This window comes from Talpa occidentalis, unplaced genomic scaffold, assembly GCF_014898055.3.
Source record: "Talpa occidentalis isolate TD23 unplaced genomic scaffold, MPIMG_talOcc4v2.1 talOcc4.14, whole genome shotgun sequence".
NCBI classification, from domain to species: Eukaryota; Metazoa; Chordata; class Mammalia; order Eulipotyphla; family Talpidae; genus Talpa; species Talpa occidentalis.
In genome coordinates, this window is record NW_023601433.1 from 27,294,014 (window position 1) to 27,356,348 (window position 62,335).

Below are 62,335 nucleotides of genomic sequence, written 5' to 3' on the forward strand. Positions count from 1 at the left end.
GACAAAGCTGGCTGCCCAGTAGCCTCAGTAGGACCAACCTGCCCTGGGGTCTGGAAACCAGAACAGCGTCAGAGGAACTCAGCACAGTCAGGCCTTCCCCAGGCTGCAGTGACCGTATTCTGAGGGTGAGAATCACAGTGTGCTGCCAGGACACTGATACGATCAGGATCCAGGGGACATCATCTGGGAAATGAGCCATAGAGCCTGTGCCCAGGGAGCTCACCCTCTGTGGTGGCACATCAGGGGCACCCTCACCACTGTTCCTGCCTCTCCATTCTCCAGGCTGACTGTTAGCTCAGGCTGCACCTACTTTACTCAGGAGGGCCAGGCCCACTTTTTGGGACACCCTGGGCCCTGGATGGAGAACTCTGGCCACAGTTAAGAGACCCTCTCCAGAGTGAAGTGATTCTCCCACCTCTGGTCACAGTCTGGAAACGGGCTGTCCCTGTTCATTGAATTAAGGATCCACATGCCCTGGGTACCCCTGACTATTCAATCCCCAGAGTTCTCCCTCTGTGCAAAGACCATGACCCTGGGGATCTTCAGAGACCATGGAGCCAAAACAGTTTCTTAGCTAGGTCTGGATTTCAAAAGTTTCCATCTTATACAAGGGCACCATGGCCTGGAGCCCTCTCTTGCTCCCTCTCCTCATTATCTGCACAGATGCTGGCCCTAGGGATCAGCCTACTCAGACACCAGGGAGCAGTCTGGCCTGACATTCAGCTCAGCACAGGGAATGCAGCACAGGCTGTGCCCTATGGGAGTGACCCTCATCCCACACTCACCTCTCTTCTCCTCTCCTCTTGCAGGTTCAGGGGTCACTGCTGAGCTGAGTCAACCACAGTCAGTCTCTGTGGCTTTGGAACAGACAGCCATGATCACCTGCCAAGGAATATACAATAATGCTAGCTGGCACCAGCAGAAGCCCGGCTAGGCCCTTGTGCTGCTCATTGATGCTGATGCTGACAGGGCTTCAGGGATCCCTGCCCGATTCTCAGGCTCCAGCTCGGGGAGCATGGCCACCCTGACCGTCAGTGGGGCTCAGGCAGAGGATGAGGCTGACTATTACTGCCTCTCACTGGACAGCAGTTATTATCATCCACAGTGACATGGGGCCATGGGGAAGTGAGACATAAACCCCGTCCCCATCTGGGTCACTCTCTCCTCCAGCCCCAGGAGGATGGAGACGCAGGCAAGAGCGTTCTGACCCAAGTCCCAGCTCTTTTTCCCCTCCACCACTTCTTGGACATTCGTTGCAGATGTGAGTCCTGAATGGATTTAGGACTGCAGGAATGGGCTCTGTTGTGTGCCCTTGACCACAGTAGTTATGGAGCAAGGTGGAAAGACTGAGAGGGCAGAGCTCGAGAAACTGCAGAGACAGCTCTGGAGTTGAGCAGAGATTGTAAGAGAGGTGACAAGCACAGGTTTGAGGGAGAAAAAGGATGGGCAGGAGGAATAACCACCCCGAAACAACACAAGAGCTTCTTGCATGAATTACACACTCACACACACACACACACACACACACACACACCATGCACACACACAGCCACAGGCACACACAGCCATATATGCCTGTGCCTGGTCAGAAGAGAAAGGTCCTATTAAGGCATCGGTTGCCTGTCAGGAGCGCTTTGCTCAGTATTGGGAAAATTTGCTCACACTTTAGACTGATCTGGTGACTCTTAAAGAGAGTAAAAAAGCAAATTCAGAGTGAGGATTGAATGTGTCCAATAAATTTACAGAAATAAAATGTAAAAAAAAAATATATCATAGAGATAAATACAGGTCTGGAGTATATAACAAGGGACATTGCACAAAATTGCCGGTAAAGAATTAGGAATGCATTTGCCCTAATAATACAAAACTCAATGAGCCCATCCTGGGCTTACCTGACGGTCCTCCGAAGCAGAGACCTTGACCTCATTGGAAAGGATCCTCATCCTAAAATATCAGGAAAGGAGCCTGACACGTGGAGCCTGACCAAGGTCTCAGGTCCCCTTGTCCTGTCACAGAGAGAGCAGACGAGGGTCCCCACCTCTGTGCACAGACATTTGACAGGGAATCAGATTCCAGCTCCGTGAACAGCTGAGTGTTCACTGCATAGACGCAGGGAGGACAGACTCCTGAATAGAGAAGCTTCAGTCCATGCCAGGAGGCCTGGCATGAGGGAACGAGGAAAACATGATGCCCGGTGAGGGGAGGACAGGAGGGTGAATTATGGGCTCTGAGTGGGAATTCTAGCCTATCCATTACTTCTTGGGTATTTAGAGAAAGTCACTTACCCTCACCAGTTTCCTCTTTTAGTAGACGGGAGCAGAGGGTTATTCCGAGTGTCTGGTGAGGGGCCCATGTCACACTCACCCAGGGCCTGGTCTCCATCAGGGTCAGAAGCAGTCATGCTGGTGACTGTCAGCACATGCAGGATGACATTCATCCTGGGCACCAGGGGGCGCTGTGGTCCTGGTTTGAAGGCCTAATTAAACCAAGTCAATGGGCTGTGCTCAAGTCACAGGTCATGACTGCTGCTCCCTTTGAAGACACTTCTGCTATAAAATCAACTCCCACAATGTCCCACACCTGGTCCTTCTTCTGACCTCAGGAAATCAGCTGCTTGAGGCCCTTTGGCTCAGGACCAGGACAAGACAGAGACACACACTTGGGGACTAGGGAGAGATTTGCGTTGGCTGCCCTGCCTCATTGCACTACAGACAGAGAGAATAACACAGAAGCATAGAGAGGCCAGTGCAGCTGGGCAGCCTCAGGGCAGAGCTCCTGGAAGCTTCCACCATGGCCTGGGTGTCCTACCTCCTGCCCCTCATGGTCTCCACAAGACAGAGCAGCTCAGACACTTAGGGATCCCCCTTCACAGTATTTCCTACCGCGCACAGTCCTTAGGGCTGTCTGTCCATTGTCATTCAGCATTCTTGCATTTTCTATTCCAGGTCTCTTTGCTGTGCCTGTGCTGACCCAGCCCCCTTCTGCATCTGCCTCCTGGGACCCTCAACAAAACTCACCTGCACAGAGACACCGGGTTCTTTGTGGAGTGACTGCAGACACCCGAGAACACAGGTTTTGGAGTGACCATGTCATTTTCCTTGGGCTTTAATAACAGAGAAGCGAACACTGGGGGTTCACAAAAGAGACATAGCACTGAGGTTATCAACTGAGCTCAAGCCCACACAGCAAAATGTTTTCACCTGCACTCAGCTATGATCTTGCAGGAAGGGGGATGCAGACACCTGCAACAGCTGAAACCCCAGGATAACCGGCCAGGGGGCTCCCTTGGAGTGACTGCACTGATTAAAGGCAGCAGGTTTCGCTATAATGATCAGTACTAAGCCCAGGCTGGAGACTTAGCATGATAAGAAGACATGTGTCCTGTGCACCTGCATGAATGGGAAAGGGAAGGTTGACTCTCCACAACAACACTATCATGCCTGTTAGACGTGTGGTGCAGACAATCAAATGTCCATCCTGGGTAAGAGGATAACAGATCTGCTATGTTCATAATGTAGTCTCTCATTCAGCCACACAATGTATTGTAGTCCTGCCATAGGCCACTACATGGAAGAACCTAGAACACATTGTCCAGTGAAGGACTCACTCACAAGACCACATAATATACTGGTTTCAGAATCCTCAACAGAGAAATGAATAGATACGGAAAAATACAGCATTTTTTTTTTTTTAGAACTGCGGTGCTTGGAGGCAAGAGCAAGAGATGAGGGTTGGGGTGATTTTTAGTAATGAAATATTGTTAGTAGCCTGACATATTGTTAATTAGCACATATCTCTAGATACCACAATACATTGAATTTACATGTGCATTTGCTGCAGTCCAGTGTGTGGGAACTACACTTCAACAATGCAATATAAACACAATAAGCACACTCATTTTAAGTCACAAGCTTGTAACTCAAAAACAAGTTTCTCACCAGAGAGATAAATTATAGTCCTTATTTTATTCCATAAAAACACATTGTGTGCAGATGATGGTGTACAAAAGTGTGAAGACTCCCTCCCAGCTATGATCCTGGGTGAGAGTCAGGTGGGACCATTCCCGATGCTCCAGGAAACGCCTCTTCAGAACCCTGGGTGGGGCTGCACCTCCTGTGTCTGTTCATGCAGGTGAGTTGTCACCTCTGGTTCCTCAGGTAATGTACGAAAGTCTACTCTGCCTATTTTATAAAGAAAAAACAGATTTTCCTCCAAGCACTGTGCTGACAAGCTCCAGAGCTGCTGTGTGATCTGTAGGGACCAAGATCACAGAGGGGCAGTGGAATCTTCTATGACTCAAAGTGGCAACCACACTGATGACAGATTATTACATCTTCATCTTCTTAAGAGCTACTAAAGCATGAGTAGGAGATTGAAGAGATTGTCTGCACTGCATCCCCAGGACCTTAGCAACCATCAGGGAAATTCCAGGACAGAGATCATGAAGAGACCACTCTAGCTCCATCAGTCTGGACTGTTTTCTCCTGGGGTTACTGAGCAGCCCCAAAGACAGGTGGGAGCAGCGCCCATGTGCCTGAGCTGCCCCAGACACGGCGCAGCAGCGCCCCCTCAGGCAGTAGGAGCAACTGTCAAGGAGAAGCTGTCTCCATTTGTGGGCCCCAGACTTTGCCCTTTGCCAACATTTCCCCTTCCTCAGCCCAGGCTCTTTCTGGTTCACCCAGAACAGTGTCATTTCTGACCTTGGCCCTCCCAGGCCCTGCTCTTCCCAATTCTCCAAAGGTGAATTAATGAACTTCACTCACCCTCTGTAATCATCTTCCCTTGAGGAATAAGTGCACCCCTTCCTTCTGTGTCAGCTAAAGTGGAGAAAGTCACCCATGGGGTCCTAGAGATGTGACCCAGGACCAAGGTGGGGGAAATGCAGGTTTTGCTTCCTCAGTGACCTGCACACTCTTTCCAAAGTTCTGTTAATTTCACACCATCCGTCAGGTGTGAAGACCCCAATTCTCCTTACCACACTAGCATTTGGGGTCCCATTTTCTACTTTGCCTATTTTTTCTCTTGCTTACTGCTCGATTCTTTTATCCTGTGCAGGAGGTTTTATTAAACAAAAGATAGGAGTTTTGATGAGGTCTGTGTATTCATCTTCCTTTCATACATCACGCTTCTGTTACTTACACTTTGATTCCAGCCGTGCCTCCTGTAGATTCTTTAAACATAAACAAGAGTTATTGCCTGAAGTTACATGACCCAGTTCCCTGTGTGGGGATGGAATTGAGCCTCTCACACTCTGTCCCCATAGCTCCCTCCTGTAGTCTACAAAATCGACCCCACATGTGCTCACCTCACTAGAAAGAGTGACGAGGGTTGTCCCAAACCATGGGCATAGTCCAGGGTACAGATGGAAGTATGTGTGTGTGTGTGTGTGTGTGAGTCTATGCTGTGTGCACAGGAAACACTGGTTCAAAAGCCACACAAAGGGCCATAGAATCTCTAGTACAGACCAGGCACTACGTTGCACTTCACAGTCTTCTATGAGCTGAGCTCTGGCTGTTCTTCAGAGCCCCTAGCAAGGCCACAGGGAGGTAGGAAGTAGATTTGCATGCCACCCGAGGATAAGAGAGTCCCTGAGCAGCCATCCCAGCTGCAGGCTTAGAAGCTGATCCTGCGACATCTGCACCATGGCCTGGAGCCCTATCCTGCTCCCCCTCCTCATTATCTGCACAGGTGCTGGCCCTAGGGATCAGCCCACACAGAAACCAGGAATCTGTCTGGCCTGACCTTCAGCTCAGCACAAGGGATGCAGCAGGGGCTGAGCCCTCTGGGAATGACCCTCATCCTCACACTCACCTCTCTTCTCCTCTCCTCTTGCAGGTTCAGTGGTCACTGCCGAGCTGAGTCAACCACAGGCAGTCTCTGTGGCCTTGGGACAGACGGCCACAATCACCTGCCAAGGAATAAACACTGTTGTTTTCTGGCACCAGCAGAAGCCCGGCCAGGCCCCTGTGTTTCTCATTGTTGTTAGTGGTGATAATGTTCACAGGCCTTCAGGGATCCCTGCCTGATTCTCAGGCTCCAGCTCCAGGAGCACGGCCACCCTGACCATTAGCGGGGCCCAGGCTGAGGATGAGGCTGACTATTACTGTCTGTCAGGAGACAGCAGTAGTACTCATCCCACAGTGACACGGGGCCAAGGGGAAGTGAGATAAAAACTCCATCCCCATCTGGGTCACACTCTCCTCCAGCCCCAGGAGGATGAGACACAGGCAAGGGGAGGTGACCCGGGTTCCTAGTCCTTTGCCCCACCCCAGCTCTCGGGCATTCTCTGCAGATGTGAGTCCTGAGTGGGTTTGGGACTGCACGAAGGGGCTCTGTGTGTTTCTCTGGCTCTGTGAATGTGGGGATTGAGGACCAAGGTGGAAAGACTGAGAGGGCAGAGCATGAGGAACTGCAGAGACAGCTCTGGAGTTGAGCAAAGATTCTAAAGCACAGATGAGCACAGGGGTGAGGGAGGAAGAGGATGGGCAGGAGGAATAACCTCCCTGATTCATCAGAGGGAGCTCTTGTATAGAGCGAGCACATACACACGCATGCGCACATGAAGAAGTGCACACACACACACATACACCTGCACACACACAGGCACACACAGTCATACTTGTTTGTTCGCTGGTCAGAAGAGACAGATGCTAGTAAGGCATTGGTTGCCTGTCAGGAGATCTTTGCTCACTAGTAGGGAAATTTGTCCAAAGTTTAGGCTGATCTTGTGGTTCAGAAGAGAACGAACGTTGAGAGCAAGGATTGAATGTGTCTAGTGAATTTACAGAGCCAAAATGTAAAAAAAAAAAAAAAAAAAAAAAAACAAAAAAACAAAAACATAAAGACAGGTCTTAAGTATCTAGCAGGGGACATTGCACAAATTTTGGAACTTACCAAAAATTTTTCTGTGAAGATTTAGGTATATATTGGCCCTAATAATACAAACCTCAATGAGCCCATCCTGACAGTGAAATTTTCTGCATTCATGTAAATATATATGAGAGTATTATATTGAAAATGTCCCCTTATTGTGAGAGAAGCAGTTGAGTGAACTTCCTAAATAAGACACCCGACACATTAAAATATGAGCACAATTGACATTCTAGCAATAAACATGATATTTTCTGAGATGTAATAATACAATGGAAGACATTGGCAGAAAATTACTTGATGCAAATGTAAAGATTACTGAACTTTGTCATGTAACAGCCTAAAATATTGTTTGATACTCAAGAGAAAGGAGAAAAGTGAAAAAATAACCAGTAATATGAGGTACAGGAGACCATCAAGGTACCAAATGCCTGTGACGATGGCACTAGGGAGAACTGGGCAAAGAATGGGGGCTAGAAAAAATATTTGGAAAAGAACATATATTTGAGAAATGACCAAATATTTTATCAAATATTCCAAATTTGGTAAAAACTATTAATACACAGACTTGATATTTAGCAAACCAAGAGTGAAAAGGCAAAAGAGGAACACAGCTCTACCCATGCCAGAAGGAAAAGTTTAGGGAGAGACCACCTAGTGGAGACCCAGAAAGACTCATCTGCACAGGAACAAACACGAGAACAGAATCCTCATGAAAACAATGTGAACACGAGACAGAGCAGAAAATGGCAAAACTTCTAAATGAGAAAAACCCCAGGAGCCAGGGATGTGGCAAGTCCCATGAAGCAGGGCTCATGTGGGGAAGGAGAGCTCCACTCTCCATGCATATCCGGGTACTGAGGCTCCAGCAATGAGGGAATGTTGCAACACGTGTCCACGCTGATCCCTGCTCAAAGACAAGACATTCAGTACAATGACACATTTCAACACAGGTGTCAGCACCCAACACTTGTATTCTGCATCAGTGAAAGGAATGACAAGTGTTCTTGTGAATTACTTTTATTGTGGTGCAGAATCTGTTACAGAGAGAAGGTCAATCCTGGAAATCTCATGACAAATTATTTTGGAATTGATCTAGATGGTGGCTGATCATAAGGAAATGTCACTGTAGTCAGATGACTTGTCCTTCTTCACAGAGAGATCATTGCCAAGTTCCCAAGCTCAGGTTGTTGAGGAAAGACCATTCTGCCAAGATGATGCTAACAACTGGTCACACGCTGCACAGAGACCCAGAAGGGAAGGTTGGGACTGGCCCAAGGAGAGCCTCAGGCCCTGGAGACTCTGAGGGGCACCTAGAGAGGAGACGGTGTCAGGGGATGGCCTTTGTGGTGTGTTAAGCTGGGAACAGGACAGATGGGCCTGAGTTCCGTAGCCCTGTCCAGTCTCAGTCACCTCTTTACAAACAACTGGAAGGGGCAGCATGTCAGGGGTGTCTGTGCCCAGGGGCACAGGGGCCTCTCAGGGAGTCCAGGTACAGAGTCTCAGCATGTGCCAGTGAGTCACATCAAATATTTTCAGCAGCAGGAGCCTGAGGACAAATGTATTTGTTCAGGACTTTAGCGGAAAGTGCACACATAACAGGCTACACCCTAGAAAGAAATGCTCCTGGGTTTACCTGACTGTCCTCCAAGGCAGAGACCTTGACCTCATTGGAAAGGATCCTCATCCTAAAATATCAGGAAAGGAGCCTGACACGTGGAGCCTGACCAAGGTCTCAGGTACCCTTGTCCTGTCACAGAGAGAGCAGACGAGGGTCCCCACCTCTGTGCACAGACATTTGACAGGGAATCAGATTCTAGCACCGCGAGCAGCTGAGTGTTCACCACATAGACACAGGGAGGACAGACTCCTGAATACAGAAACTGTGGTCCATGCCAGGAGGCCTGGCACGAGGGAACAAGGAAAACATCATTCCCAGTGAGGGGAGGGCAGGAGGGTGAATTATGGGCTCTGAGTGGGAATTCTAGCCTACCCATTACTTCTTGGGTATTTAGAGAAAGTCACTTACCCTCACCAGTTTCCTCTTTTAGTAGACGGGAGCAGAGGGTTATTTTGAGTGTCTGGTGAGGGGCCCATGTCACACTCACCCAGGGCCTGGTCTCCATCAGGGTCAGAAGCAGTCATGCTGGTGACTGTCAGCACATGCAGGATGACATTCATCCTGGGCACCAGGGGGCGCTGTGGCCCTGGCTTGGGGCCACAAACCAGTCCAGACACTGGGCTGTGCTCAAGTGCACTGGGCCTGATTGCTGCTCCTGTGAAGACACTTCTGCTGTAACACCAACTTCCTCAATGTCCCACACCTGGTTCTTCTTCTGACCTCAGGAAATCAGCAGCTTGAAGTCCTTCGGCTCAGGACTAAGACAAGACAGAGACACAAACCCTGGGGAATGGAGAGAGATTTGTATTGGCTGCCCTGCCTCATTGCACTAAAGGTAGAGAGAATTACATAGAAGCATGGAGAGGCCAGTGCAGCTGGGGAGCCTCAGGTCAGAGCTCCTGGAAGCCTAAAGTGGTAGATTCTCAGCTGTTGATGCATCAAATGGCTTCACATCTGCCCACAGGACTTTCTAGGAACTGACCAGGACACCGTCTGGGAGCCCAGCAGCAGGGATGGGGGAGAGTGAACATTGATGTGGGAGAAATGGACCCCACCACATGTCAGCCTGTGGGGGACCCACCTCAATTGCAATTGGTTGGTGGGGAGCAGATTATGAGACTTGCAGATTCTCCACAGCAGACATAAGGACTAAGTGACCCTGGTCTTTAGGCCTGAGGTGGACTTGATCAGATGTGATTGGGCATGGCCCCACAATGGCACATCCTGAGAGGAAAAGTCTAGCTGATTCCTGGGGCCTGGATGACTCCCACATGGGCAGGATAGAATTGGGGGCTTGTGTCTGTGGAGGGGTGGAGGGGATACAGAGGAGCAGACCTTCATGTACATTGGGGTTCAGTCTGAGCAGTGACTGCTGACCCAGGACTGCAGAGTCATGGAACTTACAGACCCTCTTCTACCCTCATCACCCAGTGACCACTTGTTCTGACTGAGGATTTACAGTTCCATCACCAATGGAACCCTCTAGTAATGGGTCCCCTCCACAATTCCATTGAAGGGGAGGGGTCACAGTAGTACAGGGACATATGTCTGCACCCTCCTACAATACAGCATCTGCGCACACCCAGGGCTTATGACTTATATGTTGGAATAAAGTGACACAGTAGCCTTGTGTACAGGGGGCTGCTTTGGAGTGACTGCACTGATGAAAGGTGGCAGGGTTCACTATAATGATCAGTACTCAGCCCAGGCTGGAGACTTAGCATCATAAGAAGACATGTGTCCTGTGCACCTGCATAAATGGGGAAGGGAAGGGTGACTCCCCACAACAACACTATCATGCCTATTACACGTGTGGTGCAGACAATCAAATGACCATCCTGGGTAAAGGATAATAGACCTGGTATGTTCACAAAGTAGACTATTATTCAGCCATAAACTGGAATGAAGTCCCGCCACATGCCACTACATGGAAGAACCTAGAACACATTGTGCAGTGAAGGAGTCACTCACAAGACCACAGTATAGGATTTCATTCATTTCAGAATCCTAAATAGAGAAATGTAGAGATACAACAAAGTACAGCATTATTTTAGAACTGGGGTGCTGGGTGGCAAGAGCAACAGATGAGGAGTGGGGTACTTTTTAGTAATGGAATATTGTTAATTGGATGAAATATTGTTAATTTGCACATTTCTGTGGACACCACAATACACTGACTCTGCATGTCCACTTGCTGCAGTGCATGTTTGTTGGAACTGCATCTCAATGACACCATGTAAACACAAAAGGCACACGCATTTTAAGTCACATGCATGTGACTCAAAAATAATTTTCTCACCAGACAAAACATATAGTCCTGATTTTATTCCATAAAAACACATCATGTGCAGATGATATTATACAAAAGTATGAAGATTCCTTCCCGCTCTCATCTTGGGTGACTGTCAGGTGGGCCCATTCCCGAAGCTCCAGGAATTGCCTCTTCAGAGCCCTGAGTGGGGCTGCACTCGCTGTGTCTGTTCATGCAGGTGAGACATTATCCCTGGGTCCCGGGATAATGTACAAATGTCAACTGTGCACATTTTATAAAGAAAACCATCTCCTCCTCCAAGCACTGTGCTGACAAGCCCCAGAGCAGCTGTGGGATGTGTAGGGACAGAGATCAAGGAGGGATGGTGGATTCTTCCATGTCTCAGGTGGCATCCACACTGATGATAGATTATTACATCTTCATCTCTTATCAACTAGTAAAACGTGAGCAGGAGATTGAAGAGCTTGTCTGCACTGCATCCCCAGGACCTGAGCAATCCTCAGGGAAATTCCAGGACAGAGATCATGAAAAGACCACTCTAGCTCCATCAGTCTGGACTATTTTCTCCTGGGGTTACTGACCAGCCACAAAGAGAGGTGGGAGCAGCACCCATGTGCCTGAGCTGCCCCAGACATGGTGCTGCAGCGCCCCCTCAGGCAGCGGGAGCAACTGTCAGAGAGAAGCTGTCTCCATTTGTGGGCGGCAGACTTGGCCCTTTGCCAGGATTTCCCCTTCCTCAACCCAGGCTCTTTCTGGTTCACCCAGAACAGTGTCATTTCTGACCGTGGCCCTCCCAGGACCTGCTCTTCCCAATTATCTAAAGATGAACGTGAGAACTTCACTCACCCTCTCTAGTCCTCTTTCCTTCTGGAATAAGTGCACCCCTTCCTTCTGTGTCAGCTAAAGTGGGGAAAGTCACCCATGGGTCCCTAGAGATGTGACCCAGGACCAGAGGTGGGGAAATGCAGGTTTTGCTTCCTCAGTGACCTGCAAACTCTTTCCACAGTTTGGTTAATTTTACACCATCTCTCAGGCGGGAAGGTCCCACTTCTCCTCACCCTGCTAGCATTTGGGTCCCTAATTTCTACTTTGCCTATCTGATGGCACATGGGGACACCCTCTCCTCAGGTCACATTGGCATTTCCAGAAGACGCATGACAAGCTCCTGCTCCTGCTGCCGCCGTCCTACATCCTCCTCACACACGTGTTGGTCCCGCTCAGTCTCCTGTCCTCAGTGGTTGTGTCTTCACTGTGTGTGATCACATTTCCTAGTATCCGCTCTGCACTCTCTGATCATCGGAGATGTCTTTGTAATCTTTTCCCTTGCTTGATGTTTGTTGCTTTTATCCTGTTTAGGAGGTTTTATAAAACAAAAGATAGGAGTTTTGATGAGGTCAGTTTATTCATCTTCCTTTCATATATCACGCTTCTGTTATGTATACTTTCATTCCAGCTGTGTCTCCTGTATACTCTTTAAAATAAACAAGAGCTATTGAGGAGATTACATGATTCACTTCCCTGTGTGGGGATGGAATTAGGCCTTCCACCCTCTGTCCCCACAGCTCCCTCCTGTAGTCTGCAAAATCAACCCCACATGCGCTCTCCCTACTAGAGGGAGTGATGAAGGTTTTCCCAAATCATAGGATTGGTCCAGGGTGCGGGCGGAAGTGTGTGTGTGTGTGTGCATTGTTTGTGCATGTGTGTGAACCTGTGCTGTGTGCACAGGAAGCACTGTCTCACAAGCAACACAAGGGTCTTAGAGTCTCTAGTATATATCAGGCACTAGGTTGTACTTCACAGTCTTCTATGAGCTGAGCTCTGTCTGTTCTTCAGAGCCCCTAGCTGGCCACAAGGAGGTAGGAAGTAGATTTGCATGTCACCCGAGGATAAGAGAAGCCCTGAGCACCCATCCCAGCTGCAGGCTTAGAAGCTGATCCTGCTGCATCTGCACCATGGCCTGGAGCCCTCTCCTGCTCCCCCTCCTCATTATCTGCACAGGTGATGGCCCTAGGGATCAGCCCACATGGAAACCAGGAATCTGTCTGGGCTGAACACAGGGGATGCAGCAGGGGCTTTGCCCTCTGGGAATGACCCTCATCCTCACACTCACCTCACTTCTTTTCTCCATTTGCAGGTTCAGTGGTCACTGCCGAGCTGAGTCAACCACAGTCAGTCTCTGTGGCCTTGGGACAGACGGCCACAATCACCTGCCAAGGAATAAACACTGCTGCTATCTGGCACCAGCAGAAGCCTGGCCAGGCCCCTGTATATCTCATTGCTGTAAGTGGTGATCAAGTTCACAGGCCTTCAGGGATCCCTGACCGATTCTCAGGCTCCACCTCAGGCAGCACAGCCACCCTGACCATCAGCGGGGCCCAGGCTGAGGATGAGGCTGACTATTACTGTGAGTCAGTAGACAGCAGTTATACTCATCCCACAGTGACACGGGGCAAAGGGGAAGTGAGACAAAAACCCCGTCCCCAACTGGGTCACACTCTCCTCCAGCCCCAGGAGGATGAGACACAGGCAAGAGGAGGTGACCCAGGTCCCAAGTCCTTTGCCCCACCCCAGCTCTCTGGCATTCTCTGCAGATGTGAGTCCTGAGTGGATTTGGGACAGCAGGAAGGAACTTCCAAATTGACTTCCAGTGTGGAATCTGGTTTTATACTTTCATTATCACCAGCCACTGATAAGACTTGCAGCTGTTCTGCATTCTGCTGGAGGCCAGCTCAGGCAAACTGTCATGTCAGGGGTTCCTGTAAGGATGAGACAGCGTGGACGAATCTGAGGGGGTGCAGGGGGGAAGGGAATGAGGAGACACTAACACTTCTTCCTGGTGCAAGTTATCTCCTACCAAGGGTCTCAGCAGTTCCTTATTTGTACATTCCAAGCAAACCTTGGGAGTACATAAGCATATGCATTAAAGCAAGAAGATAAAAATCATTACATCTTTCTCAAGAACAGCCAGGGGTCTATTTGCCTTCTTGCAGAGGCCGTGACATTTATTATTCTTTGTTTTATAGAAGGCACAGTTGCTAAACAAAAGTGTTCTTAGAATAGTCGTTTATCTTAAACATCCAAACAATTATCTTATTACTAGAAAAAACTTATGTGACTGAAACTAACATTTCTATGTTCACCATGGTGAACGCTTAACTAAGGGCTAGGAGAATTAAGGGACGGAAGTTATCAGGGGAAGGAAGACAAAGGGATTTTTTCTAACTATCCTATAAACTTAAGACTAACATACAACCATATGATTAAAGCAAAACCAGAAGGCTTTCATATAGAAATCATCATCTAATATTGTTTTAATAAGATATTGATTCAATATTAAGAACCAAGGGCCAAGAGGGAGTCACTGTCGGGCAAGCTGCACTGACTTTTCCCTAAACCCAAGCTCTCAATTAAGGGAGGAATTCTCCTAATCTAACAAAAGAGTTTTTCTACCTATTGCTCCTGTACTTATCTCATCAGCCTAGTTTCTGAATCTAACTTTATGATCAAGGGAAAATTCCTTTTTCTGTAAGATTGCTGATTGTTGTGTGTTTTTTTTTTTTAAGATTTATTTATTTATTTATACAAGCACTGGGTACAGTCAGAAGCGTGGGAGGGTGAGAGAACTCACCAGAGCCAGAGTGGGGAGCAGAACAGGCAGACTGACAAAGTACACTGCTGAGGGGAGCGGTGGGCGTGGCAGGAGAGATCTGAGCACCATGTGGGACCCTCCCCCATGGCCAGGGATTGAACTGGCGCTGCAGAGGCTACAGGCAGTTTCGCTGCCCAGTGCTCAACCACTGTGCCATCCCCACTGATTGTTGTTTTAAGGAACTACAAATATTTCATCTGAGGCAGGGCTGGAGATGGTTATAGCTTTTGGTTCCCAGAATAGTTAATATGTGACATATCAGTTGTTGTAACATTGACTATTTCCAAGTGCACTGTTTGTGCTACCATGGTTATTAGCTCAATTAGTCACAACATTATTGTTGACTTATTCTTGAGTGCATACTTTAACAACTGCCATGACAATTGTCACATCCAGGGGAATCAGCACTAAACAAACAGGAAAGATCCAGCAGGAGTCAGCTATGGAGCCTCTTGGATATCAGGAATTTCTTACACTTAGAGCATGGCTCCTGCCTGCCACTCAACTGCTATCTCTAACTTTAAAGTAAAAGAATTTCCTTCTTCATATGCCCCTTACCTTAGAAGACCACATATCCATATCAAAGACTTGGCCAAGGGATGTTTACTGTCTTTTGTTCCTGGAAGATTTTTCACTTATTAATGTAAGGCTTAATGTTGAATTACTGCCTTTTGGCAGAGAATTACTAATTATTTAAAAATTTATTATTTGTATCATGCAGTGCCATTTGCTGTCAAATTGATTATTTAGTAATACAGTATTTGCAGTTTTACTTTTAAATGAGTAACAATTGCCACATACAGAAAAGTTAGCCATAAACAAATGAAAAAAATCTAGCAGGAGTCAGCTAACGAGATTCCTGACCTTTCAGGAATCTTCCCCATGCCTGGACCTTTCTCAGATAACATGAGTAGCATGGCCCTTGCCAGAGGAGAATGAACAATGATGTAAAAAAATTGTTTAGATAAAAAATTTGAAAAAAAAAAAAAGATCCTTCCTTTTCTTTGCTGAGTAGGATTCCATGGTTCATGAATTAACATCTGGTTAACAAACACCAGGACTGGCATCTGTTTTCTCTCGTGACAGCACCTGGAAAAGCTCATATGAACAAAGATGTCATAGTTATTAATGATTCGACCTTCTGTGAACATGACTTCTCAGGATCTGAAGTAAGTGCCTGAGAGAACCACCACGGGCCTGTGTGGGAAATGCAGGTTTTATTTCTTCAGACAACTGCAAACTCTTTCCAGAGTTGTGTTTAATTTCACCCCATCAGTCAGGCGTGAGGGCCCAATTTTCCTCCCCCCGCCAATATTTGGGGTCCCTTTTTCTACATCAGCCAATCTGAGGGCACATGGGGACACCCTCTCATCAGGTTACAATGGTATTTTCCAGATGACAGATGACGGCTTCCTGCTCCTGCTCCTGCTCCCGCCGTCCTGAATCCTCTGCACACAAGTGTTAGTTCCACTCAGTCTCCTTTCCTCAGTGGTTGTGTCTTCACTGTGTGTGATCACATTTCTTAGCATCCTCTCTGCACTAGCTGTTCATCAGATATGTCTTTGCTAGTCTGTTCTCTTGCCTGTTACTTGTTTCTTTTATCCTCTGGAGGAGGTTTTATAAATCAAAAGATAGGAGTTTTGATGAGGTCAGTGTATTCATCTTCTGCCGGAGTCCAGCTCTGACCGGGGCCGGGTTTCCATAAGGACGAGACGGCACTAGGCGAAGTGAAAGGATGAAGGGAGGGGGAATGGGGAGACACAGACACTTGATAGGGTGCAAGTATCTCCTCCTGAGGGTCTCAGCAGAGCTTTATTTATACATCAGAAATTCTTTATGTGATCATTACATCATGTAATCATGTGATTTCACTTTTACATTGTTTTAGAAATTATTAATGTTCATTAACAGTGCACAGACCTTTTTCTAATTTTCCCAGTATATGATTAACTTGGTCACTTGGTTACATTAAATTGGTTACATATTTTCCTAGGTCATGTATGTTATTCAGAAAATAGAAACAGGTGCTATACGCAACGTGATTTATGCAGTCAAGCTAGGTAACTAAAACAAGGCTAAGCGGGCATAGTAAAACTGAGGGCGGCCTTGTATTTTCTGTATAGAACCAGGGGGGCCCGGTGTCATGGGAACAATATGTGGTGTGTTTCTTTCAGACCATTTTGCCTTCCAGGGACACTCAGGGCCTTCTCTAGTGGGGGACTTTTGCCGGGCTCGATTCCATCAGTTCTATCAAGTGTGGTTTGTTACAAATTGGAGGACATGGAGAATTAATGGAAACAATTTCATTATCAATCATGTTGAAAGGTACATTTTTTCAAACTACTGAGTTGAGCATTCCAAAACTGGCATTGATGCCAACACTCATTGTGTTATTTTGAAGTGTATAGAAAATTTCCTTAGTTTTAAATAATTGCCACAAACAAATGAAAGAAAGCAGCAAGGGCCAACTACCGAGTTTTCTGACTTTTCAGAAATCTTCCCCATGCCTGGACCTTCGTCAGATGGCATGAGTAGCATGGCCCGTGCCATCTTCCTTTCATATATCATGTGTCTGGGGTCATCAAAGTACCAAACTTACTCTTTCATTCCAGTGATGTCTCCTGTATGTTCTTAAACATAAACAAGAGCTATTGCCTGAGGTTACATGACTGAGTTCCCTGTGTGCTGATGGAATAGGTCTCTCACATAGTGAGAACTCTGTCCCCACAGCTCCCTCTGCAATCTTCAAAGTCCACCCCATGTGTGTTCTCCTCACTAGAGAGAGTGATGAGGGTCCCAAACCAGAGGGTAGTCCAGTTTACAGATGGAAGTGTGTGTGTGTGTGTTTTGTTCTGTGTGTGTGTGTGTGTGTGTGTGTGAGAGAGAGAGAGAGAGAGAGAGAGAGAGAGAAGAGAGAGAAAACCCTGTTTCCACAGGTCTTAGAATCTCTAGTACAGGCCAGGCATGAGGTTACACTTCAAAGTCTTCTATGAGCTGAGCTCTGTCTCTTCTTCAGAACCCCTTGCAAGGCCACAGGGAGGTAGGAAGTAGATTTGCATGCCACCCAAGGATAAGAGAGGCCCTGAACACCCATCCCAGCTGCAGGCTTAGAAGCTGATCCTGAGACATCTCCACCATGGCCTGGAGCCCTCTCCTGCTCCCCTCCTCATTATCTGCACAGGTGATGGCCCTAGGGATCAGCCACAAACAGATACCAGGGAGAAGCCTGGGCCTGCCTTCAGCTCAGCACAGGGGATGCAGCAGGGGCTGTGCCCTCCGGGAATGACCCTCATCCTCACACTCACCTCTCTCCTCTCCTCTTGCAGGTTCAGTGGTCACTGCTGAGCTGAGTCAACCACAGTCAGTATCTGTGGCCTTGGGACAGACGGCCACAATCACCTGCCAAGGAATAAACAGTTTTGCTAGCTGGTACCAGCAGAAGCCAGCCAGGCACGTGTGTTGCTCATTAATGCTCAAGGTACCAGACCTTCAGGGATCCCTGCCCGATTCTCAAGCTCCACCTCAGGGAGCAAGGCCACCCTGACCATCAGCGGGATCCCAGGCTGAGGATGAGGCTGACTATTACTGCCTGTCACTAGACAGCAATTATACTCATCCCACAGTGACACGGGGCCAGGGGAAGTGAGACATAAATCCCGTCCCCATCTGGGTCACACTCTCCTCCAGCCCAGAAGGATGGAGACACAGGCAAGAGCGTCCTGACCCAAGTCCCAGCTCTAGGCTATACCTTAGAAAGAAATGCTCCTCGGACATTCTTCGCAGATGTGAGTCCTGAATGGATTTAGGACTGCGGGAATGGGCCTGTTGTGTGCCCTTGACCACAGTAGTTGTGGGGATTGAGGACCAATGTGGAAAGAGTGAGAGGGTAGAGCTCGAGAAACTGCAGAGACAGCTCTGGAGTTGAGCAAAGATTCTAAGCGCAGTGAAAAGCACAGGCGTGAGGGAGAAAAAGGATGGGCAGGAGGAGTAACCACCCCCAAGACATCACAGGGAGCTTCTTGCATGAATCACACACACACACACACACACACACACACACACACACACACACACACACACACCATGCACACCCACACCCACAGGCACACACAGGCATATATGCTTTTTCCCTGATCAGAAGAGACAGATCCTATTAAGGCATTGGTTGCCTGGCAGGAGCGCTTTGCTCAGTATTGGAAAAATTTGCCCAAATTTATACTGATCTGTTGACTCTTAAAGAGAGTAAAAAAGCAAGTTGAGAGTGAGGATTGAATGTGTCCAATATATTTACAGAAATAAAATTTAAAAAAATTATACCATAGAGATAAATTCAGGCCTGGAGTATATAACAAGGGACATTGCACAAAATTGCCCATGAAGAATTAGGAATATATTTGCCCTAATAATACAAAACTCAATAAGCCCATCCTGAAGGTGAAATTTCTGGATGTCTGCCGAAAGCCAGCTTGGGCAAAATGTCATGTCAGGAGTCCCTGAAATGAGATGGTGTCTGCGAAACTGAGGGATGAGTGGAGGGGGAGATGAGGTAGATGAGGTAGTGGGGAGACATTGACACTCGATGAGGTGCAGGTATCTCCTGCTGAGGGTCTCAGGGGCTCTTTATTTATACATTAAGGCAAGCGGTGAGATGACATCATCATAAGCATTGAAGCAAAGCAAAGACAATCATTACATATTTTCTCAAGAACATATAGAGACCCTCTTGGTCTCATACCAAAAGGGCACTTCTTTGATCACCTTAAGAAAAACATCAGGGACAATTAGTTTTCTTGGTACAACTCATTTCCCAGCATGATCAATTATCTAAGACAGCACCATATTTGGTAACAATTAATAATCCTATTAAGCTTTCCTAGTTTCGGAGTGGGCTGAAAGTCCTACCCTATATTCTGTTACTAAAATCAACTATCTCCCTAGTACACAAATAATCTAGCTAATTTATCAGTTACTTCAAAGTGGCAAAGTAGCTCATCAAATCTATTTTAATTCCACTGAAGTCTAACTTTTAACTAGAAATACCTAACCTCCACACGGCCTGCGAACTCTTGAGCTTTTGCACACACCGGGAAATGTACAGTTGCCGCAAACATGTACCCCCGGGTTAGGCGATGGTTTCCAAGCACAGCTGGTTCAGGGCAGCTTGTTCTCCATAGTTCTAAGGGCCAAAATTTCTTTCCTGGCTATACCTTTAGCAATTTTACATTCTTTAGTAATGATTCAAGCTTAAGAAAATAGACCCATTAACGCCTAGGTCCCAATTAGGTTTTCACAAGCCAATTTATAACTAACTTACTTTTGCATTAACCAAGAACAAACATAAGAGTATTAGTAGGCCTTGCTGTGGGAACTCCATTGTTCAAATCTTATGGGAAGTGCAGAACTCCCTCTTCTAGGGAGTCTCCCCCAATTACGGGACCTTGTCAAGTGACAGCATGGATAGCACTGCGTACAGCAGATGTCATGTATCTAGACATGGAGACTACAATCATGAAAAAGTGTCATTGTTCTGAGAGCAGCAGATGAGTGAACATGCAAATAAGACACGGGACACATTAAAATATGAGCACAATTGACATTCTATAAATACGTGATACTCTGTGAGATTTCAATATACAATGGAGGACATTGTCAGAATATTACTTGGTGCAAATGAAAGATGACTGACCTTTATGATATAATAATCAGAAACATTCTTTGATGCTGAGAGAAAAAGTGAGAAATGAAAGGTGAACTGCAGGACAGCATCAAGGGTCCGGATGTGTAAGTGAGAAAGCTGGGAGGGAATGGAGGTTAGAACAAGTATTTGGAAAAGAGAAAAAAGAGAAATGACCAAAGATATTCCAAATTTGGTAAAAACTATTAACATACAGAGCTTGAGATTCAGCAAACCAGAGCTCTAAGGGAAAAGAGGAACACAGCTCTACCCACGCCGGAAGGAACAGTTTAGGGAGAGACTCTCCAGTGGAGACCCAGAAAGACTCATCTGCACAGGAACAAACACCAAGAACAGAATGCTTATGAAAACAATGCAAACACGAGACAGAGCAGAAAATGGCGAAGCTTCTAAATGAGACAAACACTGAGCATCTGTCCCTGCAGCTGCTCTCACAGGAGCCAGGGGTGTGACAGGTCCCATGAAGCAGGGCTCCTGTGGGGAAGGACAGCTCCACTCTCCACGCAAATCAGGGTAGTGAGGCCAGGACGCGGACAGCCAATGAGAAGTTCTCAGCTGTGAATGAAGATTCCAGGTGTAAATGAATTTGCAGCAGGGGAGGCTGGGGAGAGAGCCATCCCAGAACAACTCTGCCTTTCACTCTCCCAGCCCAAGCATTTCTTAAAGATATGAACATGGGAACAAGAAAACAGCATGCAATTCTGTTTATGCTTATACAAATCAGTAAGTTACTTCTGTTTCTGTAGTTAGTAGGGATCATGCACATAAGCCAGTTGGTCCTCAGAGAATAGGAGTCAATTCTGGGAAGGACTTCTAGCCTCCTGGATCTCCATCTTCAGAGTAAACAGTTACTCTCAGAAAACTCCGGCTCCCCTTAGGGCAGCAGGCCCCCAAAACGGTCTCCCAGCAATGGGGAATTATTGTAACATGTGGCTATACTAACACTGTTCTTAAAGACAAGACATTCAGTACAATGACAAATTTCAGCATGGGTGTCAGCACCCACACTTGTATTATATATCAGTGAAAGGAATGACAAGTGTTCTTGAGAATTACTTCTATTGTGGTACAGAATCCATTTCAGAGAGAAGGTCAATCCTGGAAATCTCATGAAAAATTATTTAGGAATTGATCTGGATTTGGCTGATCATCAGGAAATGTTACTGAAGTCGGATGACTTGTCCTTCTCCACAGAGAGATCAAGTCACTTTACGAAAGTCCGTTCTCGCAGGATGGTGCTAACAACCAACTACATGCTGCACTGACCCAGAAGCGATGGCAAGGACTGGCCCTGAGGAGCCAGCAGCCCCTGGAGACTCTGAGGGGCACGTGGAGGGGAGGATTCTTCAGGGGAGGGGCTGTATGCTGTGCTCAATTGGGAGAAGGATGGATGGGCCTGAGTCCCGTGGCCCTGTCCAGTCTCAGTCACCTCTTTACACACAACTGGGAGGGGCAGCGTGTCAGGGGTGTCTATGCCCAGGAGCACAGGGGCCTCTCAGGGGTCCAGGTGCAGCATCTCAGCATGTGTCAGTGAGTCACATTGTACATTTTCAGCAGCAGGAGCCTGAGAACAAATATATTTATTCAGAACTTTAGGGGAAAGTGCACACATCACAGGCTATACCTTAGAAAGAAATGCTCACAGAGCCTGAAAAAGCATCCAGGTCTCTGCATGTCCCACCACACAGCATCTGTGTTTTCTGCCACAGAGGGAGCAAACGAGGGTCCCCACCTCTGTGCACAGACAGACTCACATTTGACAGGGAATCCGATTCCAGCACCGTGAGCATCTGAGTGTTCACTGCCTAGACACAGGGTGGACAGACGTCTGAATACAGAAGCTGGGCCCTGACAGGAGGGCCCAGGAGGCCTGGGATGAGAGAAGGAGGAAAATATGATGCCCAGTGAGGGGAGGGCAAGAGGGTGAATAATGGGCCCTGAGGTGGAATTCTAGCCTACCCTTACTTCTTGGGTATTTAGAGACAATCACTTACCCTCTCCCTGTTTCCCCATTTAGTGGACGGGAGCAGCGGGTTATTCCGAGTGTCTGGTGAGGGCCCATGTCACACTCACCCAGGGCCTGGTCTCCATCAGGGTCAGAAGCAGTCATGCTGGTGACTGTCAGCACATGCAGGATGACATTCATCCTGGGCACCAGGGGGCGCTGTGGTCCTGGCTTGGAGACCTAATTAGTCCAGACAATGGGCTGTGCTCAGTGTGCTGGGCATGACTGACGCTCCCTTTGAAGACATTTCAGCTGTAAAATCAGCTCCACAATGAAACCCACACCTGCTATTGCTCTAAATTCAGGAAATCACCAGCTTGAGGCCCTTAGGCTCAGGACTCAGACAAGACTGAGACACACACCCTGGGGACTGGAGAGCTATTTGCATTGGCTGCCCCGCCTCCTGGAGCTGCAGGCAGGGAGGACAAGACAGGACCATGGAGAGGCCACTGCAGCTGGGCAGCCTCAGGGCAGAGCTTTGGAAGCCTCCACCATGGCCTGGTTGTCCTTCTACATCCTGTCCCTCCTGTCCCACAGTTCAGAGTAGCCCAGATACTCAGAGGTCTCCCTTCTCATTATATCCCCCCAATATAAAGTCACGAGGGGCATCTGTCCAATCTCACGCACCATGATTCTTGAATCTTCTGTTCCAGGTCTCTGTGCTGTGCCTGTGCTGACCCAGCTCTCTTATGCATCTGCCTCCCTGGGAGCCTTGGCCAAGTTCACCTGCACTCTGAGCAGGGAGCAGCGCTCCTACATCATTCTATGTTTTCAACAGCTGCCAGAGAGGGCCCCATGGTATGTGGTGCATGTTAACAGTGCTGGACAGCATGTCAAGGGGGTAATTGCTTCTCATGCTCTGGCTCAGGGGCTGACCCCTACTTGACCATCGCCAACATCCAGTTGAGGACAAGGCTGAGTATTACTGTGTTGTGGGTTATTCAGATGGTGAAGCCACAGAGACACAAATAAAGGAGAAGTGAGGCCAAACCCTCCCTCACCCCAGGGCTCTTCCCACAGGGCTCAGGGTGAGCTACTCCCCATCTCACTGCAGTTCCCTGAGATCTTGACTCTTCTCCTTCAAACCCTGTGGTCTCTCTCCTCCCCAGACAGCAGGGCAGAGAGGGACACGGGTCATCATTGAGGTCATTTTGAAAACACAGAATCTGTGTCCTCCCCAGGGGCCTATGGGGTGATGCTGGGAGAGACAAGAAAGATCCTGATGCTGAGAGATGGTGGAGACAATGGCCACATCCCCAAGGGTCACAGACCTGTGCCCACAGCATGAGCTCTGCTCAGGAAGAATGTGAAGTTCCAGATTTCCAAGGAATTACATTCAGCAGTGTCCTGCCTCCTGGTCCCATGGAGGGAGCAGGACTCCTGTCAGGACTGAGGTTCAGCAGAAAACACTGACTTCAGGGGAGGCTGGAGAGAGAGGGCTGAGCCCCATGGAGGGTGCAGTTTGTGTCCAGTTGGGCACTGAGGTGAGTTTCAGGAGGTCTGCAGCAGAGCAATTATGGAGCACATCGAGTTTCTCTAATGAGGTAGACTCTCAGCTTTTGGTACCCAAAATGGCTCCACATCTGCCCACAGCACTGTCTAGTAACTGAGCAGGACATGTAATGGGAGTTCAGCTACAGGAATGCGGGAGAGTGGATGCTGACCTGGGAAAATGTGGACCCAACCTTGCCTCATCCTTGTGGGGGACCCACCTCTAATGCTTTGGTTGGGTGGGGAGCAGGTCACTGGACACACTGATTCTCCACAGCAGACATAGTGACTCAGTGACCCTGTCCCAGATCCTGACCTTAGCTGGCTCAGAGAGGATCAGGCCTGCCCCTCTGTTGACTGTCCCACAATTGCACAGCTCTGAGGGGAAAGTTCAAGAGCATCCTGGGACCTACTGACTCCCAAGGGGGCAGGAAGGGAGTGGGCGCTGTTTTTGGGGAGGGTGGACAAGGAGCAAAGGAGCAGGACAAAATGGACATCAGGGCTGGGTCCTGCAGAGAGCCCTGATACCAGGGCCGCAGAGTTACGGGGTCATAGACGCTCCCCCACTCTCCCCAGTATCAGACCTGCCGTGACTGAGGATGCACAGTCACTTGTCCCGAGCAAGGTCTGTCACAGACCTCTCTGGTGGGAGATTTCCTCCAGTCCTTCCTCTGCAGGGAGGGAGTCAGAGGACTAACATGCATCACACGCTAACCCCAAATGCATCACACACATCCATGCCCACCCAGGGCTGTGGGATTATAATTTGGAACAACGTGACACAGCAGCTTGGCTGGACAGACAGGCAGAATGTAGACGTGATGACATGAATGTACAAGGGAGGCAGAGGAAGGTCATTCTCTGTCTTGTTAATGGTGCCCAACCAGGGAGGGAGCGGCCACTGCCCTTGCCAGGTCAAACGGGGACCAAGTGCCCATGAGACACGATTCTCATGGTCAAGGTTACGACAGGGTCGGGGCAGTAGGAGACCACAGGCAGCCCTTGACCTGGGAAGGTGACTGCTGAGCAGTGCGGAGGACAGGTGAGCTCACCTCTTTAACACAAAATCATCCTCTCTGATCTGTTTCAAAGACCCATCCCAATGATCCAGCCACAAGATAAGGAACAAGTGAGACATTTTACTGAATATTCTCCCAGGACCCTGTCCCCCAGCAACCCCTCCCACAGCTCACCTCTCTCGACACCTCTGTCACATGGAGACTCACTTCTGGGAGGTCGAGAGTATGCACAGGACCCAAGAAACTAGTGATGCCTCTTCACTGTCATGCTAACAACTCCCATGGAAAAGGAAGAATGTCCTATGGGACCGAGAGGACACTGGAGACCATGGGCATCACTCTACACTGTGACCCCAGAAGGAGCAGGCAGGGGGAGAGACAGTCTCGGGCCCCAGGGGACGGTTCACTGCCTGGGTGCTGGAGACAGGCCCCTGGGAGGAGGGTCAGACCCTGAGGGGAGGGAAGCACAAGGCAGCAGGTTCAGCCATGGCGCTGGTGATGCCAGAGACAGAGGGTCCTAGAGGAGTGACTGCTGACACCCTGAGAGCAGAGGTCTTGGGGTGTACATGTCACTTTTCCTGGGCTTCAATAACAGAGAAGCACACACGGGGGTTCATAAGAGAGACTAGTGACCCACAGCACTGAGTTATCATCTGAGCTCAAGGTGTCATTAGGGTAGTGTGATTGCTGTCAGGAGAATCTGGTCCAGGCGTGTGTGCACCTTGTGGAGCTTAGTTGGCATCGTCAGTGTCCTTGGCTTGAATTTGTCCTCCATCTTCACAGGTGCTTCCTTTGTGATTGTGCTCAAATTTTCCTTTTCATCAGAAAAGCAGTCAAATGGGACTCGGGGCCCACCCTGCTTCCATTACTTTCCTTAGCTAGTTCCATCTGCCGTGATCTGGAACCAAATAGGCCCATTCTGATCTGGGAGTTAAAGCATCAATAGGAATTTTTTGGAGATCCAATTCTACCCCACACACTGTGTCCTCCAGTCAGGCCCTCCCTTACTGGGGGTGGACTCTGCAGGTGGGGCTTTACCACCAAGCTCCCAGGGTTCAGGTGGGCAGGACTGAAGGCCCAGAAGGACCCTGGTCCACCCCTGAGTCACCATCCCTGCGTGGATGTCCAGGCTCCATCCTGCTCCCACTATCTCATAGGGACAAATCTCTGACTTGAAAAGGAGACCTCCTCAGCCTCCTGGTGAGGACAAAAATGAGAAGAGAAGCCCATTTATCATTTGGAGGGGGTTCAGGGCATTTGCAGTGTTGTTCATGTCCCCAGAACACACTTATTGTTTCTCCTCTATCCTCAGGTCCTGGGTCTCTGCTCAGCTCAGCTCTGCTGTGACCGTGGCAACCCTCAGAGTCCACTGCACACCCCTGTGCCTCCACTCATGGAGGGATCAGAATCTAGGGGCCTTCCTCTCTTTTTTCACAGAGTTCCTTCCCCTCAGCTTACCAGCCCCATCCTGTGCCTCTTCAAGCCTCTCCTGCCCACCCGCCTCCATGCTCCCCTCTGTGCAGACGACACGCACTAGCTCAGCCTGGAGCAGGGCAGGTGTCGAGATTGTGAAAAGATAGGCACAGTCATGCAGAATGAGGGGTCACCAGCATGAAAAACTCTAGCATGACAAGGGGATGAAAAAGCATTCATTACAGTTTGAACAAGCATGAAGTTTCTCTGCTCAGGTTCTGTCCGGACACCCCTGATGTGTCTGTGATGGACAACCTCAGTCATGTCCCAGGACTGGAAGGCCCAGTGAGCAGTAGAGGAGGAAGGAGGATGCCCTTCTGAGGCCTGTGCACAGGTCACACAGAATCTATGCGTGTGCATGTGCGTGTGTGTGCGTGTGTGTGTGTGCGTGTGTGTGTGTTTGGCAGGAAATGTGTCTTATGCCAGTGTCCCATCTACATTTTTTGCATTTTTTTTAACTTACTCCCCTCCTCATGTCTGCTGTGAGAAAAGGTCAGGGTGACTGGCAGGAACACCGAAAATATTGCATGTCCATGATGTTATCAAGCCCCATGCACAGCACTTCATATTATTAAACTGTTGAAGCACAAATATGTGACCAGCACCCCATTTCACAATGTTCCACAGCTGGAGCAGCAGGGACCTGGAGGACAAGCAGCTTGTCTGAGGTCAGACCAAAAAGTGACCAATCCAGGAACAGATTCTTCTGACCCCAGAGTCCTGGTCTTCATCCATCCTGGGGCCTCCCATTTGCCCTCAATGCTCAGACGGCCCTGCTCCTGAGGTGACAGCTCTCCTCCTGTTCTAAAAGCTACGACTGATATTTGACTTTGCAGTCAGCACTGTCATCAAAATAAATTTAGAACTACCCAAGTATTTAAATTATCCCACCAGCTTCGTTTTAAAGATCAGAAGAAACAGGTGGAATTGGTGTCCATAACATATTGTTGCTTAACTCAATTATTGAAAAAATATTTCTATTTCACGATATATTCAATATGCTCCATTGACATGAATTTTCATGAATTTTATGCAATCTCTCAAATCGGGTGATTTTTAGAACCTCAGAGTGTCTCTGTGTGGACCAGTGCACCTCATGCTCCAGTTGGCTGGTGCCCCGCACACAGCAGGTGGATGCCTGAGGTTCAGGAAGTGACTGTCCCTGAAGTTTTACTTATAACCCCAGGGGCAACGGAGGTGCCCTGACCCAGAGGCATCGCTGGGGAGGAATGACCGCTCCACTTTCTACCTGAACCAGGTTATTGAAATCCCTGAGAATGAGGGAACGAGGGAATTTTAATGGCATGTGTCCACACTACTTCTGTTCTCACAGGCAAGTATTAAATACATCTCCAATCTCCGATGAGCCATCTGAGCCATCCCGCATCATTTTAACATTAGTCATTGTAATAAATGATAATGTCCCTCGAATTGTTTAATCAGTATTGGAATAAGTATCCCTTCCAGAGGGTAGATCATTCCATAAACCTCACGTAGATCTCGAAGAAGAGGCTGATCACAAGGCATATGCTATTGAGCTTAGACAACTAAATACCCGAGTTCAATTTCTGGGTTGCCTGGTCGTTACCAGCCACATTTATAAAGAAACTGATGAACAGCAGAGGTAGGTAGAGGGTGCAAACCAGGGAGGGAAGAGCACAAGGAACTGTGGTGATGGTTCATGGGTGATTTGGTTGGGGAAATTTTATGAAGATTACACCTGATAGAATAAATCAAACATTATAAAAAATGAACAACAATGTATAAATAAATAAATAAATAAATAAATAAATAAATTTATTTTTTTAAAAAGAAGAAACTGATAGACATGCCAGTGTGTTATCATGTCACATTCCTCCAGCCCACCTGAGGGATCCAGATGGTGCCCTCCTGGCCAGATTTTTTCAGTCCCTCTACACATCAGCCTTCCTGAGGGGTACAGGGCGGGGTCTCACTGTGGTTTTATTTACATTTCTATAACAGCCAACATGAACCTCCTCCTGTGCCTTTTGCCAGCTCTGTATCATCTTCCGGAATATTGGACCTTTCCAGGACAACGGTGGCTTCTTGAGTGTGTGCTCTCCAGACACCGTCCATCTTCTGTTTTTGGATATCATCCTCTTCTAAAACGATTGCAAAAGAAATGATTTTACCTTTAATGAGATGCAAGTTATCAAACTATCTTTTACAAATCACAGTTTACCATGGAGAATTCTTGCCTAGCACTAGAGTCTAATGAATTCTCTCTGCATTTTTCTCAAAAATAGAAGCAAACGAAAGCCCCGTCTGACGGGGGTCTCGCCATCTTTGTGGGTGGTGATGGACTCTGGACTCTCACACACGGTTGACCATGGTCCCCACACTCTGGCTTCAAGCCCAGGCCAGCCTGAGTGTGTTGTCCTCACTAGAGAGGGATGCCAAGGGCACAAAATTAAGTGTGTGTGGTGTGTGTGTGTTCTGTGTACACAGGAAACACTGTCTCAAAAGTCACTGACAGGTTAGAGTCTCTAGTACAGGCAATCTGACTGGGGTTCATGTCACATCTTCTATAAGCTGAGTACTTTTCTATCCTTAAGATCCCCTAGTAGACCATAGGAACTAAGTGGATTTGCATTCTATCTGAGGATAAGAGTGGCCCTAATTGCACATTCCAACTGTGGGCACAGAGACAGTTCCCGGGACATCTCACCACAGCCTGTAGTCCGGCCCTGCTCTCCCTGCTTATTATCTGCCCAGGTGCTGGCCCTAGGGATCAGCCCACACACAAACCAGGGAGCAGGCTGGGCTCAGCCTTCAGCTCAGCACAGTGGATGCAGCAGGGGCTGTGCCCTCTGGGAATGATCCTCATCCTCACACTCACCTCTCTTCTCCTCTCCTCTTGCAGATTCAGTGGTCACTGCTGAGCTGAGTCGACCACAGGCAGTCTCTGTGGCCTTGGAAGAGATGGTCACAATCACCTGCCAAGGAATAAACAGTTATGCTAGCTGGTACCAGCAGAAGCCCGGCCAGGCACTTTGTTGCTCATTGATAGTTTAGGTGCTAGGCCTTCAGGTATCCCTGCCTGATTATAAGGCCCCAGCTCTGGGAACATGGCCACCCTGACCATCGGAGGGGCCCAGACGAGGACAGGCTGCCTACTACTGTCAGGTGTGGGATGAGGATAGCAATCAACCCACAGTAACATGGGGCCATGGAGAGGTGAGACACAAACCCCTTCCTCATCTGGGTCACACTGTCCTCCAGCCTCAGGAGGATGGAGACACAGCCATGAGCAGCTCTGTCCTGGGTCCAGATCTGAGTTTCCCTGGCTCCCCCTCCACCAGCTCCCAGGCAGCATCAGCACTGGGCAGATCAGGAGAAGTGAGCCCACAGGACGAGGCTGCCATGTGCTTTCTCGACCACAGCAGTTGTGGGCATTGAGGGCCCAGGTGGAAGGACTGAGGGGACAGAGAAGAGAAGTGCAGAGAGAGACCTCGGGGCTGTGCTCAGATTCCCAAGAGCACTGGGGACCACAGGGGTGAGGGAGGAACTTGATGGACCAGAGGGATGCCTGCCCTGACAGAGGAAGCTGCCGACATCACTCACAGGCACGCACTTCTCTGTCACATAAATATTGAACTGTTTCCAGTGATATACAGAATGAAGATATTTTAAAACGCTTAGAAATGAACACAGATCTCCATTGGCACACAAGGAATTATTCACAATACCTGGCAAAAATCATAACCATCCTCTAGAGAGTTATGGAAATATGGACCATAATTATACAGAAAATATCAATGATCCCAAACTTGTCTTGAAATTGCCCACCGTGTTTGTAGATAAAGAGACTAAATAAATGATTATGACTATTCCCATTTGCTCCTGAGAGCAGGAACATAACAAATATACCCCAACTAAAAGCTACAATTAAACAGGGCAGTACCTGACTTTCTAACAAAGCATCCCCCAGGCTCAATAACTGACAAGGATAAGACACCGGAGAAAAAAAATTAAAGCCACAAAAGACAATATCAATTGTTTGATACAGGAGAAGAAGACAGTGTTAAGGGTACGAAGAGCAAAGAGACAATATATAAGCGGGACAGCACACCTGCTTCATCAAGCAGGTGAGGAGAAACTGCAGTTGCGAGGATGGTGGTTAAGATCCCTAAGACGATGAAAGAAGAAACGATCCTAATTTTCACCAGGTTTATTTTTTCTAAGTAACAAAAGCACAGAGTTAATCATAAGCTGACCAATAGGAGAAAACCTCCTCAGGCAGAAGGAATCATACCAGAGAGAATCTGAATCTTCAAGAAGGAATGAAAAGAATCAGAAATATACCTGCATAGATAAGATGCTATTGCTGAAAACTCTTAAAAAGATATTTTACTGTCTAAAACTATATGTGCTGACCATGTATGCTGAAATTTATAATGCACATAACAGTAAATTGCAGGATAATTATAGCAAAATGACTGAAAATAAATGATGGTTACTTGGTTTGTACACTCTATGTTACAGGATGTAATATCACATAAATTAAATTGTAAATTATAATTATATGATGATTACAGTTAATAAGAAAAAACAAGGGGAGGTTCTTAGATTCCCCCTTAGATCCCCCTAAATACCAACAGTTCCCTTAGCCCAAGGGGCCTGAGTGCTGACCTTTAAGAACACGTCTCCCCCTCCTGCCAGCGCCCTCCAGTCCTAACCCAGGCATTAATTTCTGACTGTTCTTTCATCTCACAGTGTCTTTTCAGAGGGGATAGGTTAGAAAAAAAGAGTCCCACTGAGTTAGGCAATGAAGGTCAGGAGACAGCTCACAGACATGGGGAGACAGAGTCCAGGGGAGGTGGTGCAGCACCCACATCTAGAGAGCAGAACAGATTCAGGCCAGGGAACAGCAGCTGAGAAACACAAAAAATTCAAAACAAAGCCCCATCAAAGGAAGAACAAATCCAACACCTACCACCCCAGCAATAAAGGCAGCCTCTGCAATCCCACCAATGGCAACTCATTTTCTAGTCCCCTCCCAGGAACAGGAGCTTTGCTTTGCTGCTTCTGTTTCAAAGATTTGTCCTGCTTTGCTCCTAATGATCTTTGACTGTGCAAACTCCCCAGACTTTTGTCCTTTCAAAGCAACCACAAGGTCCCTGTTCCTTCTGGAACTGGGAAGCCAGACTGCCCGTGTGACTATTGAGTGCAGCCTTGGCACTGGCATTATCACTCAGCACCATCTCCCTGGATGCCTCTTAGTTATTGTTGCCTTAAGAGGTCCTTCCTTTTTGATCATGCTCAGTGTGATAAGTCAGAAGGAAAGAGAAAGATGTCGGATGGTTTCTCTTACAGGAGGGAATAGGGAAACCAAACCAGGGATCAGGGGGAAAAAAGACAAAACTAGTAGCAAAATACAAATGAGAGACAATCAGCTGGGGAGGGTGAGGCAGAGGGATCAAAACAGGGGAGGGAAGAGCACAGGAGACTATGGTGACGGTCATGGGTGACCTATTGTTGGGAATGTTATGGGCATTACACCGGAGAGGAGAATGAACAATGTTGTAAAAATATATGTATATTAAAATTAAGGGCCTCCCCTGGTGTCGCAGGAGGTTGAATACAGTGCTGTGAAGCTGTCTGCAGCCTCTGCAGCGCTGGTTCGATCGCCCTTGGCCAACGAGGGTCCCACATGGCACAGCAGACCTCTCCCATTGCACCTGGTCCTCCCCTCAGCAGTGTATTTCATCAGTCTACCTGTTCTGTTCCCTGCTCTGTCTCTGCTGAATCCTCTAACCCTCCTGCGCATCTGGCCTGTACCCTGGTTCTTATATAAAAAAAAATAAATGAATCTTAAAATAATAAAATGTTTTTTTCTAATAGAGAGAATTCCTTTTCTATGCTGAGTAGGATTCCATGGTTCATGAAACAACATCTGGTTAATCAACACCAGGCCTAGCATCTGTTTTCTCTCTGGACAGCACTTGGAGAAGCTCTTATGCACAAAGGTGTCGTGATTATTAGTGATTCGACCTTCTGTGAACATGACTTCTCAGGATCTGAAGTAAGTGTCTGAGAGAACCACCACGGGTCTGTGTGGGAAATGCAGGTTTTGTTTCTTCAGACACCTGCAAACTCTTTCCAGAGTTGTGGTTATTTTCACCCCATCAGTCAGGTGTGAGGGCCCCATTCTCCTCACCCCACCGTATTAGGGGTCCTATTTTCTACATCACCCAATCTGAGGGCATATGGGGACACCCTCTCCTCAGGTTACATTGGCATTTCCCAGAAATACATGACAAGTACCTGCTCCTGCTCCCGCCATCCTACATCCTCCACACAAGTGTTGGTTCCACTTAGTCTCCTTTCCTAGTGGTTGTGTCTTCACTGTTCAGTGATCACATTTCTTAGTGTCCTCTCTGCACTAGCTGTTCATCGGAGATGTCTTTACTAATGTTTTCTCATGCCTGTTACTTGTTTCTTTTTCCTGCGGAGGAGGTTTTATTAACCAAAAGACAGGAATTTTGATGAGTTAAGTGTATTCATCTTCCTTTCATATATCACGTGTCTGGTGTCATCAAAGAACCGTTACTTACACTTTCATTCCAGTGATGTATCCTGTACACTCTTTAAACATAAACAAGTACTATTGCCTGAAGTTACAGACTGAGGTCCTTGTGTGAGGATGGAATTGGGCTGCTCATATAGTGTGAACTCTGTTCCCACAGCTCCCTCCTCAAGCCTGCAATGTCCACCCCACATGTGTTCTCCTCGCTAGAGAGAGTGATGAGGGTTGTCCCAAACCAGGGTGATCCAGGGTACAGATGGAAGTGTGTGTGTGTGTGTGTGTGTGTGTGTGTGTGTGTGTGTGAGAGAGAGAGAGAGAGAGAGACAGAGAGACAGACAGAGACAGACAGAGACAGAGAGAGAGCGAGAGAGAGTGTGAGAGTGTGTTGTGTCCACAGGTCTTAGAATCTCTAGTGCAGACCAGGCACTAGGTTACACTTCACAGTCTTCTATGAGCTGAGCTCTGTCTGTTCTTCAAAGGCCCTAGCAAGGCCACAAGGATGTAGGAAGTAGATTTGCATGCCACGTGAGGATAAGAGAGGCCCTGAGCACCCATCCCAGCCGCAGGCTTAGAAGCTGATCCTGCGACATCTGCACCATGGCCTGGAGCCCTCTCCTGCTCCCTCTCTTCATTATCTGCACAGCTGTTGGCCCTAGGGATCAGCCCACACAGACACCAGGGAGCAGAGTGGGCCTTGACACCAGCTTAGCACAGGGGATGCAGCAGGGGCTGTGCCCTCTGGGAATGACCCTCATCCTCACACTCACATCTCTTCTCCTCTCCTCTTGCAGGTTCAGTGGTCACTGCTGAGCTGAGTCAACCACAGTCAGTCTCTGTGGCCTTGGGACAGACGGCCACAATCACCTGCCAAGGAATAAACATTATTGCTAGCTGGTACCATCAGAAGCCCAGCCAGGCCCCTGTGATGCTCGTTGATATTAATGGTGACAGGCCTTTAGGGATCCCTGCCCGATTCCCAGGCTCCAGCTCTGGGAGCACAGCCACCCTGACCATCAGTGGGGCCCAGGCTGAGGATGAGGCTGACTATTACTGTGCGTCAGTAGACAGCAGTTATACTCAGACCACAGTGACACAGGACCAAGGGGAAGTGAGACAAAAACCCCATTCCCATCTGGGTCACACTCTCCTCCAGCCCCAGGAGGATGAGACACAGGCAAGAGGAGGTGACCCGGGTCCCAAGTCCTTTGCCCCACCCCAGCTCTCGGGCATTCTCTGCAGATGTGAGTCCTGAGTGGATTTTTGACTACAGGAAAGGGCTCCAGGCGTTTCCTTGACCACAGGAGTTGTTTGGATTGACAACCAAGGTGGAAAGACTGAGAGGGCAGAGCACGAGGAACTGCAGAGACAGCTCTGGAGTTGAGCAAAGATTCTAAAGCACAGATGAGTGCAGGGTTGAGGGAGGAAGAGGATGGGCAGGAGAAATAACCTCCCTGAGACATCAGAGGGAGCTTCTTGTATGGAGTATACACACACACACACACACACACACACATGCACCACACATACACGCACACACACACACACACCTTCACACACACAGGCACACACAGTCATATTTGCTTGTTCCCTGGTCAGAAGAGACAGATCCTATTAAGGCATTGGTTGCCTGTCAGGAGAGCTTTACTCAGTAGTAGGAGAATTTGTCCAAACTTTAGGCACATGGTGCCTCGGAAGAGAGTAAAAAAGCAGGTTGAGTGCAAGACTTGAATGTGTCCAGGGAATTTACAGAATTAAGATGTAAGAAAAAAATGTTATAAAGACAGGTACAACACAACATCCATGCACACCATGGCTTATGGGTAATATTTGGAATAAAGTGACACAGTAGCCTTGTGTGCAGACAGACAGACTGTGGAAGTGATGACATGAATGTACAGGGGAGGCAGATGATGGTACTGCACAGGCTAACAGCCTGTGCTGTTAGATGGTGACCAATTAGTGAGGGAGCTGCCACACCCAAGTCCAGGTCAAACCAAACAAGTGCAAATTAGACTCAGTTCTCATGGTCAAACTGATGACAGGAGCTGGGGCACTAGGAGACCACAGGCAGCTCTTGTCCTGGGAAGGTGACTGCTGAGCAGTGCGGGGGACAGGTGAGCTCACTTCTATAACACAAATTATCCTCTCTGTTCTGTTTCAAAGTCCCATACCAAGGAAGGCCTTCTACAAGCCATTCTGAGGGAGATGCTTTACTTAATATTTTCTCAGAACCCTGTCCACCCTGCTATCCCTCCGTACAGGTCACCTCTCCTGGTCACCTTTCCACATTTATCATGTGGAGACTCATTTTGAGGGAGTAACATTGTGCGCAGTTCCCAAGAAAGTAGTGATGACTCTTCACAGTCATGCTGATAACTCCCACAGAAATGGGAGAACATTCTGTGGGACAGCACAGGACTCTGGACACCATGGACATCACTCACTACTGTGACCCCCAGAAGGAGCAGCAGGGGAACAGAGGTCTCAGGCACCAAAGGACAGTTTGCTGCCTGGGCCTGGAGACAGTCTCCTAGAGGAGGCTCAGACCCTTAGGGGAGGGAAGCACATGGCAGCATGTTCATCCCTGGGACTGGTGATGCCAGAGACAGAGGGTTCTGGACGACTGCAGCCACCTGAGAGCAGAGATCTTGGAGTGACCATGTCCGTTTCCTTGGGCTTTAATAATAGAGAAACACACACTGGGGGTTCACAGGAGAGACATAGTAACTCACAGCGCTGAGGTTATCACTGAGCTCAAGCCCACACAGCAAAATGTTTTTACCTTCACTCAGCTCTGAACTTGCAGGAAGGGGAATGCAGACACCTGCAACAGTTGAAACCCCAAGATAACCGGCCTTGGGGGCTGCCTTGGAGTGACTGCACTGATGAAAGGCAGCAGGGTTCGCTATAATGATCAGTACTCAGCCTAGGCTGGAGACTTGGCGTCATAAGAAGACATGTGTCCTGTGCACCTGCTTGAATGGGAAAGGGAAGGGTGTCTCCCCACAACACTATCATGCCTATTAGATGTATGGTGCAATCAAAAAAGGAGGATCCAGGAATTGATGGTGGGGACTCTAGAACATACTCCTTCCCTTCCCGTGTCCTGGGGGCTGAGTCTTCTCTGAAACCTCAAAGCTCCCGAAGCAGCAGCCTGTGTCCTGGCTGATTTGCACACCCTGAAGCTCTCTCCAGCAAGGGGATAAGACAGTCCTTCCCAGACTCAGCCTCAGGGAGCAGGATCAGGGAACCCACCATGGCCTGAACCCCTTTCCTTCTGGGCCTCCAGGCTCACTGCACAGGTGCTGAGCCAGACTCACTGCACCCCAGGCCCTGGACTCTAGACCAGCCTGGCCCTGAATCTGAGTTCAGCAAGGGCTGCCTGTCGGGGCAGATTCCTCAAGATCCTGTGCAGGATCGGGCTTTCGGGTGCTGAGGCCCCCACTTTGCTTACTGCTCTGTGTCAGCCTCATCAGCTGTGCCTGTTTATAGGAGGGGAGAGGGTGACACATGCTCAAATGCTCCATCCATATGATTGGGCTGAGACTGGTGGAACTGGGCACCATGGCAACCTGAGATACTGCAGCTGAGTCCAAGTTCATGTGGGGATTTGAGGTGAGGGGCATCTTCTGTGAATAGGTCTTGCATCTTCCAGTCTACGTCTACTCTTCTCTCTTGCAGGTTCTGTGGTCTCCTATGAGCTGACTCAGCCACCCTCAGTGTCAGTGGTCCTGGGATTGATGGTCAGAATCACCTGTCAAGGAAACAGCATTGTAAGTAGAAGAGCTCACTGGAACCAGCAGAAGCCAGTCCAGGCCCCAGTGATGGTCATTTACCATGATAACGACCAGCCCTCAGGGATCCCTGACTGGTTCTTTGGCTCCAACTTGGGGAACACGGCCATCCTGACCATCAACAGGGCCCAGGCTGAGGATGAGGCTGATTATTACTGTCAGTCAGGAGGCAGCAGTTATGATCTCCCGCAGTGACACGAGGCCATGGAGAAGTGAGACAGAAAACGACCCTGTCGGGGTCACACTCTCCTCCAGCCCCAGGAGGTTGGAGACAGGCATGAGCAGCTCAATGAGCATCTGAAACTCATGTATGTTGCTGTGTGCATCCATACGTCATTGCATCGCCCTTGCTGAGAAGCTTCCATGGAGGGATGGACGAGTTTGTTCACTCGTCCCCATAAGTAACCTTTGTTCTCTATCCAGTTCTGGGAAATTTCAAATAAAATCTTCAGAGTATATATTTATAGGTTTCCCCTGATCAGAGGTCCTGAGTCTCCCCTTCTTCCAGCCCCCATGCAGACTCTGCAGCCTGAGTGTCAGGAGTGGTTTAGGGCTCAGGCCAGGCTGTCCCAGTGTTTGCTGCACAGGGCTGTGAGCTGAGGAAACAGGGATGCATTGAAGGACAGAGAGAAGGAAACATTTGTTCCATGTGTGAAGAGGAAAACTCGATTATTGAAAAAAAATGCCCAAAACTTCTGAGTAAAATCGCATTTGGATGGTGAGCACCACACTTAACAGTCAGGAAAGTTCCAGGAGGACCTGATGCTGCCGCCTCCCTGACTGGGGCTGTTCTCTGTCCTCTGGACACCTGCACCCCCTCTCCGTGAGCGAGTGCCCCTGGGAAACTGCACCTGCCACAGTTTCTATTTTCCTTATTGAACCACCGTTTCCAGACACAAACACCCTCCCCGTTATTAAACAGTCTGTAAGTTTGGACACAGCGCGCGGAGGGTCACGTGGCCACAGCCGCCTGGAAGAACCGCACAAGCCCTCTCTGTCCTTCCCCCGCCCTGGGCGGTCACGCCTCTGCACCTGCGCTGCCAGGGCTGATCCCTGCCTGTCTGCGGAGTTGGGCCTTAGCGAAAAGTCATAAAATGGAATCCCTATGGGAGGTTTTATTTCTGCTTTCGTTCAGCATAAAGCATCTGAAATTCATTTATGTTGCTGTGTGCACCGATAATTTGTTCTGTCTCCATGCTGAGAAGTTTCCTAAGAGGGATTAGCTCAGTTCATTGACCATTCCCCATAATTAGCCTTTGTTCTCTGTTCAGTTTCCATCTGGGCAATGTCTTCCTATTTTTTAAATTTAAATTTTATTTTTATATTCCCCTTACAATTACAACCCCCTTATTTTGACCCCAAGCCCTCTTTTCCCCGTCCCCAACCCCCATAGAGTGTCTCTGGTTCATAGTTGTTTGTTGATTTTGGTATTTTCTTTCTTATAGTTATTCTTTTTCCTGATCCCTTATGTAATTTTTCTAGATTCCTGCTATGAGTGAGACCATCCATTATTTTTCTTTTTCTTTCTGGCTTATTTCACTGATCATGATCCCTTCCAGCGCCATCCATGATGCTGCAAATGGCATGTGTTTATCTTTTTTGAATGCTGAGTAATATTCCATGGTGTACATGTACCACATCTTCTTGATCCATTCATCTATTTTCGGGCATTTGGGTTGTTTCCAAAGCTTAGCTATTGTAAATAGTGCTGCTATAAACATAAGGGTGCAGGTGTTCTTTGGAATTGATGTTTCTGTGTCCTTTGGGTAAATACCTAGGAGTGGAATTGCTGGATCATATGGAAGCTCTATGTTTAGTAGATCAAGAAATCTCCACTCAGCTCTCCATAGTGGTTGGACCAGTTTGCACTCCCACCAACAGTGCACAAGAGTTCCTTTTTCTCCACAACCTCGCCAACATTTGTTGTTGCTAGTTTTTTTAATATGTGCCATTCTCACTGGTGTAAGATGGTATCTCATTGTAGTTTTGATTTGCATTTCCCTTATTGCAAGTTATATTGAGCATTTTTTCATATGCCTGTTGGCCATTTGCATTTCCTCTTCAGAGAAGTTTCTTTTTGGCTCTTCTGCCCATTTTTTGACTGGATTATTTCCTTTGTTTTTGTTGAGTCTCATCAGCTCTTTGTAGATTTTTATGATCAGTCCTTTATCATTAGTGTTGTGTGCAAAAATGTTCTCCCAGTTGGTGGGGTTTCTCTTTGTTTTTGTTATTGTCTCTTTTGCTGTGCAGAAGCTCTTTAATTTGATGTAGTCCCAGCTATTTATCTTTGCCTTCACTATCACTGCTTTGGGTGATGTGTCTGTAAAGATGTCTTTGATGTGCATATCGTGTAGTGCTTCGCCTATATTTCCTTCTATGTATTTTATGGTTTCAGGTCTTATGTCTAGTTCTTTAATCCATTTTGAGTTGATTTTTGTGCATGGTGTGAGGTAGTGGTCAAGCTTCATTCTTTTGCATGTAGCGACCCAGTTTTCTCAGCACCATTTATTGAACAAACTTTCTTTGCTCCAATGCATATTCTTTGCTCCTTTGTCAAAGATTAGTTGACCATAAATTTGTGGGTTTATTTCTGGATTTTCTATTTGATTCCATTGTTCTGTGTGTCTGTTCTTGTTCCACTACCATGCAGTTTTGATGATTATGGCTTTGTAGTATAGTTTGAAGTCTGGGAGTGTGATGCCTCCATTCCCTTCTTTTTTGGGGGAGAGCTTTGGCTATTCGGGGTTTTTGGTGATTCCATATGAATTTCATCAATAATTGTTCTATTTCCTTGAAGAATGATATTGAAATTTTTATTGGAATAGCATTGAATCTGTATATTGCTTTTGGTAGGATGGCCATTTTAATAAAGTTTATTCTTCCAATCCATGAGCAGGGGATGTCTTTCCATTTCTTTGTGTCTTCTTCTATTTCTTTTAACAGTGTTTTATAGTTTTCTTTGTATAGGTCCTTTACCTCTTTTGTTAGATTTATTCCAAAGTATTTCATTTTTTTTTTTGATAATAAAAGGGATGTTTTTTCTGATTTCTTCTTCTTCAGATTTATTTTTTGTGTATAGGAAGGCTACTGACCTTTGCATGTTGATTTTGTATCCAGCCACTTTACTGAACTGATTGATTACTTGAATTAGTTTTTCTGTGGAGTTTTTGGGGTTTTCTGTGTATATTATCATATCATCTGCAAATAGTGACAGTTTGACTTCTTCTTTTTCTATTTGGATTCCTTGTATGTCTTTCTCTTGTCTTATTGCTCTGGCTAGGACTTCCAGTATTACATTGAAAAGCAGTGGTGAGAGTGGACATCCTTGTCTTGTTCCAGATCTTAATGGGAATGCTTTCAGGTTTTCACCACTGAGAATGATACTGGCTGTTGGCTTGTCATATATGGCCTATATGATGTTGAGGTATGTTCCTTGTATCCCAAGAATTTCAAGGGCTTTTATTATTAATGGGTGTTGCACTTTGTCAAAAGCTTTCTTGGCATCTATTGATATTATCATATGGCTTTTATATTTATTTTGTTGATGTGTTGGATAACGTTGATTGATTTTCAGATCTTGAACCATTTTTGTGTTCCTGGAATGAATCCTACTTGGTCGTGGTGAATTATCTTATGGATACATTGTTGGATTCTGATAGCTAAAATTTTATTGAGGATTTTTACATCAGTGTTGATTAGGGAGATTGGCCTTTAGTTTTCTTTTTTTGTGTTGTCCTTATTCGGTTTTGGTATTGGTATTAGTGTAATGTTGGCTTCATAGAACATGTTTGGTATTCTCCCTTCCTTCTCAATTTTTTGGAAGAGTTTGTGAAGGATAGGCACTAATTCATCTTTGAACGTTTGGTAGAATTCATTTGTAAATCCATCAGGTCCCAGGCTGGTGGGTGTGTGTTTTTTTTTTTTTTTTTTTTTTTTTTTTTGTGATGTGTCTTTTTTCTGAAGTGTTTCTACTTTGCTTGTAGTTTTTCTTTTCCCTGCTGCCTGTCTTCTAATTTGCCTTATGTGTTGGGATATTGTGCCACTGGTACTGGCTGACATCTTTTTGGTGTGTTCTTTCGGGAGTTTCAGAAGCTAGCAATCCAAACAAGTCAAAAACTGTGTGCCAGAAGTCAAGTGAGGCAGTGGTACTTTGAGTATGTTAATGGTCACTGTCACAGAATCTCTCCTCCTTCTGTGTTTAGTTGCATATGTGTGTCTTGAAGTCCCACAGACTTCCCTGGAGGTAGGGCAGCTGGATTGCACTCTGGGTTCCAAATCTCTGGATCCTCCCCTGGGCTCCGACTTCCTGCCAGGTGGGACCAGGCTTGTCGGGGCTTTCAGCTCACCTCTGACTGCGCAGGGAACCTTCTCCCTCTGGCTCCACGGGGAGCCTTCTGCCAGATTCAAGCAGTCTTTTTTTTTTTTTTTTTTTAATAGAGGCATGTTTTATTTATTTATTTATTTGTTTGTTTGTTTTGTTTATACATGCACTGGGTACAGGCAGAAGCACGGGAGGGTGAGAGAATTCACCAGAGCCAGAGTGGGGAGCAGAGCAGGCAGAAGGACCGAAGTACACTGCTGAGGGGAGCAGCGGGCGGCAGGAGAGGTCTGCGCACCATGTGGGACCCTCCTCTGGTGGCCGGGGAGCAGCCGGGGATCGAACCGGCGCCGCAGAGGCCGCGGGCAGCTTCGCAACCCAGCGCTCAACCGCTGCGCCACCGGGGAGGCCCGATTCAAGCAGTCTTTATTGAAGAAAGGTCCCTGGGCAGATCAGGAGAAGTGAGACCACAGGACGAGGCTGCCATGTGCTTTCTTGGCCCAGCAGTTGTGGGCATTGAGGGCCCAGGTGGAAGGACTGAGGGGACAGAGAAGAGCAAGAGCAGAGAGCGACCCTGGGGCTGTGCTCAGATTCCCAAGAGCACTGGGGAGCACAGGGGTGAGGGAGGAATAGAATGGACCAGAGGGATGCCTGCCCTGACAGAGGATGCTGCCGACGTCACTCACAGGCACACACTTCTCTGTCACATAAATATTGAACTGTTTCCAGTGATATACAGAAAAAAGATATTTTAAAATGCTTAGAAATGAACACAGATCTCCACTGGCACACAAGGAATCATTCACAATACCTGGCAATAATCAAAACCATCCTCTTGAGAATTATGGAAATATGACCATAATTATACAGAAAAAAATCAATGATCCCAAACTGGTCTTGAAATTGCCCACCGTGTTTGTAGACAAAGAGACTAAATAAATGATTATGACTATTCCCATTTGCTCCTGAGAGCAGGAACATAACAAATACACCCCAACTAAAAGCTACAATTAAACAGGGCAGTACCTGACTTTCTAACAAAGCATCCCCCAGGCTCAATAACTGACAAGGATAAGACACCGGGAGAAAAAATTGAAGCCACAAAAGACAATATCAATTGTTTGATACAGGAGAAGGAGACGGTGTTAAGAGTACAAAGAGCAAAGAGACAATATATAAGCGGGACAGCACAGGATGAAGCAGATGAGGAAAAAATGCAGATGAAAGAATGGTGGTTAAGATCCCTAAGATGATGAATGAAGAAACAATGCTAATTTTCACCAGGTTTATTTTTTCTAAGTATCAAAAGCACAGAGTTAATCATCAGCTGACCAATAGGAGAAAACCTCCTCAGGCAGAAGGAATCATACCAGAGAGAATCTGAATCTTGAAGAAGGAATGAAAAGAATCAGAAATATACCTGCATAGATAAGATGCTATTGCTGAAAACTCTTAAAAAGACATGTTACTGTCTAAAACAATATGTGCTGACCATGTATGCTGAAATTTATAATGCACATAACAGTAAATTGCAGGATAATTATAGCAAAATGACTGAAAATGAATGATGGTTACTTGGTTTGTACACTCTGTGACAGGATGTAATATCACATAAATTAAATTGTAAATTATAATTATATGATGATTACAGTTAATAAGAAAAAACAAGGGGAGGTAAAGTGGAATCATAATATAATTCATTCAAAAAGAAGCAGACAAAGGAAAATGCAAAAAACAAAACAAAGGAGAAAATGAAATACCATAGAATATTTAAAACAATATTGTGGCGTGTTTAAAAAATACCAATACACATTTAGAATATATCAATGCCCAGGCCTCCTTGGTGGCACAAGGGGTTAAGACGCAACCTATGAAGCTACCCACAGCCACTGCAGCTTCAGTTCCATCCCCCACCAGGGAACTATCCACATGGCGCAGCAGACCTCTCCTGACTCACCCGCTGCTCCCCTCAGCAGTGTACTTCGGTCAACCTGCCTGTTGTGTTCACCACTCTGTCTCTGGTGAGTACTTTCACCCCCCACATATCTGACCTGTACCTCAGTACTTGTATGCATACATAATAAATAAATCTTTGAAAAATATATATAATGATGCCCACTTTCATTGTAAATAACCAAAATATCACAATTAATTTCAGAGGCTATCAATGAACTGAAAAGCTATACCGAAGTATGGGCTGCGAGACTATATCAACAGTAAATACAAAGGCAAAGAGCTAAGTGTCAGTTCAGAGGAGGCGGAGGTAGAAACCCTTCAACATGAACTCTGAGAATTTTATGGTGTTAAAAACCCTGGTAGGGCCTCCCCGGTGGCGAAACGGTTGAGCACTGGGTTGTGAAGCTGCCCGCAGCATCTGCAGTGCCGGTTCAATTCCCGGCTGCTCCCCGGCCACTGGAGGAGGGTCCCACATGGCGCACAGACCTCTCCTGCAGGGCCCGCTGCTCCCCTCAGCAGTGTACTTCGGTCCTTCTGCCTGCTCTGCTCCCCGCTCTGGCTCTGGTGAATCCTCTCACCCTCCCGCGCTTCTGACTGTACCCAGTGCATGTATAAATAAATAAATAAATCTTTAAAAAAAAAAAAAAAAAAAAAACCTGGAAAATAATCACGAGGGGTTAGTGTAACTGAATTTCGGGTCAGGAAGCATGCGTAGCCTCTGTTAATGATCAGCCTCCCCTTGCCGAGACTGGAGGCTTCATCCTGAATCTGAGTTGACACAAAGGCAGGGGCCCTTAGAGAATGACTCAAGTTCCAGACTTCAAATTTGCAAATGAACAAATCATCCACACTAAGGCACTTGACCAGTGGGATGTGCTTCAAAAAACTGACATGGCCTGACCCCCTGTGCCCCATATTCTATCTTGCTGCGCTCTGCCAGGAGGCCAGGGGGTCACAGCTGGCACAGGGGAGGGCTGGACTCTGTTCAACACTCTCTCCTTGGACAGGGGCTCTGGGGTGACTGGCAAGGAGCTTCCTGGCATGAGCTCTCCTCCATCAGCAGGGGGCAGCAGAGCTGCAGGCAGGAGCCCCAGGACAACGTGGGCTGCCCAGGAGCCTCAGTGGGACCAACCTGCCCTGGGGCCTGGGAACCAGAACAGCTTCAGGAGAACTCAGCACAGCCAGGCCATCCCCCAGGCCACAGTGACCATATTCTGAGGGTGAGAATCACAGTGTGCTGCTAGGACACTGATGGGACAAAGATCCAGGGGACCTCACCTGGGAAATGAACCATAGAGACTGTGCCCAGGGAACTGACCCTCTGTGCTGGCACATCCAAGGGCACCCTCACCATTGTTCCTGCCTCTCTGTCCTCCAGGCTGACTGTGAGCTCAGGCTGCACCTACTTTGCTCAGAAGGGACAGGCCCACTTTTTGGGACACCCTGGGCCCAATATGGAGATTGGTGGCAACAGTTAAAAGACTCTCTCTAGAGTGAAGTGATTCTCCCTTCTCTGGTCACAGACTGGTCACTGGCTGTCCCTGGTCATTGAATTAAGGATCCACATGCCCTGGGGAACCCCTGACCATTCAGTTCCCAGAGCTCTCCCTCTGTGCAAAGACCATTACCTGGGGACCTTCAGAGTCCACAGAGCCAAAACAAGGTTTCTTAGCCAGGTATGGATTTCAAAAGCCTCCATTTTATATAAAACAGTATTGAAATCCTAGAGTGTCAAGGTCAATGGTGTCGGGGCTGTCACAACAAGGACCCAACACCACTTGGAAAATGAGACCAAGCTGTGATCACTCTTCCAAAGGGGACGGTTATTTAACAAGTAGACTTCCATGCACTCAATAATGGACAAACAGCCAACAACACAGGACACACATGCACATTCTAACCACATGCCCCGATGGGACAAATTGCACCTAGGGTACACGGGAGGATGACAGGAAGAGAAAGAAGATGAGGATCTTGGGGACGCAACCCCCAGCAATGCTGGATTCTGATCTCTCTCTATGGTCCAGCTCAGCCCCAACCCAGTCTCCTGGAAGTCCCTGCAGTCTCAGCCAGCCAGGACAGACCCCAGGTGGGGGCCTGAAGGCTATGTGGGGTCCCACCCCAGGAGGTGACTGTGGTTACAGACCTTGGAGGCCAGGCTGCCTTTCTGACATGACCGGCATGTGATAGATGCTGATGCTCACCCCAGGAGCCTCAGTCACCTGATCTACCCCACAGCTGTTCCCCATCTTAGGAGCGCCAGGGGAGGGGTAAATTTCTACAACAACCATGCCCTCCCACCCTCCAGGGTCCCAGAAGGAAATAACAGTGGGTTCTTAGATCCACACTTAGGGCCTAGATACCAACAGTTCCCTTAGCCCAAGGGACCCACGTGCTGACCTTTAAGAACACGCATCTCCCACCAGTGCCCTCCAGACCTAACCCAGGCATTACATTCTGACTGTTTCTTTCATCTCACAGTGTCTTTTCAGAGGGGATAGGTTAGAAAAAGAGTCCCACTGAGTTAGGAAATGAAGGTCAGGAGGCAGCTCAAGCACTTGGGGAGACAGAGTCCAGGGAAGGGGGTGCAGCACCCACATCTAGAGAGCAGAACAGATCCAGGCCAGGGAACAGCAGCTGAAAAACACAAAAAATTCAAAGCAAAATCCCATCAAAGGAAGAACAAATCCAACACCTACCACCCCAGCAATAAAGGCAGCCTCTGCAATCCCACCAATGGCAACTCATTTCCGAGTCACCTCTCAAGAGCAGGAGCTTTGCTTTGCTGCTCTGCTTCAAACAAAGATTTGTCCTGCTTCGCCCCTAATGACCTTGGTGCAAACTCACGAGTAGAAAAATTTGTCCAAACATTAGACATCTGGTTCCTTGGAAGGGACTAAAATTGCAAGTTGAGAGAAGGATTGAATGTGCCCAGGGAATTTACAGAATGAACATGTAAAAAAAAAAGAAAATATATAAAGACAGGTCCCCAATATCTAGCATGGGACATTGCACATATTTTGCATTTATCAAAAATTTTCTGTAAAGATTTAGGAATATATTGGCCCTAATAATACAAACCTCAATGAGCCCATCCTGACAGTGAAATGTTTTGGGTGTCATGTAACTAGATACAGAGACAATTATCATGAAAACGTTCCCTTGTTCTGAGTTAAGCAGTTGAGTGCACTTGCTAAATAAGACACTGGACACATTAAAATTTGAGCACAATTGACATTCTAGCAATAAATATGATATTTTCTGAGATGTAATAATACAATGGAAGACAATGACAAAAAAATTGCTGATGTGAATGTAAAGATTACTGAACTTTATGATGCAAAAATTTAAAACATTGGTTGATACTCAGAGAAAAGAAAGAAGTGAAAAAATGACCAGTTATCTGAGGTGCAGGAGAACAACAAGGGTCCAAATGTGTGTAGGTGATGACACTAGGGAGAAAGCCAGGAAAGGAATGGAGGCTAGAACAAATATTTGGAAAAAGAAAATATATTTGAGTAATGACCCAATATTTTACCAAATATTCCAAATTTGGTAAAAACTGTTAATATAGAGTTTTACATTCATCCTGGGCACCAGGGGGCGCTGTGGTCCTGGCTAGGGGCCAAAAACCAGTCCCAATACTGGGCTGAGCTCAAGTGCACTGGGCATGACTGATGCTCCCTTTGGAGACACTTCTGTTGTACAACCAGCTCCCACAATGTCCCACACCTGGTCCTTCTTCTGACCCCAGGAAATCAGCAGCTTGAGGCCCTTTGGCTCAGGACCTAGACAAGACAGAGACACACACCCTGGGAACTGGAGAGAGATTTGCATTGGCTGCCTGGCCTCATTGCACTACAGACAGAGAGAATAACACAGAAGCATAGAGAGGCCAGTGCAGCTGGGCAGCCTCAGGGCAGAGCTCCTGGAATCCTTCAACATGGCTTGGGTATCCTTCTACCTCCTGCCCCTCATGGTCTTCACACATCAGTGTAGCCCAGACACTCAGGGTTCCCCCTCCACAGTATTTCCAAAAATGCACAGTCCTTAGGGCTGTGTCCCCATTGTCATTCAGTATGGTTCTTGCATTTTCTATTCCAGGTCTCTGTGCTGTGCCTGTGCTGACCTAGCCCACTTCTGCATCTGCCTCCCTGAGACTATCAGTGAAACACACCTGCACCCTGAACAGAGTTCTGTACATTCCCCATTGCATGGTATCAATAGGTGCCAGGGAGGGTCCCACGGAATGTGATATATCTTAGGAATGATGGAGGCCACAGCAATGGAGAGGGGATTCCTGATCTTTTCTCAGGCTCTGACTCAGGGGCTGACCGCTACTTGACCATCTCCAGCATCCAGTCTGAGGACGAGGCTGAATATCACTGTAGTGCTGACTTTATTACAGGGCATATGGTGACACCACAGTGACACAAAGGGGAAGTGAAGCCAAAACCTCCCTCCCCCAGGGCTCTTCCCCACATGGTCAGGGTGAGCTACTCCCCATTTCACTCAGGATCATAGGAATTTTACTCTTCTCCTTCAACCCTGTGGTTCTGACTCCCCAGACAGCAGGACAGAGAGGGACACAGGTCATCATTGAGGTCACTTTGACAACACAGCATCTGTGTCCTCCCTCAGGCCTGTGGGGTGATTGATAACAAACCGCGGCATCAGTGACCCTCAGCCAATAAATGGAAACAGAGTTTGAGAAAAGGGAAAGTGATTTAATTGATCACCAAATGAGAAGGCAGCAGACTCATGTCTGAGAGACAACTGCTTGGCAGAGTGCAGGGTAGTCATACAAAGTGAAAAAATGGGGGTGATGGGCACGGGTCTGCAAAGGGGAGGGGGAAGGGGTTGACACAGAGACAGGTGGGCACCAACTTGCTTTTTTGCCTGCCGTATTCCTTGGAATACAAGAAGATAAATTGTCAAACAAGGGGAGAATTGCAAGAAATATGGGAAAGTCCAACTTGTTCATGCTGATCTGAGAGACTGGTCATTTGTAACTGCATCTTGATGCTGAGAGGGCCAGGAAGGATCTGTTACAGGGCAGTCCTGATATAAAACGGGTTGCCTGGCGGTGGGCCCTCACCCACGTGCTTAAAAGGGACTTAATACTCCACTGAAGGCACACACAAAAGGTTAAAAAAAGGTTTATTTACAAGGGAAGGGGTATGAGGAAATGTAGAACTCAGGGAGAAAAAGTGGGAGATAAAGTCTTAAATGCATCCTACCCATTCCGCTGACCTGGAATCCCAAATGGCACTCTGAGAGCTGGCGGTGAGCCAAGAGCCTTGAAGCCAAGAAATGAGAGAGCCTGTGATCCCAAGGACCACGTGTCTGGTTTTTCTAGCAAACCTGGCTGCTTAACTCCACCCTCAGGTCCCAGCAACCTTCCCTTTTGTGGTGACGGGATTTGTCTTTCCCAATGTCTTGATGGCTTTGGTCTGGAGTGGGGGTGGAGTCCACAAAGCCTGTATGGCATTAGCTGAGGACATCCTTTCCCCCTAACAATTCCCCCCTTTCACTTTTTGCCACCATTTCCATGGTGATGAAGATCAAATATATGGATGCTGGGGTCCAGTATCAGATGAAAATGTTTCAGGGTTCCAGTATGAAAGAAAACCAATCTCTCCAGGTATTCCATTGTGAAAAGTGAAAGACCTCCATTCCTGGAAAAACAGTTCATTAGTCCAAGCCAAAAAAAAAAAAAAAATATATATATATATATATATATATATATATATATTCTGGAGGCATTAGCCAAAATAAGACAGCAAATATGTCAAAACCACAGGAAAAAAATCTTAAAATTTGTTCAACTTATGTAAAAAAATTCTCTCAACCATGATCCCAATTTTTTGAACAGCATAGCAAAAGTTTGCAAACTAAATGTACTTTTAAACCACATTACCAATTTTTGCATAAAATCACAGGGCAGAATTACTAAACAGCAATTTTAATTGGCTTTGTAGGAATCCTCCATGGAGGATCAGAGGGAACTATTGACATCTGGTCCATGTATGATTCAAGGACAAAGTTGGTCTCATCAGACTCCACCTTGCCTTTCCTCTTCTCGAAGGTACCAGAACTTTTGCATTTTCTGGGTTGTCCAGTCCTGTCAATGGAGGCAAGCTTCCTCACCTTCTTTGGAGGTCTCTCGAATTATAAGAACAAAGCAACAGGTTCTCCTCTTCTTGGTTCAGCTCTGTTGCAACTTCCTGGAAGAACTCCTCTCAAAGCCACACAATGAAACTCATGTATAGTTTTTTTTAGTTTAAGCAGTTTTTTAATCCTTATGGAAGTTATACAAAAACAGTCTCTGAGATAAGTAGTAAAAAAAATTACTACCACTATTTTTATGCTGTGTTGGTATCAAGGGGAGAGAAAATGTGAACAGTTGTTAGCTCTGCTGAAAAAAAAAAAAATCAACATTGCTGCAGGGCCTGGTCGGTCAAAACAAAAAAATTATTTGTGGATACAGAATGTAATGCAAAAAAATTGCCAGTATTATGTCAAAGGAAAATTTGTAAATATCAGGTGTATTCCCAGGTCTATTCAGTCCTTTGTAGGAAATTTTTACTCTCAACAGTTCCATCAATAGGAATCTGTTGAGGCCTTTTATCCCTGTATTTCCAGAAACAATTTCTGTAGATAACAAACCATTGAAGTGTACAATATTACAAAGCGACAATCACCATTGACAATTTACATACATAACAGGTCAAGGTGTTACCTGGTTTTCCCAAGTGACAGTGCTTCCCCTCTAGTTTACTCTACTGGATAAGCCAAATAGAACTAATTCATCTAATGCCTTTCCCAGGAGGAAATAAAGAAACTTTGTGGAGTGTCTCAGGAGCTCTACTGAGGTTCCACAAAATTTCCTTGCATCAGCCAAATGACAGGCTAACAAATTTGTTCTTGAATTTAGATATCTGGGAAGCTTTGCCATAAATATCAGAGAAACAGCAGAAACAACAATATTCAATCTCTGTGAAGGCACCGGCTTAGTTCAGTAGTACAATGTTGGCAATCAAACCATAACCTTTAGTTTTTCCTCATAACTGGAGACTCCTTTATTTTCCAATGTCTACAGGCACCATGTATGCCAACTTGTCAACCAATGGAGGCCAAGACAAGGACACAAGGAAAGGACATACAGACATAGAACATATAGACACAAAGAGTTCTTTAGTTACCATTTATCACCCATGGGATATCTCATACAACTGCAGTTTCACTCATAGGCCAAAGTAACAAAAGTAAGCAGAGGAAAAAAAAAAAAACTCAAAGTTAAAAAAAAAAAACAACAAAAAGTTAAAAGGAAATACCAAAATCAAGATTGAAAGCCTTTCTGTGTAAAAAAAAAAAATACTGCCAGCATATGTGTGATCCTAGATGTTATTTCACGTCTCCTAAACTTTGGAAGGAAAAAGATTGGTTAGAGCATGTTTGTCATTTCAGGGTTTCTTCAGAAAAGTGAATCCTTGGGTATCCTGCAACAATAACTGGAAAAGAAGTCAGTAACATTCAAGTTTTTGTCTGTTTCTTAAATAAATATCTCAAGTCCTCAGTGGGTTCACAAGACCAGTGGAACTTCATCTCTGGGTCAGTTCCTCCTGGGCTTTTTGAGCTAGTAGAGCCCGTGGGCCCCCTATTCTTCATCTGAACCTTCTCCATGAACTGTGATGTGTCTCCTTTCCTCTGCACTTGGCTCTAGATTCCTTCTGTCTACATTCCCTCCTGTCTTCACCTGAGGCTCTACTCTGTGCTATCACTTGTCTCCTTTCCTCTGTGCTGGGCTGGGCTCTCGATTTCCTCTGTCCATATTTCTTATCGTCATCTGAGCCTTTACTCTGGGCTATCATTTGTCTCCTTCCCTCTCTCCTTGGTTCCTGGATCTGTGCACTCGTCTATATTCCCTCCTGTATCCCCTGCGCGAATCATCATATCGTGGTGTCCTCAGTCTTCTATCCTGCCTTCTGTAATTATTACATCTAATGCTTCCCTGTAGTCTGGGACAACTGTGCTTCCAATGTCCCTCTTCCCTGCAATAAATTCATTGATTTCTCATGGGTTCACTTATCCTGGGTTCATGTCTCAGTCCATCACTGTGTCCCTGAACCCCTGTCCTGTGTTTTCTTTGCATGAAAACAGTCACAGTTTTGGTCTCCTGTCCTCTCTATTATTATAAACCTTAAATGTTAAGTCCACTACCTGGGACGGACTCATCTCTGTGACTCCGTCCACCTTTGCTAACTTTTTCCTTGTCTGGTGCACTATGTATGATGAACGCCATAGTGATCAGACGAGCATTTTCTGGGGCATCTGGGTTTATGTCTGTGTCATTGGTGTACGTCTGAATAATTCTCTCAAGGAACTCTGAGGAATCCTCATTAGCTTCTTGTTCAAGTTGTAATATTTTGTTAAAACTTTTTTTTGGGGGGATTCCCTGCTGCAGTCCTACCAGTAAACATTTTTAATACAGTTCTATCATCGCCATTCCTCCATTGTTGGGGTCCCATCCAGGATTTACCACTGGGACAACCATCTCTGGCTCTGGGGATTCTCTATCCTGTTGGTGGAGACAGCCAGCCTCCTCCCTGGCTTTCCTGAATACCATTTTCTGCTCATCCAGAGTCAGTAAAATATGAAACATTGACTGTATGCATGCCCAGTTAGGGCAGTGGGAGATGAAGATAGACGCAAACAAGTTTGCCATCCTCTTAGGAGCCTGCCGGTATGAGGGGACAGCGCTCCTCCAATTGAGGAGGTCCCCAGTGCTAAAAGGATGGTGTAACCAAAAGTACCCAGCAGGTTGCCCATATTCATTCAAGCCACCCATTGGCATCTGGCAAAGAGGAAACTATCCTGCCTCAGGGTGATCCTTCCTGCCAAAATGGGTGCCGCGTCTTGTGTGGGGAGGAGACGCCATTTTAGTTTCCTCCCCGGAGGGCAGTGGAGGCTGTGAAGCCTCAGAAGTCTGTGCAGGAGGGGCCTTGTCACATGGAGAAGGACTGTGTTTGATGTATTTAAGGTATTTAACAAATGATGCTCCTCCGTTTCTAACTCTGCCCTCTTGCAGTCCTCATGGGAAGTGGAAGGTTTATCCTTTCTCTGTGCCATCAGACAAGCCTCTGCCATATCCAATTTATGGAGGCCAGCCTGTATCTAGTCCTGCATAGTTTTAAAAGCTTGATCCTGCATGCTTTTAAAATCTGACTCAAAAAACGAATGGTATCCATTCCTCATGCTCTTTGTAGTTAAATCAAGAGCCTGAAGAGCCTGAATCTATTGTTGCATAGCTAGGTTAAGGGCCTGAATTTGTTGCTGCATGGTCTCACTAGGTGGAGTGGAGCATCTAGCTCTCAGAGAGGCAACAATGGGGCAAATGGTGCTCACACATGCTATCAGAAAAATAGCCAGAAGCACAGATTGTAAAGGAATGGCTTGTAAACCCCCCATGTATATATACAGAAGTAAAATTATGTGCCATACACCAGGCTTCATCAAATTATTTATATTTATGAAAGTGGTGGTAATATTTAACAGAAAAGGGCTACTTAAACTCAAGGGTGGAAGAAAACTGAAAGAACTCAAGCTAGGGATAAAACTGTGGAAGCTCATGTTTGAGGCCATGTTTGGGTCAAAAGCACACCCACAAGAGCTGTGCACATGGGGATAAAGCAGGCTTTTCAAGACTTGAGACAAAGATTACACTGTGAGTCCTGCTACCTAGTGCGCTTATGGCGACCAACACAAGGAAAGTTACTTAGGGTGGTCAACCACAGGTGTAACTTGGAAACCATGCCGGGCACCAAACTATTACAGGGCAGCCCTGATATAAAATGGTTGCCTGACTGAGGGTCTTCCCCCGCGCGCTTAAAAGGGACTTAATACTCCATTGCAGGCACACACAAAAGGTTAATAAAAGATTTATTTACAAGGGAAGGGGAAATGAGGAAATGTATAACTCAGGGAGAAAAGAGGGAGATAAAGTCTTAAATGCATCCTACCTGTTCCCCAGATCTGGAATCCCAATGGCATGCTGAGAGCTGGCAGTGAGCCAAGAACTGTGAAGCTGAGAAGCAAGAGCCTGTGACCACAAGGCCCAAGTGTCTGGTTTTTGTAGCAAACCTGGCTGCTTAACTCCACCCTCAGGTCCCAGCCACCTTCCCTTTGGTGGTGATGGGATTATTCTTTCCCAATGTCTTGATGGCTTTGGTCTGGAGTGGGGGGGGGGAGTCCACAAAGCCTGTATGGAATTAGCTGAGGACATCCTTTCCCCCTAACAGATCCACACCCTGAGAGATGCCAGGTGATGACTGAAAGGGTTGGCGCGGTAAGGAGAAGGAGGGCCAGGCCAGTTTCTAAGAGGCAGAAACGTCATTGCGCCCTCACACTAGTTTCAGGGACCCAGAGAGGGGGGTCAGTGAAATCTACCTGTTGTCAGGGGGATGGTCCTTATTATAGGGTGAGGAGAGGTTAGGCAGGAAAACTGGTTTGGCAGGGCAGGGAACAGGCTAGGCAGAAAAAAGTTGTTTTTCATGGAGCCCTGTTTTGTTTCTCCTGATTATTACTTCAATTTCGTTTTGATGGAATCAGTGGTACCGATTCAAGGCCATCATGTTTTTTTTCTATGTGGGCTTCCTCATTCCTGACCCTGCATCGACCTTTCAATGACCATGTCCCCAAGGGTCACAGCCCCGTGCCCACTGCTTGAGAAGGAGAAGAGTCTGGAGCCTCAGAGATTCAGGGAAATGTATGCAGGGAGTATCCTACCACTTTTCAGGACTGAGGTTCAGCAGAAAACATTTGATAAATGGGGAGGTTTGACTGAGAGTTCTGAGCATCATGGAAGCCCCAGACTTGGGTTGAATTGGGTATCGAGGGGCCTGTGAGGAGGTCTTCATCAGGACAAATAGGGGGAACATTGGGGTCTCTAATATGGTAGATTCTCAGCTGTTGGTGCATCAAATGGCTCCACATCTGCCCACAGGACTTTCTAGGAAGTGACCAGAACACCTTCTGGGAGCCCAGCAGCAGGGATGGGGAAGAGTAGAGACTGATCTGGGAGAAATTGGACCCCACCATGTCTAAGCCTTGTGTGGGACCCACCTCAACTGCAATTGGTTGTTGGGGAGCAGAATATTGGACTCACAGATTCTCTACATAGTGCTATATGACCCTGGTCTCTAGGCCTGACCTGGGCGTGGTCAGAGGTGATCAGACCTGGCCCCATAATGACATATCCTGAGGGGGAAAATCCACTTGATTCCTGGGGCCTGGATGACTCCCACGTGGGCAGGATAGAAGTGGGGGCTGGGGTCTTGGGAGGGGAGGAGGGGATGCAGAGAAGCAGGACCTTAATGTTTATCAGGGTTCAGTCCTGGCAGTGACTGCTGACCCAGGACCGCAGAGTCATGGACATCACAGACCCTCTTCCCCCACACCTCCTATCTCAATGACCAATTGTTCTGACTGAGGATTTGCAGTTACTTTGTCATAAACAAGATCACCAATGGAACCCTCTAGTAAGGGGTCTCCTCCATCCTTCCATTGTAGAGGAGGGGTCACAGCACTGCAGGGATATAAGTCTATACCCTCCTACAACACAGCATCCACGCACACCCAGGGCTTATGGGTAATAATTTGAAATAAAGTGACACAGTAGCCTTGTGTGCAGACAGACAGACTGTAGAAGTGATGACAGGAATGTACAGGGGAGGCAGATGAAGGTCATTGCCTGTCCTGGTAGATGGTGACCAATTAGTGAGGGATGTGCCACAGCCAAGTCCAGGTCAGGGGGCCAAGTGCAAATTAGACACAATTCTCCTGGTCAAAGTTACGACCGGGACCAGTACAGTAGGAGACCACAGGCAGCTCTTGTCCTGGGAAAGTGACTGCTGAGCAGTGTGGAGGACAAGTGAGCTCACCACTTTGACATACAATATCCTCTCTGTTCTGTTTCAAAGTCCCACCCCCAGGCAGGCCTTTCACAAGCTATTCTGATGGAGATACTTTACTTAATTATATCAGAGAACCCTGTCACCCCTGCGATCCCTCAGCACAAGTCATCTCTCCTGACACATTCATCATATGGAGACTCATTTTGAGGGCGTGATAATGTGCACAGTTCCCAAAGTATTGATGACTCTTCTCAGTCATGCTGATAACTCCCACGGAAATGGGAGAATTTTCTGTGGGACAGGACAGAAACCTGGACATTGCTCCCTACTGTGAACCCAGAAGGAGCAGGCAGGGAGACAGAGGTCTCAGGCACCAAAGGACAGTTTGCTGCCTGGGCCTGGAGACAGTCTCCTGAGAGGAGGCTCAGACCCTTAGGGGAGGGAAGCACATGGCAGCAGCTTCATCCTTGGGGCTGGTGATGCCAGAAACACAGGGTTCTGGAGGGAAAATTGCAGCTAGGTGAGAGCAGAGATCTTGGAGTGACCATGTCAGTTTCCTTGGGCTTTAATAACAGAGAAGCACACACTGGGGTTTCACAGAAGAGATGTAGTAACTCACAGCGCTGAGGTTATCACCTGAGCTCAAGCCCACACAGCAAAATGTTTTTACCTGCACTCAGCTATGATCTTGCAGGAAGGGGGATGCAGACACCTGCAAGAACTGAAACCCCAAGATAACCTGCCCAGGGGGCTCCCTCAAGTGACTGCACTGATGAAAGGTGGCAGGGTTCGCTATAATGGTCAGTACTCAGCCCAGAGTGGAGACTTAGCATCATAAGAAGACATGTGTCCTGTGCACCTGCATGAATGGGAAAGGGAAGGGTGACTCCCCACAACAACACTATCATGCCTGTTACACGTGTGGTGCAGACAATCAAATGTCCACCCTGGGAAAAGGATAACAGACCTGGTATGTTCATAATGTAGACTTTTATTCAGCCATAAACTGGAATGAACTCCTGCCACATGCCACATGTCCTCCCACGGGAAAGAACGTAGAACACATTGTGCAGTGAAGGAGTCACTCACAGGAGCACATAGTATATGAAATGTACAGATATGGAAAAATACAGCATTTTTTTAGAACTGGGGTGCTGGGAGGCAAGAGTAAGAGATGGGGTGGAGCCTTTTAGTAATGTAGTATTGTTAATTGCCTGAAATACTGTTAATTAGTACATTTCTTTGGACACCACTATACATTGAATTTACATGTGCACTTGCTGCAGTGCATGTGTGTGGGAACTACATCTCAACAACACTATGCAAACACAAAAAGGCACACTCATTTTAAGTCACATGCGTGTAACTGAAAAACAAGTTTCTCAACAGATAGATAAATTATATTCCTTATTTTATTCCATAAAAACACATTGTGTGCCCATGATGTTGTACAAAATTGCAAAGACTCCCTCCCAGCTATGATCTTGGGGAGAGTCAGGAGGGACCATTCCCGATGCTCCAGGAAATGCCTCTTCAGTACCCTGAGGATAATGTACAATGTCATGTGCACATTTTTGGAAAGAAAAACCAAATCTTCCTCCAAGCACTGTGCTGACAAACTCCAGAGCTGCTGTGGGATTTGTAGGGACCGAGGTCACAGAGGGGCAGTGGAATTTTCCATGACTCCAAGTGGCACAGATTATTACATCTTCACCTTCTTATCAACTACTAAAGCATGAGCAGGAGATTGAAGAGCTTGTCTGCACTGCATCCCCAGGACCTGGGCAATCATCAGGGAAACTCCAGGACAAAGATCATGAAAAGACCATTCTAGCTCCATCAGTCTGGACTGTATCCCTAAATAAAGGTGAGAGCAGCACCCTCGTCCCTGAGCTGCCCCAGACATGGAGCAGCAGCGCCCCCTCAGGCAGCGGGAGCAACTGTCAGGGAGAAGCTGTCTCCATTTGTGGGCCCCAGACTTGGCCCTTTGCCAGGATTTCCCCTTCCTCAGCCCAGGCTCTTTCTGGTTCACCCAGAACAGTGTCATTTCTGACCTTAGCCCTCCCAGGTCCTGCTCTTCCCAATTCTCCAAAGATGAACTTGAGAACTTTACTCATTTTTTTTTTTTTTTAAGATTTATTTCATTTATTTATACAAGCACTGGGCATAGTCAGAAGCGCGGGAGGGTGAGGGAATTCACCAGAGCCAGAGCGGGGAACAGAGCAGGCAGACAGACGAAGTACACTGCTGAAGAGCAGCGGGTGGCAGGAGAGGTCTGCGGGCCATGTGGGACCCTCTTTGGGTGGCTAGGGGTCGAACCGGTCATGCAGAGGTTGTGGGCAGTTCGCAACCCAGTGCTCAACCGCTGCCCACCAGGGGAGGCCCTCACTCACCCTTTCTAATCCTCTTCCCTCTCAAATAAGTGCTCCCCTCCATTTTGTGTCAGCTAAAGTGGGGAAAGTCACCCATGGCACCCTAGAGATGTGACCCAGGACCAGAGGTGGAGGAAATTGCAGGTTTTGCTTCTTTGAGACCTGCAAGCTCTTTCCAGAGTTGTGGTTAATTTCACACCATCCCTCAGGTGTGAAGGCCCCACTTCTCCTCACCCCACTAGCATTTGGGGTCCCTACTTTCTACTTTGCCTATCTGACAGCACATGGGACACCCTCTCATCAGGTCACATTGGCGTTTCCCAAAAAGTATGACAAGCTCCTGCTCCTGGTTCCCACCATCCTACATCCTCTGCACACATGTGTTGGTCCCGCTCAGTCTCCTGTCCTCAGTGGTTGTGTCTTCACTGTGTGTGATCACATTTCCTAGCATCCTCTCTGCACTCGCTGGTCATCGGAGATGTCTTTGCTAATCTTTTCTCTGCTTGCTGCTTGTTTCTTTTATCCGTGGAGGAGGTTTATAAAACAAAAGATTGGAGTTTTGATGAGGTCAGTGTATTCATCTTCCTTTCATACATCATGTCTGGTGTCATCAAAATAACCATTACTTACACTTTCATTCCAGCTGTGTCTCCTGTATACACCTTAAACATACACAAGAGCTATTGCTTGAAGTTACATGACTGACTTCCCTGTGTGGGGATGGTATTGGGCCTCTCACCCTCTGTCCCCACAGCTCCCTCCTCTAGTGCAAATTCCACCCCACGTGTGTTCTCCTCACTAGAGAGAGTGATGAAGGTTGTCCCAAACCAGTGGCATGGTCCAGGGTACATATGGAAGTGTGTGTGTGTGTGTGTGTGTGTGTGTGTGAGAGAGCATGTGCTGTGTGCACAGGAAGCACTATCTCACAAGCTACACACAGGTCTTAGAATCTATACTACAGACCAGGCACTAGGTTGCACTTCACAGTCTTCTATGGGCTGAGCTCCGTCAGTTCTTCAGAGCCCCTAGCAAGGCCACAGGGAGGTAGGAAGTAGATTTGCATGCCACCCGAGGATAAGAGAGGCCCTGAGCATCCATCCCAGCTGCAGGCTTAGAAGCTGATCCTGCTACATCTGCACCATGGCCTGGAGCCCTCTCCTGCTCCCCCTCCTCATTATCTGCACAGGTACTGGCCTTCGAGATCAGAACACAAAGAATCCAGGGAGCAACGTGGCCTGGTCTTTAGCTCAGCACAGTGAATGCAGCAGGGACAGCAAAGAAACCAGGGAGCAGCCTGGGAATGACCCTCACACTCACACTTACACCTCTCTTCTCCTCTCCTCTTGCAGGTTCAGTGGTCATTGCTGAGCTGAGTCAACCACAGTCAGTCTCTGTGTCTTTGGGACAGACGGCCACGATCACCTGCCGAGGAACAGATGGTGATGCTACTGGTACCAGCAAAAGCCCGGCCAGGCCCCTGTGCTGCTTATTCGTGTTGGTGGTAGATATCGTCACAAACCTTCAGGGATCCCTGACCGATTCGAAGGCTCCGCCATAGGCAGCACGGCCACTCTGACCATCAGCGGGGCCCAGGCTGAGGATGAGGCTGACTATTACTGTCAGTCAGAAGACAGCAGTAATACATCATCCCACAGTGACATGGGGCCAGGGGAAGTGAGACAAAAACCCTGTCCCCATCTGGGTCACACTCTCCTCCAGCCCAGGAGGAGAGACACAGGCAAGAGGAGGTGACCTGGGCTCAAAGTCCTTTGCCCCACCCCAGTTCTCAGGCATTCTCTGCAGATGTGAGTCCTGAGTGGATTTGGGACTGCAGGATGGTCCTCCAGGTGTTTCCTTGACCACAGAGCTGTGGGGATTGAGGGCCAAGGTGGAAAGACTATGAGTGCAGAACACAAGGAACTGCAGAGACAGCTCTGGAGTGAGCAAAGAATCTAAAGCACAGATGAGCACAGGGGTGAAGGAGGAAGGGTATGCACAGGAGGAATATCCTCCCTGAGCCATCAGCGGAGCTTCTTATATGGAGCTTGCAAACACACACACACACACACACACACACACATGTGCAGGCATGCACACACACACAGGCGCATATGCACACACACAAGTCTGTGCACACACAGGCACACACAGTAATATTTGCTTATTCCCTAGTCGAAGAGACAGAACCTATTAAGGCATTTTTTGCCTGTCAGCAGCACTTTGCTCAGTGCAGTTGGGCAGCCTCAGGGCAGAGCTCCTGGAAGCCTCACCATGGCCTGGTTGTCCTTCTACCTCCTGCCCCTCAGGGTGTCCTCAAGTCATAGCAGCCCAGACACTCAGTGGTCCCACTCCTGGTATATCCTGCCAATACACAGTCACGAAGGGCATCTGTCCAATCTCACTCATCATGATTCGTGAATCTTCTGTTCCAGGTCTCTGTGCTGTGCCTGTGCTGACCCATCCTCCTTCTGCATCTGTCTCCCTGGGAGCCTCAGCCAAGCTCACCTGCACCCTGAAGAGAGAGGCAGTACCTTCCCCATTGCATGGTATCAACAGCTGCCAGGGAGGGGTCCCACGGAATGTGACATATCTTACGAATGATGGAGGCCACAGCAAAGGACAGGAGATTCCTGATCGCTTCTCAGGCTCTGCCTCAGGGGCTGACTGCTACTTGACCATCTCCAACATCCACTCTGATGATGAGGCTGAATATCACTGTAGTGCTGACTTTAATACAGGGCCATATGGTGACGCCACAGTGACACAAAGGGGAAGTGAGGCCAAAACCTCCCTCCCCCAGGGCTCTTCCCCATAGGTTCAGGATGAGCTACTCCCCATTACACTGAAGGACCCTAAGAATTTTACTCTTCTCCTTCAACCCTGTGGTTCTGACCTTCTCCCAGACAGCAGGATGGAGAGGGACATGGGTCATCATTGAGGTCACATTGACTACACAGCATCTCTGTCCTCCCTCAGGCCTGTGGGGTGATTGATACTGAGCGCCACCTCAGTGTCCCTCAGCCAATAAATGGAAACAGAGTTTGAGGAAAGGGAAAGAGGTTTAATTGATCACCAAATGAGAAGGTAGCAGACTCGTATCTGAGAGACAACCGTGCTGCTCTTTGGCAGAGTGCAGGGTGGTCACACAAAGGGAAAAAAAAATGGGGTGATGGACAAGGGTCTGCAAAGGGGAGGGGGAAGGGGTTGCACAGAGGACAGGTGGCGCAGCTTGCTGTTTACCTGCTGTATTCCTTGGAATGCAAGAAGACAAATTGTCCAACAAGGGGAGAATTGCAAGGAATATGGGAAAGACAAACTTGTTAATGCTTATCTGAGAGACTGTTCATTTGCACCTGCATCATAATGCTGGGAGGGACAGGAAGGATCCACACCCGAGTGATGTCAGGTGATGACTGACAGGATTGGCTCATTAAAGAGCAGGAGAGCCAGGCCAGTTTCTGACAGGCAGAAACTATATTGGGCCCCTGGTTGAGGTTCACGGACCCAGAGTGGGAGTCAGTGAAGTCATGCCCATTGTAGGGTGAGGGATGTTGTTATAGGGTGAAGAGGTTAGGCAGGGAAGCTGGGTTGGCAGGGCAGGAAGCAGGTTTAGGTGGAAACAAAGTTGTTTGTCATGGAGCCGAGTTGTTTTTCTCCTGTTATTTTTTCAGTTTCCATTGGATGGTATCAGTGGTATGGTTAGGGGCCATCTGTTTTTTTTAAGTGGGCTGCCTCAACCTGCCCCTGCATTGACCTTTCAATGACCATGTCCCAAGGGTCACAGCCCTGTAGCACCGCTTGAGTAGGAGAGAGTCTGGAGTCTCAGAGTTCCAAGGAATTGTAGGTAGGGATGTTCTTACCACTTTCAGGATTGAGGTTCAGCAGAAAACATTTGAACCCAGGGGAGGGTGATATGAGCGTTCTGAGAACCATGGAGCCTCTAGACTGGAGTCCAGTTGGGTATTGAGGTTGCTGTGAGGAGTTCTTCATCAGGACAAATAGGGGGCACATTGTATTCTCTATATGGTAGATACACAGCTGTTGGTGCATCAAATGGCTCTCTCTGTCCACAGGACTTTGTAGGAACTGAAAAAATGCCTCACTGGGAGACCAGCAGCAGGGAAGTGGGAGAGTGGACGCTGATGTGGGAGAATTGGACACCACCATATATCAGCTTTTGGGGGACCCTATCAACTGCAATTAGTCATTGGTAGCGTATTACTGGACTTGCAGATTCTCCACAGCAGACATATTGACTAAGTGACCCTGGTCTCTAGGTGTGATCAGGGCTGGTCAGAGGTGATCAGGCCTGGCCACACAATGACACATGCTGAGGGAGAAAGTCCACCTGATTCCTGGGGCCTGGATGACTCCCACATGGGCAGGATACAAGTGGGGGCTGGTGTCTGGGGAGGGGTGGTGGGATGCCAGAGGAGGAGGACCTGGGTGGACATCAGGGTTCAGTCCTGGTAGTGACTGCTGACCCAGGGCTGCACAATCATGGGGCTCACAATCCTCTTCCACACCCCCACCCCAATGACCAGTTGTTCTAACTGAGGATTTAATACTTTGTCCTAAACAAGATCACCAATGGACACCTCTACTAGTGGGTCTCCTCATCCTTCCATTGTAGAGGAGGAGCCACAGCACTGTAGGGGATATATGTGAAACACTGCCTACAAACACAACAACCATGCACACCCATGGCTTATGGTAATATTTTGGAATAGTGACACAGTAGCCTTTTTGTGCAGACAGACTGATGTAGACGTGGATGACATGAATGTGCCGGGGAGGCAGATGAAGGTCAGTACTGTCCTGTTAGATGGTGACCAATTAGTGAGGGAGCTGCCACAGCCAAGACCAGGTCAGGAGGCCAAGTACAAAATAGGACACAATTCTTATGGTCAAGAAATATACAGGGTAAGAGGCAGTAGGAGACCACAGGCAGCTCTTGTCCTGGGAAGGTGACTACTGAGCAGTGTGGACAGTGGAGGCTCACCTACTCAAACACAAAATTATCCTCTCCTGTTTGCTTCAAATTCCCATCCCCAGGTAGGCCTTTCACAAGCTATTCTGATGGAGATGTTTTACTTTATATGCTTACAGAACCCTGTCCACCCTGCTATCCCTCAGCACAGGTCACTTCTCCTGACACATTTATCATGTGGAGACTCATTTTGAGGGTGTGACAATGTGCAAAGTTCTCAAGAAAGTATTTGAGACTCTTCTTCAGTCATGCTGAGAACTCCCACGGGAAATGGGAGACTTTTTCTGTGGAACAGTACAGAAACCTGGACACCATGGACATTGCACCCCAATGTGACCCCAGAAA

At 47.5% G+C, this 62,335-nt stretch overlaps 1 gene segment (V, D, J or C); it reads left to right on the top strand.

Moving 5' to 3' along the window:
• Positions 1-35,074: 35,074 nt before the first annotated feature.
• Positions 35,075-36,634, top strand: LOC119244069 (immunoglobulin lambda variable 3-9-like). The segment is given in 2 exon segments: positions 35,075-35,126; positions 36,327-36,634. Coding segments are annotated over 2 exon segments (360 nt in total).
• The last annotated feature ends 25,701 nt before the right edge of the window (positions 36,635-62,335 follow it).